Consider the following 71,910-nt stretch of genomic DNA (forward strand, 5'->3'; position numbering starts at 1 on the left):
ACACTGAAGCATGCCTTCTCCATTGAGGCTTAGTTGCCAATTTTGCCATTTTTTAACTCTGATTTCCTACTAGAAAAAAAAAAAAATGCTTGTGAAATCATTTTATATGTTGTTACTAGAGATGAGCGAGCATACTCGGATAAAGCAGTTACTCGAGCGAGCATCGCTCTTCTTGAGTAACTGCTTACTTGTCCGAGCAGGCTCGGGGGGGTGGGATTAAGCGGGGCCGGGGAGTGAGAGAGATCTCTTTCTCTCCCCCCCACCGCCCCCCCCCCGAGCCTGCTCGGACCAGTAAGCAGTTACTCAAGAAGAGCGATGCTCGCTCGAGTAACTGCTTTATCCGAGCGTGATCGCTCATCTCTAATTGTTACCACAGCAAAGTTTTCCATAGTTCTAAAAACACTGTCCTAGAATAGTGTCTTTACATAATTCGTGACAGGATAATAAGCATTTCTTACACACTATCCATCAAGGTCACTACATTGTGTAAAAGGCAGCATTTGGGAATTTTACTCGCTCATGGTCTCCCTCTAACATATTACCTGGTAACATCTTATCAAACCATAAAAAAGATATTTATTACCAACTATTTTGTAAGAGACAACATATTCCTCAGGGGACAGCAAGAAGCATGAAGCCAAGTAACTTTTCAGTATTTTCTTGCGAGGAAGAAATCCACAGAAATGCAAATATGTACATTATACACTTCAATTTGGTCAACAAGGCAATGCCATAAATAATGTATAAATACAGAGTCGAGAGTGTTACACCAAGTACATGGGAGTGTATCACTCGTAAAAGTCTAACAGAATATACATATTCCTCGGTGCACGTTGTCTTGGTTTCATATTCACTGTATATTTATTTTCTGTCCTGGTCTTCACCTGCTACAGCGTCTCCCCTGCTGGGTGGCTGACAGACGTATCTTCATTGAAGTCTACAGAGATAACCATTATGAGGAGATTATCCCTATTATTTGTTGTGCAATACCCACATAAGCCTTAGCCTGTAATACATGCAAAAAATAATCAAGATACAGCACGTTATACATCAATAGAAGGTCACCAGCTCTACAGAAATACTCACCTCACTGCTCTCTGGATTAGACACAACTATTGGTTTTCCCAAGTCGCAGGTTTCTCTAATATTAATATGGAGAGGGATATCACCTGTATGTACATAGAAAAAAGTTTAATATACTATATATTGCCTTTTTGTACACACAACATGCAGGGTTAAGTTACAAAGTCTCAAAATATTTTCAACTTAGAATATCCTATCTAGAGCCATCTATCATGAAACCATGTTCAACTTACAAAGCCACAGGTGGAACAGATCAAATGCATTTTAGTAGTAAACAGCAATTTTACCTTGGGGACAAGTAGAGAGCCAATCACAGCTTCTGTATTACTGATCCTATGATTACCTATCCAATAACACCTCTCAGTGGAAAAGGGCTACATTTTCTCTACTTCCATCTATCTGTGCTAGGTCTATAGGATCGGGGAATAAAGCTCACCTCTTACTAAACACTGTACTTCTTTTTAAAATTCTGCCAACAGAGAACACAAAAACATAGAAGCATAGAATGGTGGAATTGGAAGAGACCTCCAGCATCACCACGTCCAACCCCCCTGCTCAGTGCAGGATCACTAAATCATCCCAGACAGATATTTGTCCAGCCTCTGTTTGAAGAACTCACCACCTCCCGTGTTAACCTGTTCCACTCAATGATCCCCCTCACTGTCTAATATCTAGTTTGTGTCTCCTCCCGTTCAGTTTCATCCCATTGCTTCTAGCTAGAGATGAGCGAGTATACTAAGGCACATTACTCGAGCGAGTAGTGCCTTAGCCGAGTATCTCCCTGCTCGTCTCTAAAGAGTCGGGGGCCGGCGCGGGTGACAGGTGAGTTGCGGCGGGGAGCGGGGAGGGGGGGGGGGAGAGAGGGAGAGAGAGAACTCCCCTCCGTTCCTCCCCGCTCTGCCCCGCCGCTCCCCGAATCTTTAGAGAAGAGCGGGGAGATACTCGGCTAAGGCACTACTCACTCGAGTAATGTGCCTTAGCGAGTGTACTCGCTCATCTCTACTTCTAGCCTTTCCTTGTACAAATGAGAATAGGGCTGATCCCTCTGCACTGTGACAGCCTTTCAGATATTTGTAGACAGCTATTAAGTCTCCTCTCAGCCTTCTTTTTTGCAAGCTAAACAATCCCAAATCCTTTGACCGTTCATCATAGGACATGATTTGCAGACCGCTCACCATTCTAGTGGCTCTTCTCTGTCTGTACAGACAATACAGGAAGGAAGTATGCATCTCCAATATGACACTCCTGGGAGAAGGCTGTATAATAGTTCAAGGAAATCTGTCATATTGATCATGCTGTCCATTCTGCAGGCATCATGTTATAGAGCAGGAAGAGCTGAGCAGATTGATATATAGTTTATAGTGAATGATTCAGAATACCGTTGTATCTTGTTCATTAATATCACTGCTCATACTGAGCTTAGTGGTCCAGTTGGCGGTCCCATAAGTGATTGACGGCTATCTGTATTACTGTGTATATAATCAAGGCTGTCAATCACTGATAGAACCGCCGACTGGACCACTAAGCTTTGAATGAGCAGAGATATAAATGAATAAAATACAAGTTCTACTGAATCTTTTCCCACAAAACATCATCCATCATCAGTCTGTCCAGCTGCTCCTGCTCTATAACTGCTGCCTAAGTTTGGACAGCATCTTTCAAACGGACAGGTTCCTTTAAAAAATAATAAAGATCATTTTCCTCTACATAGATACATTTAATTAATGAAACTAAAACAAAATGCATAATAAATCCCCTCTAAAAAAACATTAACGTCCATGTGTAACTTGATCATGCAGTTGTGGTACTCCTCTAGCAAGAAGACTGGGCAAAGTGGCAGCTGGTGATTTTGGTTGAAAACCATATAACTTTGTACCTAAAATATTAAGTCCCATATCAGCAGCAAGTTGCTTTGCCCCATCTGCTCCAAAGATATGGGTCTCATGGTCACATTTTGGACAACGAAAAACGCTCATGTTCTGCACTAGGCCCAGCACCTGTTAAGAGAAAGATACTTATATACATCAATATAGTCGACAATTAAGGAAGCATTTCCACTATGTTGATCCAGAGAAAAGCAAAAAAAAGAACCCGAATTTAGTAGAAGCCAGTTTCTCATTTTAGGGAAAAAAAAACAAAAAACTCCTTCCTGACTCCAGTCTGGCAATCCGAATAATCCCTGGATCACCGGCTCTTCTGAAGTAATCATTTACTATAACATGTAACATTGTAACACTCAAAAAAGGCATCGAGGCCCCACTTGAACTCATTTAGTGAGTTCCCCATTACCACTTCCTCAGGCAGAGAGTTCCATAGTCTCACTGCTCTTACAGTAAAGAACCCCCCTTTTATGTCGGTGTAGAAACCTTCTTTCCTCTAGACGTAGAGGGCACCCCTTTGTTACAGTCACTGGTCGTCAGAGGGCACGTCATGCTGCAGCATTCCCTTCATCTGCCAACTTTGCTAGTTCAGGACTAGCTCCCTGGTTCTCTTCCCTCTACCCCTCCTTTTAACTGTCACCCAGCTAGCTGCCTGCTCATCCTGCACTTCCATGCTACCAACGAGTGTCTGCTGAGTGTCCAGCAAACTCCTTTCCAGGTTGTCAATGGATCTCAGTGCTGCCAGCTTCACTTCTAGATCCAGGATCAGGGTTTCCAAATGCGCAACGCGCTCAAATTTTGTACAGTAATATGCATCCTCAAACGGCTGCATACATGGCACAAGATGTACACTGGAGAGCATTGTCAATCATGAATAACATTCTAAATGGGGATTGTACAGATAAAAATCAAGCAGTTTATACAAGTGAAAAATAACATTTAATACGTATAAGTGACTCCCTTTTAAAGTTTGCCGAATCTAAAGTCGCTTGATTTTAAGTCACACACATTTAAAACAAGCACACGTCACAAGCTCCTACAGTCGCTTTTTTGTTTGGTTTAAGTTGCTCTCAGCAGCAGTAACTCCTCCAATGAGTCCTCTGTTTGGAAAGGTATATGGTAAAATAACATAGATCTGCGACTAAAAAGCGGTTTGATTATTTTCAACTAATTTCCACGTATTTTGGTGTGCTGAAAACGGAAAAAAATTGAAAAAAATCCTAGACGTGAGGATTTACCACAAAATGCTAAATTCTCTTAAAATTTAGCAAATTTTTCTCAACTTTTTGGTGTTTTTTTTGTTAATCTTAGGGTTTTTAACTAAATTTAAAGTCAAAATGACTTAATTAGTTCACATCAGTGCATTTAAGATTTACAATGCCAAAAAAACAAAACTTTCAAAGAAAAGAACTTCCAGAGTTTAGCTAATGGAAACCAGCATCAACATGTTGCAAGCTGACCGCACAGGCTCTGACATGCACGGGCTTGATTCAATTTTTTTTCTTGGTTCTCGCCTGTGCTACTATTGGATCTTGACGCCACCGGAAGAACGGGTGGAGACAAGATGCAGGGTGCTTGACAAGACGGTGACGTCCCCAGAAGCTGATTAGCTTCCATGAGCAAAGTCCTGGTACGCCGCAGCAATCACTCTCCCCGGAGCAGCCATCCCCCTTCCTTCTCCCCATGGCAAACCGCTAGGGGGCACCTGAGATGACAGCGTGATACTGCAGCCGCTCTAGGAATCCCCCTGCTGTGAGGCTGTGCCCTGTGACAGCGTGATACTGCAGCCGCTCTAGGAATCCCCCTGGTGAGGACCTTGCCCTGTGACTTACGAAGCCGCAGAGCATCTCCACTGGCCATCTGCTCCCTCACAGCTCCCTCCGCAGGTGTGTTTGTGCCGCCTCTTAGCTCTGTCCCAGACACCAGCTCTCTGCTGCTGTGGCCGCGGACAGCTCGCTCCACCGTTCAGTGTCTGCCGCCGCTGCCAGTGACGCCGGCTCACTGCTGCTGTGGTCACTGACAAGCGGAAAGAGAGGGAGTAACTCCCACAATCTCTTCGTGTTAGCTCGTTCTTCTTAAATTGTGTTTCCCCAAGTTAGCGTTATGGCTCCACGGTAGTGTATTAATTTGCCTGACAGTTTCTGTTTCATTTGTGGTGAATATACAGTGTTGAAGCAACAGCTGAATATTACAGACCTTGTGAAAAAAATATACTTTGCATACTTTGGACTAAAACTTGGAGATCAAGATAAAGTTTGGGGGCCTTATAAAGTGTGCAAACGGTGTGCTGAGGACCTTCGAAATTGGTTCAAGGGTAAGAAAAAAGCTTTCCGTTATGGGATTCCTATATGGCGAGAGCAAAAGAACCATAGTGACGACTGTTATTTTTGTTCATGCGATGTGAAAGGGTAGAATTCCAAATGAAAACATTCCATTTCATACCCCAATCTTCATCCAGCAATTCGTCCCATCCCCCATGGCACAGATATACCAGTACACAAGCCCCCTGCTACCTTGGAAGAGATACCTAGCTTCAATGAAGGTGGAGTCATACCTAAACCAGATGACGAATCAAGTTCTGACTTTGAAGAGGATACAAGACCAACATTTTTTTCCCAGGAGGAGATGAATGATTTGGTAAGAGACTTGAATCTTCCCAAAGATCCCGCTGAGTTACTCGGTTCAAGGCTCAAAAGTGGGAATTTATTATTTCCAGGAGTGTCTTTTTCATGGTTCAGACATCGAGAAAATGGGTTTGTTCCTTACTTTGCCCAGGAAGACAAGTTGGTTTATTGCATCGATGTCGAAGGTTTGATGGGTCAATTCAAAATCTAATATGATTCAATGCAATGGCGTCTTTTTGTAGATTCTTCAAACAGAAGTTTTAAAGCAGTTTTGCTTCACAACGGCGGTTTTTACGCTTCCTTCCCTGTAAGTCATTCCGTACACTTGAAGGAAACCTACGAGAACTTGGAATTGGTTCTTCGTACACTTTAATATGAAGACCACAGTTGGCAAGTGTGTGGGGATTTAAAAGTCTTGTGCATGCTGCTTGGGCAACAAGCAGGATATACCGTATATACCGGCGTATAAGACGACTTTTGAACCCCCAAAAATCTGCTCTGAAGTCGGGGGTCGTCTTATACGCCGGTAATACAAAAAAAAGAAAGTGTCAAAAAAAAAAAAATCATAACTCACCTCCCCCGGCGTTCTGCGGCGCTGCTGCAGGCTGTCGCTCCCTCCTGGTTCCCGGCAGAGCATTGCTTTCTGGACGCTGGGCTTGAAATCCCCGCCTCCAGAAAGCTAATACTGTGATTAGCTAACACACGCCGTTAGCCAATCACAGCCATTCAATGACATCATTGAATGGCTGTGATTGGCTGAAGCCACGTGTGTTTTAGCCAATCACAGCTTTCAATGATGTCATTGAATGGCTGTGATTGGCTGACGGCGTGTGTTAGCTAATCACAGTATTAGCTTTCTGAAGGCGGGGATTTCAAGCCCCGCATTCAGAAAGCAATGCTCTGCCGGGGACCAGGAGGGAGCGACATCCTGCAGCAGCGCCGCAGAACTCCGGGGGAGGTGAACAATGATTTTTTTTTTTTTTGCTCTGCTGTATTCCCGGCGTATAAGGTGACAGTTGGGGGGGTCGTCTTATACGCCCCGTCGCCTTATACGCCGGAATATACGGTACCAAATAATATTGTTTTCTGTGTATATGAGACCGACAAAATCACTGGACCAAGAAGAGTTGGCAGCCAAGGGTGCTCACAGTCGGTCAAAAAAAGTACTTCGAGAAACTTTTGTACCTCCAAAGTTCTTCTACCACCTCTCCATATAAAATTGGGATTGATGAAGCAATTCATGAAATCACTTCCAAGAGATGGAGAATGCTTCAAATATTTGGTCACCAAGTTTCCAGGCCTCTCGGAGGCAAAATTGAAAGAAGGTGTATTCGTCGGACCAGACATTAGAAGCCTTATAGCTTTGTCAATACCATGATGGATTCTCAAAAAGAAGGGTGGATTGCATTTAAAGAGGTCATAGAGAAATTTTTAGGCAATAAGAAAGATCCTGATTACAAAAAGATCATCGGACGAATGCTGAAGGCATTTCAAGCTTTAGGTTGCCTGATGAGTTTGAAAGTGCATTTCCTCCAATCCCACCTTTCCTGAAAAGTTGGGAGCTGTGAGTGAAGAACAAGGTGAACGATTCCAGCAGGACATTAAAGAGATGGAAAGAAGATACCAGGGGAAATAGTGCATTCCAATGATGGCAGACTACTGTTGGATGCTTCAGAGAGAAATTCCAGATGCTACTCACAAGCGTAACTGTACCAAGAGGAGCCTCACAGGGAAGAAGAAACCATTTTAGTGTGCTTTAGTGAGCTCAGTTCAGTTCAAAAATGATTTTCATGTAAAATTTGTAATTAAAAATTAATTTTATAAGTCTATTTGCATTTATTTTGGGGTATTGCCTTATTTAACATAACTGAATTGTCAGGAAACGTGATGTCCTGACAAAATGGAGGTCATTTTTGGATTCAGCGTACCGAAAAAAATATAAAGCTTATGTGGATAATGTAACGTAACCAAAACAGCTCTTAAAAATGTTTTTTTGCAGACCTGTGTAATCTATAAAATACAAGAAATTAAAACATATCAATATTTATAAACAAACTCATTTGTTTCATATCTGATTTGTTGCAGGAGTAAATTGATGGTTTCGTTTTTCAGTTAGACATGTTCACATCTATGTTAGGAATGCTTTTCCTATATTCTAACATTGAAGCAGAAAATGGAATTCAAGCGGTGACAGTCCTGTCACATAACAGCAGCAGACATACTTCACAGACTTATAAGGGACAGAATGTTTGCTGCAAATTTTCCACTATTCCATGGCAAAATTTGCAGTAGAACCACAGCAAAATGCACATGTGTATGAATTTTGCTGCAGATTGATCTTGGTTTTCAGCACGCTCAGAATTTAAATCTGCACTGCAACTTCTGCACAGACTTTTTCCGCAGAGAGTGAATAAGATTTGATAAACTCTCATCCTCTGCATTTCTGCTGCAAAAGCTGTGGATTTTTCATCCGGAAAATTTGCCGTCTATTCGCCTTGTGTGGCCGTACAATAATGGAGTTGGGGGCCGTTGGGTTCTGTCAACTACCCTATTTTGTTTGGCATTATGGGATCTGCGCTGGAGGTTGGAAATGCCTCCAACACAGATGTGAACAGAGATTTACAGCGCAAAACTGGGGAGGTGAATAATATGAATAAGCGAGTTTGAGAAAGCAGTTTGGAAACAATGTGTTAAAGCTAATAAAGATAGTCCAATAAGAATCCATCAGCTGTCATTCTTTATGATAAGAAAAAGATAAGCAATGCATAACAGAACTGGAACTTACAGGAACACTGACTTTCTTAAACATTTCAGCCCCTCTGCGAGCATCCAGCAATGCGATATCCTGAGGAGTTGAGACTATCACAGCCCCTGGGAAAATGAATCATTCAGTTACTCTGCTCCCACTCAATGACTGGAATGAGACTGATCTCACTGCCTCCTACCGAGAACTTGTAATGACCATAGGCCAGGGGTGGGGAAGACAGGGAAATTTTTAACTGACTATGTACTGCAGTGATACATTAAAGTTCATACATTAGAATCTTAAGCACTGCACTGCCAAGCAACAAGTGAGCAGTTAAAAAAAATGAAAAATAGTTTTACACATCTTGGAGAAAGCTACGAAGAAAAAATGTTATAGGTACAGGTTGGAAATTATCCGGTGTAGTCATACTGCTAGATAAGAGCACCAGCGGAATCTGGTAGCTGCTTATTTCCCTACTAACATGAACTTACATGCACACAGCCAAGCATGCTTGTTAATGGGGGCATGAGAGCCAACTGCCAAAAGGCGGACTGGCCAACAGCCATCGAGCGTCTGTACCTTCTTTTCAAAAGGAATGGGCTTCTATGGACGCATGGCTTTCTGTAATTTGTGGTGTAATGAGGATTACTGACTGCCTCCTCTCTTCTAAGACAGAAACGAAATGGCTGTTCTTTTTAACCATGCGCAATTTTAAGACTGCAGTCATTCTGAACAAGTTATAACATTTTTTAATGGCAGCTGAGAATTGCAAGTAGCTTAAAAAAAGTTAATCTGGCTGTAAATACAGAGCTGCCAAAGTAATTTGAATAAACCCTAATGCTATGTGTAAATGTAACGATTTGCATACAAAAAAAATAATCCAAACAAGTGAAAGTGAATGATAATTGTTCAATGTGAACACGAGCCAACGACAAACGGGAATCGCGCACTTTTCGTTCGCTGTTCAGTTTCAATAGGACGACTCGTGCAATTATCCTTGCCTTAAACACTCCCCGCTCAGTGTTTTACATCGGAATGTGAAACATTAACCCATTAAGGACCAAACACTGTAAATATACTTGGTCCCGGGCTTAAAGCCCAGCTGTATGTAAAATTATGGCAGGGCTTGAAGCCTCCTGCTTCTGTAATCAATCAGAAGCAGGGCGAGTTGTCAGGTGGTAGTCACAGCTCATAACCTGGAGGAGGAGGGAGAAGTGGGTTTTAACCCTTTCTGCCTCCTCCTTTCCTTAGTACACAGTGCTCAATGAGCGATATGTACTAAAGTGAATCTAGTATTGTTTCTTCCACTACGTGGGCCGGCTGCTAGGATCCCCTGTCACAGCAGAGCTACAGGGTCCCAGAAGGCCCTCATCAGCTCTGCCAGTGACTAATGTCACTACAGGGGATGTTTTCCCCTGTAACTGGGGCTCATATGGATGCCTCAGCTACAGTGGGAAAGTATCAAAAAAACAACAACAAAAAACACATGTGAATGTCCCCCAGAGGTCTTATATGATGTCATTGGGGACATAGATAATAAAAAACATAATTACATAAATAAGTAAAACAAAATTACAGAATAAAATAAAAATATAAACATAAGAAAGAAAATAACCCAAAGATAACACAACCAAAACCGTCGCTATATACGCCCTGTAATCCAAAACCATACATATTATATATCGAAATGTCCAAAACAAAATGATAAACCCGCTCCCATACTTTATTTTAGCGTAAATATACTAATTTTAAAAAAAAACAAAACAATTTAAGCTTTTTACCCCTAATAAAACTAAAAAACGGTAGCTAAAGGAAAAAACTAGGGCAGTAAAACTACCACATGGCTAAAATTCCTAAAAAGTTTCTGGTCCTTAAGGTACAAAACAGCCTGGTCCTTAAGGGGTTAAACGTGAAGTCAACAATTCTCAACGATGATCTGCCTGTCTAAACTAGTGTGAACAAATTAGCGGTGACATCACTCGCTTGTTCAAATGAGGATCGGCTTGTCTAAAAGGGGCATAGTTTGGACAGGAGAGGTCTACCTGAGCTCTGTGCTGGTGGATCGACGGGGTAATGAAGAGGCGAGTAGAGTTATATTTGTATTTTTTTTTTCAAGGCACCTGACAGCCCCAGACCTGATCCACCAAGACACAGTTATCCAGAGTCTTTTGTAAGGTAGACAGGACATTGCTAAGTATTCTAGAACATGATTAACTCATACCAGAGATCGGGATGTTCTGAGAGATTGACAGCTGCACATCTCCAGTTCCGGGTGGCATGTCTACAACCAGGTAATCCAGCTCTCCCCAATCTACCTGCTCAAAGACACAGAAATATTACTACCAGACTTTAGAACAGATTAGTATACCAATCACCTAATAATACTGGTGCCATATTTACACTGACCCACCTGCCTTAATAATCGCTCAATTGCAGACATGACCATCAACCCTCTCCATACTACTGGGGTAGTTTCTTCCACAAGGAAACCCATGGACATGCTGGCATAAAAACACAGAAGAATCATCCGACTGAACAGATCACATGCATCAAGCTAATGAGTCAGTGTTTGTGTGTATAGCAATAAATCTCTGACTCAGTTTGTGTGTTTGCTTCTGATAAGATCCTATTGAGGGCATCTGCTAAGCAAATGTGCGACTATGATTAATTGTGTGCTTATGGAATCCAATGAATCATTATGTTTATTCACAACTGAACGGGTATATTATTTAGATGTTTATATGAAGAACACATTGGGTCTCAGCAGTGGGAGAGATAGGCGACTGGCCTTCAAGTTCAGATAAATTGGCTTTTACCTTCACTGTAATGGGGGCTATGCTCTTCTTCTGCTCACAGCCAGGACAGGGCAAAGGTATAAACATGCACAGAAAGAGCTTGTTTATATAGCAGCAGTTTTTGGTATAGGCTTTAAACTTATTTTGTTGAAAATCAGTAAAGATCTCAGAATACGGATGTAAGAAAACGTTAAATTCAACGAGATCTGCGCCTGCAATTACCAGCAAAGCTTATGATCAAAGACATCCCAATTATAATTGTATATATAATTATATATCAGAATAGACAGAAAAACTTTATTATTAGCAGCACATTGAAACAAATACAGACATTTAAAAGACATTTGGTAATAGAAAGTGAACCCTATAATCCAAGATCCTCCTCATACAGCATAGAACACTAAGACTCTCAATGAGATCAATGTAAAAAATTAGCCATTAGATAGGACAGGTTCTCATGATAAACGAGACACATATACATGTAAATAAACTCCCATAAGCAGACGAAACATAAAAGGTGCACTAGCTGTATATGAGAACTGGCTAACACTGAAATGAGGCAGTCAAATGTTATAATATATACAGTAAAACCTCTACTAGCATTAACATCTACTAAGGCCAATTTCAAGTAAGGCCGTTCTTTTTTTGCCAAAATCTTGTTTCTAGTAACATTGGTTGCCTCTATTAACAGCGGCGTGTGCCGGCCCATGTGACCTAGCTGCTGAACCCACATGATCTCCTGCTCGGCGTCTCCTCCTTCTGCTAATGCAACCCACCCTTCTCCATCATCGCTGATGGGTAATACACTAGTAAAATACATTACAATTGCACTCCAATGTAACAGCATAGTGATAACGCCGAGGGCAGATAAAGATGTCACCTGCAGTGCTCTGAAACTGCACAGAGAACACAGTGATAACGCCGAGGGCAGATAATGATGTCACCTGCAGTCCTCTGAAACTGCACAGAGAACACAGTGATAACGCCGAGGGCAGATAATGATGTCACCTGCAGTCCTCTGAAACTGCACAGAGAACACAGTGATAACGCTGAGGAAAGATGATATACAGTATACATGTGCTGATGTCACCTGCAGTCCTATGTAACACCACAGAGAAAACAGTCATAACGCCAAGGACAGATGATGTACTGTAGTACAGGTGTCACCTGCTTCCCCTGCCCAGGGGTGGCAGCACCGCAATGATGTCCAGAAACACCAGGTAAAGTCCAAATGCTGGTTCCTCCAGCGTTTATTTCAGCATAGCAACGTATTCAGTAAACATACAGTCCAGCATATCATATGCAACTTCCCACTGTTGTCTGTCACAGTGCACACAGCAACACGTACCACAACTTCAAGCGGAGATTTCTAGGAAGGTGAGTTCGCCCCAACAGGCGATGAGGGAGGGGCCGACTACCCCCTGTCCGCTCCGTGCTTCCAGGTCCATCACAGACCAGCACCAGGTCTACATAGACCTCAGGCCCCACGGGCCTTAATGGACCTAAGCTACACAGGCTTCAAGGACACTGAGTTTGTCAGGGAGGGGAAAATGTAAACTGTGTAGCCGCACCCTTGCAAGTGCAGGTTAACTAAACCAAACACAGTGACTGTGCTAAGAGGCCCCCTATAGGCCACTCTTGCTACTGCACTGTCACAATATACACACACACAAACATATTATATATATATATATATATATCATCTCAAAACATTCACAAATAGCAAAGTGCACTCGGTCATATGGTGTATTTTGGTGAATCCCTTCACTGTATTTTACATGGGTCATATATATAAAAGACCCATGTAAAATACAGTGAAGGGATTCACCAAAATACACCATATGACCGAATGCACTTTGCTCATAGTGGATGTTTTTATCTGCTTATGGGAGTTGACTTGCATTAGTATATGCATGCATTTATCATGAGATCCTGTCCTATCTAGTGGATCATTTTTTACAATTGATCTTGCTGAGTTTCTTTCTTTTCCAGTCATATATTAATTATAGGGCTCACTTTCTATTATGTGAGTGTTCTCCTTTGGTTAGCAGATGTTTTTAAGAAATGTTTTAACCCGTTAATGCCACAGGAGGTAAGTTTATGTTCTGGCAGAGTGGCAGTTAACGTGACACGATGTAAACTTGCATTCTATGGATGGCATGGGCTCAGATGTGGGACCCCGCTATCCCGCAGCGGCACTGGATTAGATTAGCGTTCCCCACTGTTAACACCCTACAATGTAAACGATTAACAGAGGGAGCACACTCCCTCTGTAACGTCATCAGCGCTACACGATTTAGTTACGGAGGGCCGATGGGTTGCTATGGCAACTAGACGCCAGACATTGGTTTCACAGCCTACCATGGCCTATGATCGCTATTGCATTATAATAACAATCATTGCTATCAAGAACCCTACAAGGTCATAGAAACAAAAGCCCCTGTTTTGCACACATTCCTGGAGCACAGCATTTCCATTTTTCATCTGATAGAGCCCTATCAGACCTGTTTTTTGTGGGACAGCTTATATCATTTATTTGTACCATTTTGAGGTTTATATGATTTTGTAAATGATTTTTTATTACTGCTTCAGGCAAGCAAGATGATCAGAAAACTGCTGTTTTGGATTTTTTTATTCTTATTTTAATGGAGTTTGCTGTGCTTGATAAATAATGTAATATTTTATAGTGCAGGTTGTTATAGATGGGACAATACGAGTTATGTGTACCTTTTGGGGTTTTTTTTTTCAATTAAAAGCCTTGTGTAAGAAAAAAAAAGTTTTAACTTTTTTTTCCCTGTAAAAATATTTAGATGCCACGGTCAGCAATGACTGCAGCATTTGTAGGGTTAAATGGTGTAGAGAAGTGATTAGATGAGCAAGTCCTCATCATTTCACTACTTTTCTGGGAAACAAAAACCCATATGTCACAATTGCAGCGTAAATATGCTTTCTGATTGGTGGTGGTGGGGGCGGTGATAACATGAACAAAAATTCATGTCACCGCTCCCCTGGGACAGGGAGAATCAGAGACCTTCTCTGCTGCCGCTGGTCCCCCTCCTCTCTCCTCTGCGCACACACTAAAAAAATGACAGCTGTAAATTCAGTATTCCCGACTCCACTTCAATCAGCTGTAGCTCTGGATCTGTAAGAGCTACGAATATGCTTTAGATGACATTTTAAAGCAAAGCGTCCTAGCTTGCTGGTAGCCCTAGTAGAACTGGAGCTAAATTAGAACAAATTCCATTCATCCTAAACTGTAATGTCCTTTTCCTGTAGAACGAACAGAGCTCCTCCTAAACCGGGAGCTAAAGGAGTTATCCGAGATCTTTTTTTTCTCCTATAAAATACAGCACTCCTACTATAAAACAAATAGGCACAAACTCACCTGCCCTCACTGTGTCCTGTGCTGCTGCACCTGGTCTTACTGCCCCTGCCTGTTTACTGGACATCATAGGCTGCTGCAACCAATGACAGAGCTCAGTGATTGAGCGCTGAGCTCTGTCATTGGCTGCAGCAGCCTACGAAGTTCCATAAACAGGCAAGACTGCAGCCTGTAAATAAACACTGGGAGAGAAGACCGAGCAGTGGTGCGCAACACAGCAGGGAGAGGTGAGTGTATGCCTATTTGTTGTTTTATGGCAGAGGGAGCTGCATTTTATAGATAAAAAGAAAAAAGATCTCAGACAACCCCTTAAATAAAATGTGGACAATGTTTTGTTTGCTTAGGAATCCTTTTAAGAATATGACTACATATATGGCTATAGGAACATGCTATGACATGGTACAAAGTGAGATGCACTTACTGTCGTCAGTTTAAAAAAAATAAACACAAAATTTATTAAGGTAGTAATGCTACAGAATTCTTTTTGTGCAACTTAAAACATGCCACTTTATGGCTATCATATACATTTAATGGATATTTTGCACCAAAAATATAGCAAGACAGTCCTAGTCCCATACTGAATTAGTAACAATAATTGAAAGCAGTTTTGACAATCACTTTTAGGGTGTATTTACATGAGCGATATTTCCGTGTGAATGCTGTCCGATTGCAATATGCACAGAATTCGCCTACTAATTTCAATGCGTTCATGAACACCTGTGATTTTTCTAAAAATCGTAGCATGTCCTTCTTTTGGATTATTCCATTGTGAGAATTGCCAAATATTTCCTACAGATACGTGAAAAAAAAAAAAAAAAAAAAAATCGCATGGCACTCACATGCTGTGTGATTGGCATGCAAGTGTGATGCGTATTTTTAACCTTTTTAACTATTGGCAGTGCATGTGGTTTTTTTCACACATATGAAAAGTGCATGTACAGCAACGGAAATTGCGCATTTTTAATGACGAAATACATCGCTGACAAAATGGGTGCATTATAGGTCAGGATTATCTCGAACCTCGCCTGTGTAAATACAGCCTTAATGCATCTTTTTTCAAATCTAGCTTCTGAAAAAGATTATAAGCTGTCCAAGCCTTAAAACATGCATCTATAGAACTTGCCACTTGTAGCATTCTTGTAACTAAGTATATTACCGTGCTTCCTCAAAAATAAGACACTGTCTTATATAAATGTTTGCCCCAAAACAGGCACACGGTCTTATTTTCAGGGGAAAGAGGGAAGGGGGGGGGTATCTTAATACTTACCTAGCAAGCGGCGTCCCCATCCCTCTCGTTGCTCTCCAGACACTCTGGCAGTCTTCTGTGTCGACATCATTGAATGGCTGTGATTGTCTCATCAAGCGCCGGCTGAGATTGGCTGAGGCTACAGTCCTTAGCCAATCACAGCATTCTCTTGCTGGAGGCGGGGTATTCAACCCACGTTACTAGGAAGAGAATGCTCTTAGCGCTGAGGATGACACTGGGACTGCGCCTGCGAGGCGAGTATTTATTTATGTACTGTAGCTAGAGCTTACTTTGAGGGGGGGGGGGTGTTATATTTTAAGACGTTCCCTGTAAAAATCAGGATACGGCTCATTATGGAGGCAGGTCTTATTTTTAAGGAAACGCTTTTCTGTGGCATTTTGTTTGATAAACGTGTCACAATGTTTTTGTTTTTTTAAAGCAAACCTCTAATTGTTGTAGATGACATCAACTGAAGTCAATATGTGACCGTACAATGCATAGTTTCACAGTTCTCCAGAGCTAGAGGTGCTCTTTTCAAAGTCTCTCTATTCTAGTGCAGTAAACTCCTCTATGACATTATAATAGAGTTCTGTGCAGAATTCATTTTGGCCTTACTTCAACATATATAACTGTATGCTGTAAAAAAAACCTAAACCACATTGTTTTTATGGACTCCTTTGTACTGAGAAGTATAGTTGACTAAACTTTTTAATACAGAAGAAAATGATGCCAACACGTATTGCCCAAGCAATACGGCACATTTAAGGCACATTTAGAGCGTCACAAGCCTTTCTTGATGTGGTGTGAATACAGTTTAAGACACATGGAAAAGGGGTTGTCCTGAGTAGGAAACTCTTGTAAATGTTTCAATTGACGGCTGTGTTTTCAGGGGCCGTTAACAATGTTTTACAATGAGGCACATTAAACATACCGATTCCAAGGCAAAGATATGACACGTCAAATTGGCTGTAGTGTGAAGAATGATCTCTCATGTATGGAAACAATTGTTTAACAATAAGAACATTACTTCATTATTTATTTGTTTTAAAAGACAGAGTATCTCTCCAATGACATATTCACTTTTAAATATTGTGCCTTACCATTGAATTCCATAGTTGACAAGAGGAATCATCAAATTCCCTGGAAAACACAATACATAGTTTTGAGATGTTTTCTTCTACCCTATATTCCAGTGGTTGTCAACGTTCCTAAGCCAAGTACTCCTACTCAAATAAATTACGTCCACTGTGCTGCATGAGGACAGTGAAAATACCCCCTAAAGACAAGTACCACAAGTTGACATAGGCATAATCCATTACAAACAATCGCTGCTCTGAAAAATAAAGGTCCATTTACACATAACGGTTATCGCTCAAATTTTGTTCCAAGTACCGAAAATGAGCGAATATCTTTACATGTAAATGTGGGCATCGCGCACTTTTCGTTTGAACAATGATTTTTAAGGTGAACTTAAAATCCATCGTTCAGCTACTGAGAGATAAAAGCAAACACATGTATCTCTCAATAGATTGTATGCCGTTATCTCCACGGGAGTTGAAAGATGACAATGTAATTTGCCATCAGCCATGAGCAGAATAATGCAGCTGTCTGCACAGCTGGGCATGTGATTGATCACACGCTGGACTCCGCAAACAGCTCCTGGAGGCCCTTCTACATGCAAAGGAAGATGATAAAGTGTTAATAGCCATTAACACTTTATGCAAATAGACCGCTAAATCTTTCAAACTTTCAGTCGTTTGAAAGATTATCTTTGCATGTAAATGGGCCTTAACAGTGTAAATAGGAAATTGTACAAAGTGTTTAAAAGAAATATCTTACTGTCTGACACCTCTGGATTTCCTTTTAGATTCATCATTCGGGGAATAGATGGTCCATACACATCAGCATCCAGAAGACCCACTGCTTTTGCCTTGATTAAAAAAAAATGTTTTACCTTATGAGTTAGAGTATACAACAGATATATAATCAAGTACTGAACCTTAAAAAGCAGCAATTGCAAAAGTAAAGTGCACTGTAAGGAACAATTCATTAGTGAACCCCTACAATGCTGTATACATTACAGCAAAATTCTAATTATCTGGCATCCTCAGGCCCTAAGCGTTTACTTACCTGGTACCATGTTTGCCTACTTCAAATGAACGTATTGTTACAGTGTATTCTGTGCGCAGAATACGCTGTATGAATCTTTAATAGACTCCCATGCTGCCGATCACACATATTGCACTAAATACAAGCTTTATAAAGATGGCAGCACATTCTATCTTGACGTGTATTAAGCGCATACACGCCAAGATAGTGAGTGGCGATTGGCGGCCCGCAGCAAGTACGCAATGCAGAAGCCCACAGTGGAATACGACCTTGCCCATGGCTGAGGAAACTGCTCACCCGTCCCAGTCTTCTATGTTCTCCGCAGCGGATGTGTGCGAAAGCGCAGTCTGGCGCGCCGCCGCACATGTGCAGTGGAGTTGTTTTTTTTGTTTTTTTAAAGCTCCTGCTTTCTTGTAGAATCCGCAGGACGGGCCACAAATCGTATGGCTTCCATTGACTTCAATGGAAGCCGTCCATGCAGACACCGCACTGAAATGGAGCATGCTGCAATTTTGTTTTCCGAACCAAAAGGTCTGCAAAACAACTCCGCATACTTTAATGCATGTGTGGACCCCGTGTTTCCTTATGGGTGGCTTGATTTGTGGATCTTCTGCAGATTCCGCAAATTAGATCTGCCCGTGGACATTGGGTCTTACTGTTGTTCCTCAGTGCAAAGGCCTTCAAAAGCTTCTTTGACAAAGCATATTATTTGTGACTAAATGTGTGGTATGCTGTGTTGGTGGAAGATATGGAATCCAACATACCGAGGACCCACCACTGTAAAAAAAACAAGTACCCAGTTCTCAGGTGATTTATGCACTAATCCAGCATTGGATGTAAAATTAATGAGGGTTACTAATGAACTGACTTTCCAGACTGCGTAGATACTAATTCCATTGCATAGTAGAGAGAAGTGATCAACAGAGAAATAATATTGATATATAATAAGTAATGTAAATACCTCAACTTATTACTCCATAAATGGTTAGTTTTAATGGGCTTTTAATGGACTATGTATTTTTTTTTGTTTTTACAAAGCTACCCAATATACTGTAGAAACATAGGAAAAGCCATATTCAACTTCCGGTCCACCAGTGGTCTTCACTCCCAAGTGCGGAGTCGACGATGATGTCATCAACACCAGTTGCATGTCACCAGCCCACTTCATCCAGTTAATAACTGCAGCAATCACATGAGCTATTTTCGGGACATCTTCACTCAGCATCTGGAAGTGAAGAGCAGCGGAGACCAGGCGCCGGAAGAGAAGCTATGGAAAAAGGTGAGTATGGTTTGTGTTATGTTATAGTATATGGGGCAGCTTGGTAAAAAAATACATACTGTATTTTTCGCTTTATAAGTTGCACTATCCCCCTCCACCCCCTCCCCCCAAAGTGGGGGGAATAGGAAAGTCAGTGCGTCCTAAGTGTGCCAAAATTTGGACCCGGACAGCAGCTGTATGAGAAGGATCACACAGCCTTCTCACACAGCTGTCGGTCGGGACTGCATACATAGCAGGGGAGGGAGGAGAGCCGCCCATACGAACAGCTGATTGGTGGGGAGCAGCAGCAGTTCCCTCCGGTGCTCAGTAATCAGCTGTTCGTACAGGTGGCTCTTCTTATCTGCTGTGTGATAAGGATTGCACCTCCGCTTCATAGCAGCCAGCTGTACGAACTGCTGATTAGTGAGCTGGAGGGAACTGCTGCTCCCCCACAAATCAGCTGTAGGTACGGGCATCCACTTCTTATCACACAGCTGCTGGCTCCATAGAATAGACGCCGGTAGGTACAGCTGATTGGCGCTTAGCAGTGCTGAAATGTATACATCAACCTTCACCATAATCAGACGTGCCATGCAGGGTTCCTGAAAAGTTGGGTAACAACTAATGGATTCATCATTACATTGTTACTCAGCTCTTCCAGGATCCTGAATGCCAACTGCAGAGTTATGCAAGCATTTATACCAAATACATTGCTATAACTAGTCAAACATGACATTCAGGGCTCCTAGAAAGCTGGGTGACAAGTAATAAGATTACCACTACATTTACACTCAGCTGTCCCTGGATAATAAATGGCAGGCTGACCTTATGGTATATACTTCATTCTGAGGCGGTACTACTGCATTATTCCTCCTGTAATACCTCCCTCACTGCCCAATCTGGGCGAGTTCAAAATGTTTTTTTCCTATTTTCCTCTTCTAAAACCTAGTTGCGTCTTATTATCTGGTGCGTCTTATAAAGCGAAAAATACAGCAGTTCCCGGATAACTCATTTAACATACCTGTTCATCTTAGGAAAATTGTCATGTTATTTCTATGGTCATCGCCAGGTAGGCACTAATTTCAATATCATTATGTAATTGACTGCTATTAGCTGCAGAGGCATCTTACTTTTCACAAGAGATGATCATGGAAACTCAGGCTTACATTTTCCATGAAACTAATCAGCATGCAGTAAATTTCAGTTTATAGTCTGCTGATGGATCTTACGATATCTACAAGTATGTGAATTTTCCCAAGCAGCCTTGCAGTATTTTTGGACCACATACACAGATATCATAGAATGTGGATACCCTGTTGGATATTTACTTACTTGATCAGTTGCTGCAATTCCCAATGCCAGGTTGACTGTTGGAAATAAAATAGGTTTAAAAGCTTGTGAGCAGAAAAAGACACAAAGCAGATACATTAAATGAGCGTACAAAGAGATTCTGCACCTCCGCTTTTTTTTTTTTTTTTTTACAAACTGGTCACAACACTTTAACTTATAGTTGTCCCATTTCCGCAAGACTTGCCATGGATCTCAAGTGTATAGGGGCTCCTGACTGTTCCCTTTTATTTCAACATGCCTAATGATTGGCATTGGCTTATTTCCATTCATAAACGCTAATTTATCACAAAAATAATGGACTTGACATCACAGCACTAAAATGTAGATGCTGACCATAAAAGGTTTAATGTGTATGAGCAGCCCGATGGTCCTGAAGAGGGTTCAGGCAAAAAGACCCAGGACCAAAAAGGATGGTCAAATGATAGAACAAGAAAATTTTCTTCAAAACTACTGGCCCAAAAAGGACTATCAAAACACGCAACAAGGAAGAACATGAATGAGGGCAAATAAATAAATGTAAATAAATTAACGGAATAAACAGATATAGCAATATCAGAAAAATGACCATGTGCAAAATACAAAGAAATCCATAACCCTAACGAAAAAGAACAAAGTGCATAAAAAGAAGATGCAATCAAGTTATATCGAGTCCAAATGATGAAATGTTTCTGAGCATAAACCAATATAATACTGTGTAAAGAATACATAGGAGTCCCAACTATAAAGGCTAAAAACCATTAGTAGGGCCAACCCCACGTGCATAAGCGACCCACACGCAGCTTCGTCAGAGAGGTTACGTGTTTTTAATTTACATTTTCTAGCTCCTTTGTGCATAATAAAGATTAGTCCCCTGCATACGACAGGACTGGATTCTGCATGCAGAATCAGGCCCTGGAAGCAGCAGCGTCTATGCGTACCTGCTACTATATTTTTCATCTGTACTGCAGATGGTCCACACGATGAGCCGTAAGTACAGGTTTTTGGTTTTTTTAATTCCTGTTTCCCCCACATCATTCCCTAGTGATGACACGGAATCCGCAACCTTTCTGCAATGTGATTGCGGAAGGGTCGCAGATCGGAAGATTTCAATGGAAGCCATCAGTGCAAAATCTGCACAAAAATGGAGCATGCTGCGATTTTGTTCCTCTGCTTGCGAAAACCGCAATTGGTTTCCACAAGTGTACAGGAAGAATCGATTTCCCATAGCATGCTATGGGCGCTTTTTGCTGCGGATCCACGATGTGGACTTCCGCGGCAGATAATATCTGTCCGTGGGCAGGAGCCCTTACTCATATTTATCGTTTTTTGGGGGAGGTGTGCACCATTTCTTGATGTTCTCCTACTTCAAGAGATAAATGGGAAAGTCAGCTATCTCATGTGTATGTCCAAATTAAAAGAATTGTCTCAACAAGACAAACCCTTTCCATATGTCTTATTAGAGAACCCCCTTAATTACAGTCACTAAGAAAAAGTGGGTTCAGCAAGTCCAGTCCATCAATATATTACATGGACAGCAGCTAATACTACATTTCTTCTGCAACAACCACGGCAAGGGAAATATATGGCTGACTGCTGTTTCCTTCAGCTGATCCTAATAGCCTCAATCATATTGTCACTGCCTAACACTGATTCGTCCAATTTACCTGCCGTGGTTGATTTGCCCACACCTCCTTTGCCAGATGCAACCACCAAGACATGCTTTACACCAGGCAGTGGTTTCTGCTTTGGCAACCCACGTGACATCAGCTCTGCCTGTCTGTTCTTCAACTTTTCTTTATGAGATCCAGCTGCCTTAAAAAGAACATTTGGGAATACAATGGACAACCATTAGTTTTATGAAGTAGTAAATTGTCATATCATTAGTGTACAGTAAAGCTCAACATTGGTGTGCAGCCAGCAATTCATTGCAATCACTCTACAACCGGGAGCAGCTCTCGATAACTGAGTAGGATGGCAGCATGGGAATCAAAATCCCTTAAATATACCCTGCATGAACAAAAGCTTTTGTTTCTAGCCGCTTTCCATAAATTACAGCTGCATGCTACTAGAGACTGCAAAGCATCGCCTGAACAAGACTGGACAGCTGCCATGCACCAGGTACCATCATCAGAGGTGCCTACAGGATTCCCCATGATATGTGATGCCCAGTCTTGTCATCTTCTTCATTACAAAACTGCAAGTGAAACTGAAAAGGGGCCATGTATCTCAATGCCTGAACCCCCTTATAATATCTTCTGACATGCCTCTGACTTGAGCCCACAAGGGTGCACACTGCGCCCACTCTGAACAGACTGAGGGAGATTTTGCAATTTTAGGCTGGTTTCACACCTGCGTTGGAACCTAGGGCCGGAGGTTCCGTCACAGATCAGACTGAATGTAACCAAAGAAAAAGCACTACATGAAAGCGGATGGACTTCATCATAACAATGGGGTTCGGCCGGTGCCGTTTGGTTCCATCAAGTGATGGAACCGTTCGGCCGTGGGGGTTCCACTTTCCTGCTCTCTGAATGGAGCAGGAAAGTGGAATCTGCAACGCAGGTGTGAGACCACCCTAATTCCACCAATTTTACAGACACTTCTTGTTGGCACTCTGCTTATGGCCACCTGCACATGGGCGGATTTGCATTGTGGAAACCAGAGCGGGCGTCCGCCTCCGCATTCCGCAGCAAATACAGCCCATAGCATGCTATGGCAGATCACAAAGTAGTCTGATCCGCCAAGCCATGAAGCGGAAAAAGCAGTGATTTAAAAAAACTCTGTACTGTGCATGTCTGACGGCTCGCAATGTGGACCATTCGTGGTACAGTAAAAAGACTTCTGCGCGGATGCCGGCCGGGCACAGGGTCAGGGATTCCGCATGCAGAATTCGACCCACCAATGTGCAGGCAGCCTGTGTCGTCTGTCAGAGGCACATACTGTATATACACTTGGATATACGTAATAATCAATAGCAAATACATAAAATATGCTGCTTATTTAGAGTTGTTCAGGGAAGGAACAACAAAATAGATAATTTAACGGTAGACTTTTATGAACAGGAGACGATGGCAGGGAATGTGGTAGATAGTGCTACTGTAAAAAGGGTATTATGTACAATACAAAAATGCAAATGCCATATTTATGAAGATGCCCTTTCTCTTTTCTGAATAAAATGAAAATTATAGCTTGTGTAATTGGTCACCATCTTTTTGCAGCCCTCTCTGAGAGCAGCATAAGATACTGATTACAGTCATATGCCTGCTGTATGGATCCATGCAGGAGTTTTAGAGAAACTTGTATTTTATTAAATAGTCCTGCATATTCATGAGCAGCAGGCTAGCCACACCCACCCCGCCCTCCAGCCAATGATTGACAGCAGCTCTCTCTGTATGCACAGCAAGAGACAGACAGCTGTCATTCATTGGCTAGAGGGTGGGTAGAGCTGGCCTGCAGCTCATGAATATCCAGGACTACTTTAAGGAGTCCTCTACACATGTGCTGCTAACAAAATGTAATTTTCTCCAGAAGTACTGCTGAGATCCAGCAGACACATCACTGTAATCAGCATGACAGTCACTACCCTCAGATAGGGGGCCAGATGATGACAAAGCCTCTTAAAAAGAGAGATTAGGGCTGGATTCACACGAACATACATGTATTTGCACGTGCATTTGTGCTGCGTTTTTGCACATCAGGTGTTGTGGATTTGCATACGCAACAGCGCTTTTTATTGTACTTTTTGCGCACGCAAGTCATGTGCAATTGCATGCGCAAAAAAATGCGCACCTATGCTCTCAGCCACTGAAACTGCCAATTAGTTCAATGAGTTCAAGATGTGTTCTTTCCCTGCGCAAATGACTAGGAAAGCAGAGCTCGCTGCATATTTATTTGTGTGACCGAATCGTACATGTGAACAAACCCGTTGAAATCCAATCATTTTTCTGCGTATTGCGCTTGCAAGTTTTTCGTGTGCAACTATGTTCGTGTGAATCTGGCCTAAATGTTGACAATAATATGACTGGCGGTCACTACAGGTTAAAAAAAAAAGCAAAATAAGAACGAACATGAAAAAAGACAAATAAAGAAAAACAATATAAATAGAGATGAGCGAGCACCAAAATGCTCAGGTGCTCGTTATTCGAGTCGAGCTTTTCGTAATATTGGAGAGCTCTATTCGAGTAACGAACCCCATTGAAGTCAATGGGAGACTCGAGCATTTCTGCAATTCATCCGCCGGTTGCCGAGCTTTTTTTTTCTCTCTCTCACGAGCCAGCCAGCCACATACTGCTGTGGACGTGCGCATGCTGGCACCTCAAAGCAGGAAGTGGTAATGCGGAGAGGGGTCAAAACGGGGAGGGGTCGAACACGGCATGGTACTCACTCGAGTAACGAGCACCATCGAGTATGCTAATACTCAGACTAGGATGTTCGCTCAACTCTAAATATAAACAAATTCATGTATTAAACAGATACATCAGTATTAGAAAATTACCATGTGCAAAACGCAAAGAAATCCATAAGCCTAACGAAAATGATCAAAGTGCAAGAACGGAAGAAGGAACCAATCTAGCTAGAAATGAGTCCAAATGATGATGTTTTTCTGAGCATAAACCAATATAATACTGTGCAAAGTATACATACCAGTCCCAACTATAATAGCTAAAAACCGTTAGTAGGGCCGACCCAACGTGTATCAGCGACTCACGAGCAGTCTCATCAGAGATGTTACGTGTGTTTATGGCTGGGCTCCCACGATCGTATGCTAAAATACTATGTAAAAATCTAAGTATTTTACCGGTGTGTGAAACTGCGTATCAAAGCGTTTTTGATCGTTTATGCCTCCGCACAACAACGCCGTCATGCACTGGCCTCCTTCGCTTTTTTTTTCTTTACTTTTCTTCTATCGTCTTTTAGCCAATAAGTAATTGCATACGTACAGCGTTTTCGCACGTAACCATAGGTTACAATAGGGCTCCATTGTGCGTAATACACAGTAAAATAGAACACGTTGCATTATTTTTTTTTATACGAGTATATTATACAATGAATATATGCAAGTGTGAGAAAAACGACAATCAATGCCGCGATTTACAGCATATTATGCACACGTAATATGCCTTGAGCCTGGCCTAATATACATTTTCTAGTTCCTTTGTGTATAATAAAAATGATTTAACTCCTGTTCATCCTTTTTTTTTGGGGGGGGGGGGTGCGCCATTTCTCAGGCCTCATTCATACAGCTGTATGTGCACACAGCGTATCTCACGCACGCGGTCATGAAGTGTGACTGTTTCTTTTTTAATTCCACGCTCTCTTATAGCGGCGTTGTGTATTAAACACCATACATATGCAATCATTAGAAAATAGCGCGCAATACGCGGTAAAATAGAACATCTAGTGTTATTTTTACGCACATACTCTACACAATCAAAAACACGCAGAAATGAACGTATTTGAATTGCTGCAATGTACCGTGCATTATATGTGCGTAATACGCAACTGAAATACGTTCATGTGAATGAGCCCTGAATGTGTTGTCTGTTATTCTTCTGCTATTTCTGACACTGCTTGCCGGACCCCATTGTTACGGGCAGCCCATATCTATGGAGTGAACTGGACCGCCATTTATCTGCGCCATTCTTTGACCGATGGCATTTATTCTGCCATTACATTGCAGCTGCTGTAAGTTTTACTCTATTTATAAAGTAGATAACTTGGCATTGCAGAGGAAGAAGCTAGGAGAAGCCAGGAGGGGGCACACGTGAGAGCAATATGGTGACCCCCAAGGTGACTTTCTGAAACCCACCGAGCTGAAGGACACTGCGGGCGCCGAATCCCGCCGCCCCCGCTGCAGAAACCTCCCGACGCGCAGCGCATTCAGTCCGGACACAACTAGGCCCCTGCCGGCCACCATCACCGTCACTTAGCAACGAGGGTTCTCGGCTAAGAACACCAACCGGAAGCGTGCGTTCCTTGCGTTCCACGTCTCGCGCTCGTCCTGCCGTGAGCCGCAGGAGGAAGTGGACTGTGCACGTGACTACAGCTGGCGGTAGACAGGTAGAGATTTTCCCTTGCATATTCCCAGTATAATACTGCTATTAGCGTTATAACTACATACTGTGGATTATTCAGTAATTTGCAATCTGTGGCTGTAGGATCATGCTGAGACTTGCAGTTAGCAGCTGGAGAGCCATAGGCAGCAGATAGGGAAAAGGTCCTCTTACGCCAAGCGATTATCGTTTGAAGAAGCGAATGACGTCAGACTTCGCTCATTCACTCGTGCAGCCTGTTCATACCGGCAAATACATCGCTGGCTCGTTTAGAATCGTTCAGTTTTTCGCATTCACTATGAATGAGAAGGACTGAATGAGCGCTGTTTAAACCGAATGATAAGTGAACAAGTCAATGAATGAACAATTATGTTTTGTCATTCGATCGTTGGTTCGCGTTTAGACTGGATGATTATCGGTCACTTTCGCTCTTTTGAACGTTTTTTTTTTTTTAAGATAATTGTTCCATCTAAAAGGGTACTAACCCGAATTTCCCATTTAGCTTCCTTTATAGAGTGCTTGATAAACGTGGCAAACTATTTTCAGGGTACATTTATGCACAGAAGTGCAGGGTGGTTTTTAAAAAAAATAAATGTGTCCTCTCTAAAAACCCCCAACCAGTTACCATATGGGTGTCACACTCATCACCGGGGGCCACATTGTCATTGTGGTTACCTTCAAAGGGCCGTTTATAAGGGCTCAAGGAATCATTTATTTTCCGCTGTGGAAATTCGCGGTAGAATTCCGTATGTGAACACTGGCAGGAAGAAAGCTAGTAGGTTCAATAGAAGCTAATAGCTGCGGAATTCACGTGTGGATTTGCGCCTTGGGAAGCGCGGTAGAAATCTGTCCGTGGGCATTCACCCTTAAGTATGAATAAGACCTGGAAGAATAAAGACATAAGAATTGCAACAAAATGCCAGATAGTCAACTTAATTGTCTTCCCAATCGCAATTTATGGTTGTGAAAGTTGGACACTGAAGAAAACGGACCGGATGGAAGATTGGTGCCTTTGAACTTTGGTGATGGAGTCAACTCCTATGAATTCCTTAGATCAGTGGTCCCCAACCTTTTTGGCACCAGGGACCGGCTTCAAGCAAGACCATTTTTACAAGGCCCGGCATGGTTGGGCGGGACATGGGTGGGGTTATGAAGGGGGTTGGAGTTTAGTGCATACTTATTTAATTATGACATTTAGAATGTCCTGGCAGTACACACACAGGGCAGTATAATATATCCCCAACCCCCCCCCCCCTCCCCCCCCGCCTGGCAGCACACACATAGGGCAGTATATAATCTATTCCCCCGCCCCCCCAGCACACACATAGGGCAGCATATAATTTATCCCTGCCCTCCCCCCAGCACACACATAGGGCAGTGTATAATTTATCCCCCCCCCCCAGTAATAGACAGCCTTCCCCAGTAATAAGCAGCCCCCCCCCCAGTAATTAGCAGCCCCTCCCCCTGTAATAAGTAGCCCCCACCCCCAGTAATAAGCAGCCCCCACCCCTCAGTAATAGGCAGCCCCCCAGTAGTAAGCAGCCCCCCCCAGTAGTAAGCAGCCCCCCCCCCAGTGGTAAGCAGCCCCCCCAATAATAAGCAGACCCCCCAGTAGTAAGCAGCCTGCCCCCAGTAACAGGCACCCCCCCCCCCCCAGTAGTAAGCAGCCCCCCCCAGTAACAGGCAGCCCCCACCCCTCACTAATAACCAGCCCCCCCCCCCCCCGTAGTAAGCAGCCCCCCCAGTAACAGGCAGCCCCCCCCCCAGTAACAGGCAGCCCCCACCTCAGTAATAACCAGCCCCCCTAGTAATAAGCACCCGCCCCAACCCATATACTTACCTCCTCCCTGCTGTCAGCGTCGCTCTCTCTCTGCTTGCCCTGACGCCAGTGTGCAGCCCGGCAAGCTTCCTCTCCTGCGGAACTAATGAGCAGGGGACTCGGGGAGGAGAATCCTGGCAGCACACTGATGTCAGTGTGCGCCGGGATCAGCGTGATTACCAGCGGGGGCCCCGCTTCTATGGTGAGCGGCGTCAGCACGCCGCGGGCCACATAACACGAGGCAGCGGGCCGGATTCGGGCCGCAGGCCTTGTGTTTAGAAGAAAAGTTCCCGGCGGTGCCGCAGACCGGCACTAAGCACCTAACGGCCCGGTCCGCGGACCGGTGGTTGGGGACCCCTGCCTTAGATCGCCAAGATCACAAACAAAACAGTCCTAGACTGCATTAAACCATGGTTTTCATTGGAGGGCAAAATGCTAAAACAGACTGTGATACTTCGGCCACATAATCCATTAGAAACGTCGATAATGCTTGGAGTGGTCAGCAATAGAAGAAGACCTGTCCGCCAAAAACGCGCTGGATTAATACTATCAAAGCCAACACCGACATGCGAATGATCAAACTGAGAGAAACCGTAAACAACAGAACCGGTGGAGAGGGCTGATCTATAAAGTGTCAGAGGGTCGGCCCCAGCTAAACGGGTAAAGAAAGATCGATTCAGGCATGTGATTTATGCGTGTGGGGAAAAAAATGACAGCATGTCCCATTTGGGTGCGCATTACAGACAAAAATTGCTCATTAAAGTCAATGGGATCACATAAGTACGCAGTGAATATGCATTATACATGAAACAGAGATATCTCCTTGTATGAAAAAAGAACCCATACATCTAAATGGCTTCTTTCACATGAGTGATTATATTTTTCACTTGGACTGATGGTCCGAGTTTGAAAAATCACTGTATGTCCTATTTTTGTGTGGCCGGAGTACTGCTTTAGGCCGGCTGCACACGAACAGATTTGCATTGCAGAATCCGCGGCAAATGCTGTTTGTTACATGCTGTGGAAAAGCGATTCTTCCAGCACACTCGCAGAATCAAATTGTGATTTCCACAAGCGGAGGTAAAATCGCAGCATGCTCCATTTCCGTGTAGATTTTTCACCAACGGGTTCCATTTAAGTCAATAGAAGCCGTCCGGCCTGCGGCCCTTTCGCAATTGACATTGCAGAAGGGTCCCGGATTCTGCATCTAGCGACAGCGTTGGAAAGATGAACATAAAAAAAAAATCTGCACTGCGCATGTCTGATGGCGGCTCGCGGCAGCCATGTGCAGTACAGGTGAAGAACAGAAAAGACAAGTATGCACGGACGACGGCTGCTGTCAGGGTCAGATTCTGCTGCGGGTTCCCGCATGTGGAATCCGACCCGTTCGTGTGCAGGCGGCCTTAACCCTACCATTGATTTAAATGGTAAATACAAATATGGAAATGCTGCATCGTCTTTCAAGGACTATGAGGGGTATTTGTCAACAAGGCCGTTTTCTATGCAGCACGCAGAGAATTGCTGTCCGTGAGTGGAGAATCGCAATGATTCTCCACTCGTGGACATGGGGGAAGCGCTCTCCATAGCAACGCTATGGAAAGCTTTCACTGTGTTCCCTGCAGCCGGATTATCGCCACAGAGAATGCAATGAAAATACGCCCGTGGACAGGCAGCCTTATCCATTCTGTAGTTTAAAATGCAACAAATGTTTCATGATGTGGATAAATTTGTTGCATCTTTAAATATATCTATAGGTGTGAAGTCACTTTGTACGCCACCCAACTCCTGGAGCGAGATTATGACAAATTTTGCAACTTTATAATTTAGCAACAGTAATAATGCCGCCTTTTTTGTCTACAGACAGTAATAATTTTGCCTTTTCTCCCCACATAACTAATAATGCCCCCTTATAACTCCATCAGTAATAACGCCTCTTTTCTGCTGTCATACAGTAATAATGCCCCCCCCTCCCCATGACTACATCAGTCATAATGCTGCTTTTTCTGCCCTTATTTTTACCCCCATCAGTAATATTACTCTTCATGCCCCATTAGTAGAAATGCTACTTTTCTGCTGTAAACAAATCAATATACTCACCTTTTTCGCTACCCTTGAAGCCCTGGTATGCTGATCCTTTCTCCCTTCTAGGAAGCACTATAAAGATTATCTATCTATCTATCTATCTATCTATCTATCTTATATATCTATCCTATCTATCTATCTATAAAATTATATTTTATAATTTTATACAATTTAATTTTATACTAATAGATGTATATTTTTTTAATAGCCTTAGGCCCCCTGTCCATGGGCGATGCAATAACCCGCAGCGAAGCTCCGCTGCGGGAGCCGCCGGCGAATCTCCGCTGGTCAGCCCGATCTAATAGATAGGCTGACCGCAAAGAATCGGAGCAATTCACAGCATACTGCGAATTGCCCGCCGCGAACAGAGAATGGCAATGATTCTCCGCTCGTGGACAAGTGCCGGCGCTTTCCATAGCAATGCTATGGGAAGCGTCGGCCGGCGTGAATAAACTGCCGTGGACAGGGGGCCTAAGTTACACCCCAGTCTCTTATGTTGAAGAATATGCATGGGGCTGTTTTCAAAGCATACATTTGCCTGTACAGGCATCAGTGTGACCTTTGGTTCGAGCCATTTGATGATGCAAGTCCCACAGGTTTATGCCATATACAAAACTTTGAAAGAAAGCACATTAGAAGGTCAGTTACTTGTCATTTCAGTGTCTTTTTCCTGATTTATTGTTACAGATGGCGACAATTGACAGAGAGGTAAGCGCCCGCGTTGTGCTTCAGCAATGTTTACACGCCAAGTTACAAGTCAAACCTCAAGATGAAGACTCTGATGCTGAATGGGTGGAGGTAAGTTACAATTTTAGTGGGTTGTAACCCTTTAATAGCATTGACCAATTTGCCAAAAGAGTGGAAAAAGTTCCGTCCTCAACACCCTACTGGCAATCGGACAGACCCTTGGCTCCATATTGCATTTTAAATGCAATTAAAAATTGTTTCTCAAGGAAGATGTCTAACCCTTTATTGGAGAGGTGGCTCAATTTGGGCAATTAGTTTTTGTTAGGAATATCCCCAGGTAGTAAATGAAATGAATTTTCCGGGACTTACTTAAAATTGATGACCTAGTCTTTGGTTAGCTTATCAATCTCAGATTGGCAGGGACCTACCTCCATGCAACTCGGCCAATCAACTCATTGAATCCCATTGAAACCATTGAATTTTATAAAAAAGAGCTTTTAAGACGTGCTTTTTCGGGAATGCATATGTTGCATAAATGTAGTTCCTGACCTTGTGTAACTTGACCTGGTGACGAATATCTTCTCTCCATCCCGTTCTCAGTTAGCTGCTGTTATTGCATTACTCTGCAGTTTTTGGCTCATTTACTGGCTGGTGACGGCTTTATGCAGCTGTATTTATAATCCTCAAATCAACAAAATGGCTTATCTCCTGAACTAAATTAGCATCATATACCTGTTGTGTCACTTCTTCTGTTCTATTTAGATTGTAAAATCGTAGGTTATGTTCAGATGGCAGAATCTGGTGCTGATTTTTCTGACACGGATCCGCACTCAAACTTTGCCTTTTAAATGGGTAAAATCTGCAAGCAGAAATTTCGACTTGGATCGGTTTTAAAAAGTAACATGTCAGATCTCTTTTTTTTCTGCAATGTGGATTTCAAATGTAGGAGCATATTCCAACAGTCAGGACAGTAAAGTAATGCTTTTGTATTTCTTTATGCTGTTTATGTTGGCTTTGTGGCTCTGAATGAGCTTCCAAATTTTATACGCAACACCTATGATATGAAATACCTGAAATGGCGAATTCAGTCATTGTTCCCCTTGCAAGTGCCCAACTAATATACATAACTATATGTTTAACTCTTTTCAGATACAAAGGGGTATGGTCATGTACGTCTGCTTTTTTAAGGGATCAACAAAAGATTCAATTCCAAAAATGGGTAAGTTACTATGTTCATTTGCAGACCTTTTTCTATATAATACAACAGCTAAGAATGAAATAAATGCACATTTATTACTATCATCTGTATTGTATGTATGCCTAATAAAAATTTTTAAAGGGACCCCGACCAATTAGCTAAGTGTGCGCCCTGCTGACAGTGACGCGATTACACAGAAGTCGGAGTAGAAGCAGCGGAAGTCTCTGCTCCGACCTCTGTGTAGTGGGCGGCGCTTGTAACTGCAAACACGACTCACATTGATTTCAATGAGAGCTGCACTTGCAGTTACAAGCGCCAGCTATTTCACAGCAGTCACAGCAACGAACTCCAGCCGATCAACTATTGATGATCTATCCGAGTGTAATCTGTTTTTCCTTGCTTAAAAAAAAAACAACGGAAGGTAGCCAAATTGATGAAATTTAAAAACACCCATTGAAGTAAATAAATTAGTGAAAAAAGAACAGAGCACACATACGCCATGTGAGTGCGTTCCTTTTTATTTCATACAGCCACAAACTTCAATGGACAATTTTTGGTGTCATAACTAAAGGCCCATTTAGACATAACAATTATCATTCAAAATTCGTTCAAACGACCTAAACTGAGCGATAATCATTACGTGTAAATGTGGGCATCATGCACTTTTCGTTTGAACAATGATTTTAAGGTAAACTTAAAATCCATCATTCAGCTACTGAGAGGTAAAACAAACACATTTACCTCTCAGTAGGCCGCACTCTGTTATCCCCACAGGAGTCGGCAGATAACATTGTAGTCAGCCTCCAGCAGAACAATGCAGCAGTGTGCACAGCTGGGCATGTGATTAATCACAAGCTACACTTTGCAAACAGCTTCTGTAGGCCTTTTTACATGTAAATGAAAAATGTTAATTAATGGCCCTTTTACATGTAAATGTAATGTCCATTAAGGCTTTATGCAAATAGATCACAAAGTCTTTCAGTTGCTTGAAAGATTATCCTTGCGTGTAAATGCGCCTTTAGAACAGTAACGCTTGAAATGCATAGGTGCTGTAGTGTGCAGTCACTACCTTTTTGTCATTTTTATGGATTTATAATAAAGTTGAATATTTTAAGGAAGTTCTGGAGTTTTTCTCTATTTTTGAATCACTACACCTACCAATGGTCCATTGGAGCTTCCCTATGCACTCCTCTAAGTAACTTTCAGGTTGAGAAAAACATTTGCAAGATTGGGTGAGCTGACCTTTTTTCTATTTTTTTACATTTTTGGTGCACAATAATAAGACATCCTACGATTTTTTTTTTAACACAAATCATCGGTTTGGGAATAAACAATCATTTTATGATTGAATGACTGCATTCACTTTAACGGTTCCAAGTTAAGTCAGTTGCAAATTCGGATCTTAAACTCGCTCATATGAATAGACCCTTACAGACATCCTTGACAATTTAAAGGAGTTTTCTCACTTGGACAAAATGTAAGTCAGGCATCTGGAACTCCTGCCAGGTTGTATATGTTGATCGGATGCCTTTGACGGATGCCATTTGTCACCCATACATACGTGCTAAAACTACATATCAGAAGTGATGTGAAGAGAGTATAAGAATGTTCTGCTTACACAACTTCACGCTGCACTTTAGTACTGCTGCTCTACTGCAGGACCCGGGGTTACTTCTAGTCAGAGCACTGTATGAAACAGGAATTTTATTTCTTTTTTGTTTGGCAGTATTTTGTTCTAAATCTCAAAATATACTATTAGATTATGGGATTGGAAATAACTATTTTTTGTGTCCTAAACTAAGTTTTTTGCATGTATTATAAATATTAGAATTAGTGGATCACAAGCATTTATGCAAATCTTCTCTTCAAATGGATGAATTTCTACATTACAGCTATTCTAGTAGACTCCTCATAATTGCTAGCAGTATGTTTCTTCTCATGTTCATGCAGTAGTATGCAGTGTGTATACAAGTGTAAATTTACTGTTGTGATACCGGTCCAAATAAAGAGATTTTTTTTCAGCAAAGTCAATTTCTTTCTGTTTTGCAGTGAGCTCCCTACTTAATGTGAAATTGAGTGAATCAAGTTCTGGAAAACTTCTGTCCATCACAGAACTCCCAGGAGATGTCCTTATTGTTCCTCAGGCTACACTTGGAGGAAAGTCGAAGGGCCGATGCATGCAGTACCACTTAAATGCAGGCAAGGAGCTGGGCATGGAGCTGTATGCCCTCCTCATAGCTCAGTGCCAAAAGGAGCTAGAGACTCATCCCCAATGGTCCGAGTCCGGTGCTGTGCTGCGGTATGGGACTTATGGAAACAGACAGGTCTTGAATCTTGACACTAATGGACCTTATACACATTTACTGGAATTCTAACTGTTTGCTAAAACAACATAGAATTTGCATTTCCTTTGTAATAAGTAACTCGGTAAATACATAAATTGAACAAATGTCTAACTTTCCAGTTATGTAACACACATATAGTCTATTTTGGCTAATAATGATCCTATTTTCTGGATGTATGACTTTACAGTAGTTTCTGGGACCTAGAATAGACTACCAATTTTTAATTGGTGGGTTCTGACTCCCTAGATCCCTATCAATTATCAGAATGAAGGTGCCAGTATTAGTGTATCTTGAAGCCACCAGGAAGTCCTGGTGTAGCCAAGATTGACAGGGGGGTGACGCCCCCTGTAGTTGATTGGCTGGCGGCATTGCTTCCCTGCAGGTCCTCGGCGCTCTGTAGAATACTGTAGGCCATGATGTAAGGTCCCTGCTGATGCTCATAGCAGCATTTCCAATTTTAAGGAACAGAAGTGCATTGCTGCTGCGCAATGCACTGGCCCCCAGAAGCGTGCGGATGTTTCAGGTTTCGACCCCACTCTCAGGTCCAAGCAGTGTGCTGCTGTTCAGGATGTTGTCTGCTGCTCACACTCCACTCCTTCTTACTGCTGTGCCCCGCTCCTCCGAACCTCCGCTGGTCACAGTAAACCCCCCCGGACCTCCGCTGGTCACAGTAAGGCAACCCCCTCCGGACCTCCGGAGCTCACACTGCCCTCCCTCCCCTACCGCCAATCTGTTTCAGCGCTCCTGCCGTCACAGCTGAGATGTCGGCGATCAGTGTCAGTGGTCCTCTGGTCCTCCGCTGAAGTGCAGTGGTCCTCCGGTGAACACAATGAGGCTGGCATTAATCTGAGACAGCGTGCATTAATGGGGGAAGACAGTGGTGAAGACAGTCCCGGCGGGGGGAGGACAGCGGGAAAGCCGCTTGCGGCAGCAGGGAAGGCGCTTCCAGGGATAAAAGCCAAGGATTGCAGGGGCCAGGGCCTTGGAACATCTTGCCACCGGGGAATTCCAGGGTCCAGGAATGACACCCCTGCTAGCTCCTTGCAGCGTGCATTGCCTGGCATACAGACGCTACTAGGACCTTCAATACTTGACCCTATCAGGAGCTGGGGGTGTAAGATGGGCGTTCCTCCTGTCAAACCCCTAGCTTCCGGTGGCGTCAAGATACACTAATACCGAAGGTGCCATGGTAGCGTGCCTGGTACTGCCGCTCAATGTTATTGATGCAGATGAGGCTGTGTTGCAGTACCAGGCATAGCCACAGTCTGTACGGCAGTGTGCCTGTGGAGCAATGAAGGGAAACCAGTGCTCATTGGTCTGTAAATGTCCAAAGGGTCAAAACCTTACTGATCAAACATTAACAGTCTATCCCAAGGATAGGTTATCACTGTTTATAGTGGATGTCCACGATTAGAAAGACATAGCTGCTTTCTTCCAGAAACATCTCTATATCAGTCCATTGGTTGTGTCTGCTATTGCAGTTCAGCTTTGTTAAAGTAATTGGGGCTGAGCTACAATACCATACACAACTCGTAGCGCTGGTTTTGGAAGAAAAATAGAATCCCTGTGCTCGGCTATATGTCTATATGAAAGGAACCAAAATTAGGATGGGTAGGAGAGCGCCCAGGCACTGAAACCGATGCTTATCACTATTATTACTGCAGAAATAGAAGACTATAACTTGAACTGTGAAATTGGGGGTATTTGGGTCCCCCATTCTCTGGATTGGCGCAGGTTCCAGTGGGCAGACCTCTACTGATCTATCAATTTTCACTTGTCCATACAATTTACAATCAGATGTCTGGCTAAGTCCATTATGCAGAACAAATTGGCATCATACTGTCAGTATAAATATTTCCACTATCATTGCATTTGTTATATTTTATTTCTAAACTAGATTTTAAAGCTTTGTTGTTAACCTTTACTGTTGGCATTTTTCTTTTTCTTATCTCACCATTTGTCGAACTGTAATAATAAAATTACAAATGATTCCTGTACATTTCCTTCTTATCTCGTACATAGGAATTAAAGAACTCTGGGGAGAGATCTGGCACAGGAATTAAAGTGGAAAATGGTTTACCTAAGAAAAAATAAAATCTGATTCATGTAAAATGTAATTTCCTGTACTCTCAACATTTTCTTGATTGTTATTTTCTAAAGTCACTGGCCTGGCAACACTGAGAGTTCTAGGTTCAGAATCGTTGTTTTAGGAGCACATACCTTCTGTATTTGATGCTTCTATGTGTGATAACAGTCAGGTGAGAGAAGCCCAATCCACAGCAATCAACTGTCATGCCAGCCTCTTTTTGAAAAAAGGCGCCCGTAAAGAATTCATGGAAACCTAAAAAGAAGAATCTCACTAATGAATTTGTACCTATTCATATACAGAGTTGAGTCACAGTATTATGACCACCAGCCAATGTCCAGAGTAACTACCGTGTGCTAGACAGGTAGCAGCTAGACGAGCTGGGAGTGACTCAGTAGGGTGCTGATAGGTTGTTTCAAGAATCTGGAGCCATACTGGAGGGTTCGTGAGGGTGGACATGACAATCGTGGTGGTCCCACAGATGGTCAATTGGGTTTAAGTTTGGGGAGTTAGGGGGGTCACTAAAGTACTTGGAAGTCTTGGTCATTCTATTTCAACCACTGATGGACACTTGTATCCTTGTAACATGGCACATTGTCTTGCTGGAAAATCCCATCTGCCCCAGGGAAGACAAATGACATGTATGGATATACGTGATCTGCAAGGATGGATTCATAACCAAATTCATTCAGAGTGCCTTCCACATGGATGAGCAGCCCATAGAATGCCACAAAAAAATTCCCCAGACAACCATCGCCAGCTAGTGTTCATCCGGCAGTGGTTGCCGGGTGTTGGTTCTCTGATGTTTCTTGCGTTAGCCACCAACGTCCATCCGTTCAATGAAGCAGAAAATGTGACTCATTAGAGAAGGCAATCCTTTGCCAATCAGCGGATGTCCAGTTCCAATACTGCTGTGCAAATTGAAACCTTTTTTTCCGATACGACCTAGCATAGGTGCAGTGACCATCCATCTGCTTTGGAGCCCCGTACACAATCGGGTTCGCTGAACTATTGTTGAAAACACACACATCTGGTAGCCCCTGGTTCATTTTCATGGTGAGCTGCTCCACTGTAGTGTATCAGTGGCCCTCGCACATCTTCGTAGCCAACATTTATCTCTCACATCAATGGCATGTGATGCTCTGCAGTTTCCACATTAGTTATTTCCAATGATGCCATGTCGCAACTTAGATACACAGCAGCACACGAACATCCACAAACTTCAATGTTTGAGAAATCCTGTCACCTTTGGCCCGAAAGTTTATTAGGCATATATACAATACAGATGATAGTAATAAATGGCAATAGGTATGGGTCCTAGAGGTGGAACCCGCATAAACGATCAAGATGGGAATACCCATTTAATTATAGCCCTAATAATACTCAGGTGAGAATTTGCTACAGTTGTATCCAGCCTACCAAACAGGTCTCCAGGTTGATACATTTTATCTACACACGTACATTGTAGCAAATTATCAGGACTGGACAGAGGTTTGCACTACTGATGTACAGGAACTAAAAATTCATCATTGAAAAATCTGGTCTAGATGGGAGGGGGTTCTCAAAGAGTGGTCATTTGAGAGAGTTCAGTCTATTTCATTCACAGATGATTTCATAGATAGGAAACATGTATACTCAAATCCCAGCTGTGAAAAGTATTATTTTTGTACAGGTTTGCAGCATATAATTAAACCTTTTTTTTAATTCACAGACAGAAAGCTGAGTTCTGTTAAATTGGAAAGTTAATTTAGATTATACATTGATTAAAGGTGTATTACCTAAATTACAATGTATAAGCTATACATAGGACAGGTGATAAGTGTCTTCTCAATGGGGGGTCCCCATTCTTGTGGTCGAGGTCCTAACATTTGACCCCCAGCGATCAGACCCTTATTACCTATCCTATTAGACTGGGTTAGTAAATTGCCCCTATTGTATTCAACTGCAAAGAAAATGGAGTTGAGATGCCCTCTGCTGGTTATAGTGGAAATACTCTGCTTGATTTATCCCACTTTTCAGTACGTGCACATCCAGTGCATTACAGGGTTCCTGTAGTTGCGAGGACCGCAAATACAGATCATAGTCATTCAGATGAGTTCAGCATGCTACAGATACAATCAAGGATATGAAAGACATCTTGTTTATAATTTCCATACATAATACAGCCTCACGTAATAGAAGGTGGAAGGTGACATCACTGGTGATTAGGCAGTATAGTATTTGTTCTGCAAGCCAAAGGCGTCTAGCATCCATAAATACTGGTATGTATCAATTCACTAAGGGCCACTGATACCTGTGATATCATTTGGGTGGTTTCAAACAGAGCATTTTTTTTTTTAAAAACTCCATGTTTTTTACTTGCATTTTTCCTGGCATTCTTTGTTGCTTTTTTTTTTGGCAAAGAACACTGCAGACCAATGTTAGCTGGACTCACAATTTTCAAAGAGTATTGCTGTCAGCAGCACTCACCACACACCGAACATGGTATAGCAATCTTCTATGTACGCCCTGATTAGGATCTGATCCAGATCCAAAAATGTCCGAATACAAATAGAAAATGGGCACCACAATACGGTGCAAATAACATCCACCAGACAGGAGTTGAAACGTTGTCTCTTATGTCAGTGAGAAAATAAAGATACATCCTGGTGTATGTTATTTGCACCGTATTGTGCTGCTCATTCTCTATTTGTATTCAGATCTTCGCTGGAAGTCATATTTAAAGGGATTTTCCATGGATAATACTAATGATGACCTATCCTCAGGATAGGTTATCAATAGAGATGAGCGAGCGTACTCGTCCAAGCTTGATTCTCGTTTGAGTATTAGGGTGTTCGAGATGCTCGTTACTCGAGACGAGCACCACGCGATGTTCGAGTTACTTTCACTTTCATCTCTGAGACATTAGCGCGCTTTTCTGGCCAATAGAAAGACAGGGAAGGCATTACAACTTCCTCCTGTGATGTTCCAGCCCTATACCACCCCCCTGCAGTGAGTGGCTGGGGAGATCAGGTGACACCCGAGTATTAAAATCTGCCCCGCCCGTGGCTTGCATTCTGACAGAGATCAGGGACTGACACATGCATTCTGACAGAGATCAGGGACTGTGCTGCTGATGCTGCTGCTGCTATAGGGAGAGCGTTAGGAGTTATTTTAGGCTTGAAGAACCCCAACGGTCCTTCTTAGGGCCACATCTGACCGTGTGCAGTACTGTTGAGGCTGCTGTGAGTGTCAGGGTAAAATTCTAAGTACAGCACCAATCATGCCCACCCCACTTGCCCCGCTGCCGGCCGTAAAGAAAGAAACACCACACGGAGGTCTGGTATCGTTCCTCACACGGGGACATGGCTGCGCTTCTCGCTTTATTACAGATTACATGAGATCTTATACCCTTTGTCTCATCACCAGCAAGGGGTGATGGGCTCATAACCATATATGGGAAGTCCGGATTTCCGGCCTGAAACAGTGAAGGTTCAGATGCATAGTTGAACATCTTGATATCTTGCTACGGCGCCTCTGGAAAAACAGCCAAGTACGCGTCCTTGTGTCTGGTTCTTCCTTTGCTGTGTTTAAAGATACATTTTGTCTTCGCCTGGCAAGGCCTTTGGCATATCTGGTATAAGGCAACGTATTAAGTTTTTTCATAGAGTTAGTACAAATGAGAATAAAGTTAGTATACATAAAAAGAAAGGCACATAACTATACCTATGTAAATGTATATATTCCAGTGTTTTCCTTTCTACCTACAAGGGTATATATATATATATATATATATATATATATATATACATATATCCTTCTCATGAGCAGTGTTGCACAATTTTTTTTTTTTTGTATATCAGGCGTGCAGAGCATTGCGTCCTCAGTCTGCAGTCATTGTACAGAGTATAGGGCCAGTACTGGTGAGGCAGGGACAGTGGGAAAGGTAAAAGAGATATACTGTCTATATAGGCAGTGGGCTTTTTCAAACAAATTTGGGAAAAATACTATCTTTGGGCTGCCTGTGACCATCTTGAGTGTACTGCGTCTCTGCTGGGGGTAGTAGTCCTAATTATTATGCAGTTAAGTGTTACAGCAGGCTTGCGCAAAATTGTTTCCTGGCTCTGCGTTGCCCGTTACATCACCGCCGTCATCCCGTCCAGAGGGAAACAGTCTGCAGTAATTTTACATAGTATAGGGCCAGTACTGGTGAGGCAGGGACAGTGGGAAAGGTGAAAGAGATATACTGTCTATATAGGCAGTGGGCTTTTTCAAACAAATTTGGGAAAAATACTATCTTTGGGCTGCCTGTGACCGTCTTGAGTGTACTGCGTCTCTGCTGGGGGTAGTAGTCCTAATTATTACGCAGCTAAGTGTTACAGCAGGCTTGCTCAAGATTGTTTCCTGGCTCTGCGTTGCCCGTTACATCACCACCGTCATCCCGTCCAGAGGGAAACAGTATACATATATACGCTGCCTACAGTATCTGTCTGCTGTCTCAGCTCAGCCTTTAAAAAAATAGAAGCAAAATACTTAAGGCCTACTAGTGGCCTTTGGACACTTGACTGCTTCTGCGTTGTGAATTCCACTAGCTCAGTCATAAGCACCTACGTCTCACTACAGGCTTGCGCAAAATTCTTTCCTGGCTCTGCTGTGCGTTCCGTAAGCGAAGTCAGCTTCCAACCACAGGCCAATAAGCGGCACATTTAATTACAGCGTTCTGTTTCTGCACTACTGGTAATACACCATGCTGAGGGGTAGGGGTAGGCCTAGAGGACGTGGACGCGGGCGAGGACGCGGAGGTCCAAGTCAGGGTGTGGGCACAGGCCGAGCTCCTGATCCAGGTGTATCGCAGCCGATTGCTGCGGGATTAGGAGAGAGGCACGTTTCTGGCGTCCCCAGATTAATCTCATAATTAATGGGTCCACGCGGTAGACCTTTATTAGAAAATGAGCAGTGTGAGCAGGTCCTGTCGTGGATGGCAGAAAGTGCATCCAGCAATCTATCGACCACCCAGAGTTCTCTGCCGTCCACTGCTGCAACTCTGAATCCTCTGGCTGCTGCTCCTCCTTCCTCCCAGCCTCCTCACTCCATTACAATGACACATTCTGAGGAGCAGGCAGACTCCCAGGAACTGTTCTCGGGCCCCTGCCCAGAATGGGCAGCAATGATTCCTCTGCCACCGGAGCAGTTTGTCGTGACCGATGCCCAACCTTTGGAAAGTTCCCGGGGTCCGGGGGATGAGGCTGGGGACTTCCGGCAATTGTCTTCAGAGCTTTCAGTGGGTGAGGAGGACGACGACGATGAGACACAGTTGTCTATCACTCAGGTAGTAGTAATTGCAGTAAGTCCGAGGGAGGAGCGCACAGAGGATTCGGCGGAAGAGCAGCAGGACGATGAGGTGACTGACCCCACCTGGTTTGCTAAGCCTACTGAGGACAGGTCTTCAGAGGGGGAGGCAAGTGCGGTGGCCAGGGGTAGAGGCAGGGCCAGACCAAATAATCCACCAACTGTTTCCCAAAGCGCCCCCTCGCGCCATGCCACCCTGCAGAGGCCGAGGTGCTCAAAGGTGTGGCAGTTTTTCACTGAGAGTGCAGACGACCGACAAACTGTGGTGTGCAAGGTTTGTCGCGCCAAGATCAGCCGTGGAGCCACCACCACCAGCATGCGCAGACATATGATGGCCAAGCACCCCACAAGCTGGGACGAAGGCCATTCACCGCCTCCGCTTTGCACCACTGCCTCTCCCCCTGTGCCCCAACCTGCCACTGAGATCCAACCCCCCTCTTAGGACACAGCCACTACCGTCTCCGGGCCTGCACCTACACCCTCACCTCCGCTGCCCCATCCAGCAATGTCTTTCAGCGCACCGTCCAGCCGTCGCTAGCGCAAGTGTTTGAGCGCAAGCGAAAGTACGCCGCCACGCACCCGCACGCTCAAGCGTTAAACGTGCACATAGCCAAATTAATCAGCCTGGAGATGCTGCCGTATAGGCTTGTGGAAACGGAGGCTTTCAAAAACATGATGGCGGCTGCAGCCCCGCGCTACTCGGTTCCCAGTCGCCACTACTTTTCCCGATGTGCCGTCCCAGCCCTGCACGACCACGTCTCCCGCAACATCGCCCTCACCAACGCGGTTACTGCCAAGGTCCACTTAACAACAGACACGTGGACAAGCACAGGCGGGCAGGGCCACTATATCTCCCTGACGGCACATTGGGTGAATTTACTGGAGGCTGGGACCGCTCACGTCCTACCCACCCCCAGAATTGCGGGCGCCAGCTCGGTGCTGGTATCTGCGGCGGTGTATGCTTCCTCCACTAAACCACCCTCCTCCTCCTACACAACTTCTGTCTCGCAATCAAGATGTGTCAGCAGCAGCACGTCGCCAGCAGTTGGTGTCGCGCGGCGTGGCAGCACAGCGGTGGCCAAGCGTCAGCAGGCCATGCTGAAACTACTCAGCTTAGGAGAGAAGAGGCACACGGCCCACGAACTGCTGCAGGGTCTGACAGAGCAGACCGACCGCTCGCTTGCGCCGCTGAGCCTTCAACCGGGCATGGTCGTGTGTGACAACGGCCGTAACCTGGTGGCGGCTCTGCAGCTCGGCAGCCTCACGCACGTGCCATGCCTGGCCCACGTCTTTAATTTGGTGGTTCAGCGCTTTCTGAAAAGCCACCCACGCTTGTCAGACCTGCTCGGAAAGGTGCGCCGGCTCAGCGCACATTTCTGCAAGTCCAAGACGGACGCTCCACATGTTGGCCAGGCTCTATGAGCAGCGTAGATCTATAGTGGAATACCAACTCCAACATGGGCGGCGTAGTGGGAGTCAGCCTCCTCAATTCTTTACAGAAGAGTGGGCCTGGTTGGCAGACATCTGCCAGGTCCTTGGAAACTTTGAGGAGTCTACCCAGATGGTGAGCGGCGATGCTGCAATCATTAGCGTCACCATTCCTCTGCTATGCCTCTTGAGAAGTTCCCTGCAAAGCATAAAGGCAGACGCTTTGCGCTCGGAAACGGAGGCGGGGGAAGACAGTATGTCGCTGGATAGTCAGAGCACCCTCATGTCTATATCTCAGCGCGTTGAGGAGGAGGAGGGGGAGGAGCATGAGGAGGAGGGGGAAGAGACAGCTTGGCCCACTGCTGAAGGTACCCATGCTGCTTGCCTGTCATCCTTTCAGCGTGTATGGCCTGAGGAGGAGGAGGAGGATCCTGAAAGTGATCTTCCGAGTGAGGATAGCCATGTGTTGCGTACAGGTACCCTGGCACACATGGCTGACTTCATGTTAGGATGCCTTTCTCGTGACCCTCGCGTTACATGCATTCTGGCCACGACGGATTACTGGGTGTACACACTGCTCGACCCACGGTATAAGGAGAACCTTTCCACTCTCATACCCGAAGAGGAAAGGGGTTCGAGAGTGATGCTATACCACAGGACCCTGGCGGACAAACTGATGGTAAAATTCCCATCCGACAGCGCTAGTGGCAGAAGGCGCAGTTCCGAGGACCAGGTAGCAGGGGAGGCGCGGAGATCAGGCAGCATGTACAGCACAGGCAGGGGAACACTGTCCAAGGCCTTTGACAGCTTTATGGCTCCCCAGCAAGACTGTGTCACCGCTCCCTAGTCAAGACTGAGTTGGCGGGAGCACTGTAAAAGGATGGTGAGGGAGTACATAGCCGATCGCACGACCGTCCTCGGTGACGCCTCTGCCCCCTACAACTACTGGGTGTCGAAGCTGGACACGTGGCCTGAACTCGCGCTGTATGCCCTGGAGGTGCTTGCTTGTCCTGCGGCTAGCGTCTTGTCAGAGAGGGTTTTTAGTGCGGCTGGGGGAATCATCACGGATAAGTGTACCCGCCTGTCAACCGACAGTGCCGAAAGGCTTACAATCATATAGATGAACAAAGCCTGGATTTCCCCAGAGTTCTCTTCTCCACCAGCGGACAGCAGCGATACCTAAACAATACGTAGGCTGCACCCGCGGATGGAAGCATCGTTCTGTATCACCATTAAAAACGGGGACCTTTTAGCTTCATCAATCTGTGTATTATATTCATCCTCCTCCTCCTGCTCCTGAAACCTCACGTAATCACGCCGAACGGGCAATTTTTCTTAGGCCCACAAGGCTCAGTCATATAACTTTTGTAAACAATGTTTATACGTTTCAATTCTCAATTCAATAAAGCGTTGAAACTTGCACCTGAACCAATTTTTATTTTAACTGGGCTGCCTACAGGCCTAGTTACCAATTAAGCCACATTAACCAAAGCGATTAATGGGTTTCACCTGCCCTCTTGGTTGGGCATGGGCAATTTTTCTGAAGTACATTTGTACTGTCGGTGCACCAATTTTTTTCGGCCCTCGCCTACATTGTAATCCTAGTAATTTTTAGCCCACTTGCATTAAAGCTGACGTTACCTCAGCTGTGCTGGGCACTGCAATGGGATATATTTATGTACCGCCGGTGGGTTCCAGGGAGCCACCCATGCTGTCGGTCCATACTGAGTTGTAACTGCATGTGTACACTTCTAAAGAACCCCAGTCTGACTGGGGCATGCAGTGTGAGCCGAAGCCCACCTGCATTAAACCTGACGTTACCTCAGCTGTGATGGGCAATGCAATGGGATATATTTATGTACCGCCGGTGGCTTCCTGGGACCCACCCATGCAGTCGGTCCACACGGAGTTGTAACTCCATGTGTCCACTTCTAAAGAACCCCAGTCTGACTGGGGCATGCAGTGTGGGCCGAAGCCCACCTGCATTAAACCTGATGTTACCTCAGCTGTGATGGGCAATGCAATGGGATATATTTATGTACCGCCGGTGGGTTCCAGGGAGCCACCCATGCTGTGTGTCCACAGGGACTTTACATTAGGGATTTGTACCTGCCAGTGTCTATGTATTAAAAACCCCGGTCAGACTGGGGCATGCAGTGTGGGCTGAAGACCACCTGCATTTAATCGGACGTTACCTCAGCTGTGATGGGCAATGCAATGGGATATATTTATGTACCGCCGGTGGCTTCCTGGGAGCCACCCATGCTGTCGGTCCACATGGAGTTGTAACTCCATGTGTGCACTTCTAAAGAACCCTAGTCTGACTGGGGCATGCAGTGTGGGCCGAAGACTACCTGCATTTAATCGGACGTTACCTCAGCTGTGCTGGGCACTGCAATGGGATACATTTATGTATAGCCGGTGGGTTCCAGGGAGCCACCCATGCTGTGGGTGCACACGGAATTCCCATTGCGGAGTTGTACCTGCCTGTGACTATTTATAAAAAACCCCGGTCTGACTGGGGCATGCAGACACCTTGACAGAATGAATAGTGTGTGGCACATGGGTTCCCCATTGCTATGCCCACATTTGCAGTTCCTGATGGAGGTGGCACAGGATTGGATTTCTCATTGCTTCTGTACAGCATTATGGGCTATCGCCCCGCCCCTTTTAAAGAGGGTCGCTGCCTGGCCGTGCCAACCCTCTGCAGTGCGTGCCTGCGGTTCCTCCTCATGGCAGACGCACTTATAAATAGACATGAGGGTGGTGTGGCTATGAGGCCAGCGTGTGGCATGAGGGCAGCTGAAGGCTGCGCAGGGACACTTTGGTGTGCGCTGTGGACACTGGGTCGTGCGGGGGGGTTGGGCAGCATGTAACCCAGGAGAAGTGGCAGCGGAGTGTCATGCAGGCAGTGATTGTGCTTTGTTGGAGGTAGTGTGGTGCTTAGCTAAGCTATGCCTTGCTAATGAGGGTTTTTCAGAAGTAAAAATTGTTGGGAGGGAGGGGGGGCCCACTCTTGCCACTATTGTGGCTTAATAGTGGGACCTGGGAACTTGAGATGCAGCCCAACATGTAGCCCCTCGCCTGCCCTATCCGTTGCTGTGTCGTTCCCATCACTTTCATGAATTGCCCAGATTTTCACAAATGAAAAACTTAGCGAGCATCGGCGATATACAAAAATGCTCGAGTCGCCCATTGACTTCAATGGGGTTCGTTACTCGAAACGAACCCTCGAGCATCGCGAAAATTTCATCCCGAGTAACGAGCACCCGAGCATTTTGGTGCTCGCTCATCTCTAGTTATCAATAGTTGATCAGCTGGGGTCCTTCACTCGGGACCTCGACGAAGAAGCTGAGTCGGTGCATGCTGTCAGCACCGCAAATACACAGAACTCTCTGCTCCAACCTCTGTGTAGTGGCAAGTGCTTGTAACTGCAGGCACGGCTCTCATTGAAATCAACCTGAGCTGTGCTTGCAGTTACAAGTGCCGCCCACTACACAGAGGTCAGCGCGTAGACTTCCACTGCTTCAGCTCCGACCTCTGTGCATTTGCAGCACTGACAGCATGCGCCCACTCAGCTGATCAAGCAACGGACCCCAGCCGATCAACTATTGATGACCTATCGCGTGCACCTAGCATAAGGTGAGATGCAGCAGCCGGCCCTATTGAAAACAAAGGGCAATGCAATGAGAGGGAACGCACAAAGATAGGTCATGCCGCTATTTTTTCCCCTCATATGCGGGAAAAAATCGCTCATGTGTATGACCCCATTCGAAAAATGTTGCGTAAGAATCTCGGCCTTAGGCTAATTTCACACAGGTGAGTGCCATATTGGGCCATGAAACTCAGCCTGATATCACACTCCCTATCATGCGATTTCACCATGGACGTGAGGCATTCGTGCATCAAAACCGCCTCGTATCACTTAGGGGGAAGTACACTTAGTAGAGAATAAGGTCTGAGGCAGCATACAGTGATGCAATAAAAATAATGCTTTATTCCTCCATATGGATAGCCGCAAAGTTTCAACCTGAACCCTGGTCTTTCTCAAGGTCAAACCCTGCTTGACAAAGACTGGAGTGCAGATTGAAACGTTGCGGCTATCCATATGGAAGAATAAAGCATTATTTTTATTGCATCACTGTATGCTGCCTCAGACCTTATTCTCTACTAAGTGTTCTTCTTGTGGAATCAAGATCCGGATTCCCAATTCCCTGGCTATGCATTATTTTTTATAGTCCTGCCATGGTGGAATGTGAGTGAGTACAGCCTGCCAAAAAGTTTTTGTTACCCAATTTAGGGGAAGTACAATCATCCGCGGCAATGGTAAACCTTGCATCGCACTCATCTGCATCTAGCACGCGGTGTGGTGCTGCCGCTGACCCAATTGAAAACGATGGGCAATGCCATGCGAGGGCACGCCCAAAGACAGGAGATGTCGTGATTTTTTCCCCACATCGCCCCTTCAGCACTTCCGCAATCCGATCACAGGATGGTTTGCCATGTACGTTGCCCTCTGGATGGTCATTATTATCACTGACAGTAATAGACCTTACTGTCAGTGATGAATGGGACAAATGTCAGATAATGCCCTGCACAACCCAAAGGCCCCATTACATGGAACGATTATCGTTCAAAAATCATTCAAAAGAGCGAAAATGAACAATAATAGTTCAGTCAAATGCGGCTAATGATCGTTTATCTTATGCAGGCATAAAAATCCTTGTTGGCTCGTTCACTAATTGTTTGGTTTAAATACTGATCGTTCAGTCGTTCTCACTTATACAGTGAATGCGAACGTCTGACCGATTTCTCGTTTGAACGAGCAAATGATGTATTTCCTGTATAAACAGGCCGCACGAGCGAACTCTGGCATCATTCACTCACTCAAATAATATATCATTTGGCCTAAGTAGTGCAGGGTATTATCTTCGGATTGCATCTTCATGATGCCTTGCGGGACAAACAAATGCAGTAAAACAAATAAATAATTGACAATATTTTTGTGTGTCCATACCTCCCTCAAACATATAAATCCCAAAACACCATTTTTACAATAAAATGCTTTTTATTATATGCAAATTACATGCAAAGGAAAAAACCCCTGAAATTTGTATTGATGCGTTCGTAATGATCGGTACTGTAATATTTTTTTTTCATTTATCCCATATGGCGAACGTTGGTAAAAAAGGGATACAATCTCTGATTTTGATCATCCTATCTCACAAAAAATGAAATAAAATGCAATTAAAAAGTCTGCTGACAGCGCCACAAATGTGCAGGGGTGGAGCAGAATCAGATACTCTGACCCCTTTGTAGTGGCAAGCGCTTGTAATTGCAGGCTAGGGTCTTATTGAAATCATTAGGAAGCTGCAAAATTGACCCTAGGAGGCCAATCAATGAGTTTATCTTCTTGGACCAGGAAAACAAAAAACGCCAACATTGCTGCACTGCACTCTTAAGGGTTCCTTCACACAAGCGATTGTGATATTGCGGAGATTTAATTGCGGCAAAATGATAGCTTTGCTTAGTCGATTTTTGAGCATCAGCGATGCTTTTTCTTGTGAAAAATCACGCATCACTGCCGTCTGTGAAAGTCAATAGGAGTTTCTGTTAAAAAAAACATCACATTGCACGAAAATTGCAAGTTTGTGCGTTGCGATGCGATGAAAAGGAGGCTCCATAGGGAAACAGGGGCTAGAAAACAATCGCAAAATGCAGAAAGATAGGACATGCTGCAATTTTATTTTCATGCCACATCGCATGAGTGAAAACATCACAAATGGGAATAAAACCATTGAAAATCATTGGTTTCATAATTCTGCGTTTTTACTCACACTCACATTGCATGAAAATAACACGTTTTTATCACCCGTGTGAAGGCAGCCTAAGGCCTCTTTCACACCAGCTACAAAATCATCACTACAAATCGCATGTATGTGAAGCCCATTGGGTTCTTTCACATGAGAGATGTTTTGTAGCCTGAAAGAACCCATTGGATACCACAGGCTTCACATACATGCCTTTTGTAGCGATGATTGTGTCGCCTGCGTGAAAGAGGCCTAACTGGGATCACTGGAGAAAGATTGGATCTCCCCCCTGTTGCGCTCAAACCCAAAGTAGAGACATTGAAAGTATAGCGGGTTTCTCTTCTCTATCCATTCTTATTGGAGGAGGAAAGAGGCTGGGTGCCCTCCGTCTCCTATCCTATTTGTTCGGGTGATTGAGCCTTTGGCCATATTAATACGAGACAATCCTACTGGACTCCATCACAAACTCACCCTATTTGCGGATGACATTCTTCTCTTCCTCTCGGCCCCACATCTTTCTTCCCAATCTCCAACTACTCTTAACTAACTTTGCATCTGTCTCTGGTCTCACAATAAATCCTGACAAATCCTTAACGTATGCTTTTCTCCAGGGGAACTTGATTCTTTTACATGGGGCATTGCGTAATATTTGAGCGCCAGTGATGCTTTTTCTCATGCGATTTTGCGGCAATTTTGTTTAGCGTCAAAGTCAATATGACTTTTTAATGTTAAAAATGTATCACATTGCATGAAAATTGCAAGATCGTGCTTGCAGGAGACTCCATAGGGGAAAATGGGAGATAAAGAATCACAAATCGCAGAAATACAAGACGTGCCGTGATTTTTTTATCCTCCAATATTGCATGAATGAAAACATCCCAAATGTGAAGGAAAGCATTGAAAATCATTGGTTTCATAATTCTGTGTTTTTACTCACTCTCGCATCAGGTGATTTTATTGACTGTGTGAAGGCCCTCTAAGGTCTCTCTCACACGGCTGATAGCGATATTGCTGCTAGAAAATCGCTACAATATCACAGCTTTGTACATGCCTAGAAGAATTGATGCTGTTTTGAAGACAAAGAAAGGTCACTGGAGATGAGCGAGCACCAAAATGCTCGGGTGCTCGTTACTCGGGACGAAATTATCGCGATGCTCGAGGGTTCGTTTCGAATAACGAACCCCATTGAAGTCAATGGGCGACCCGAGCATTTTTGTATATCGCCGATGCTCGCTAAGGTTTTCATTTGTGAAAATCGGGGCAATTCAAGAAAGTGATGGGAACAACACAGCAACGGATAGGGCAGGCGAGGAGCTACATGTTGGGCTGCATCTCAAGTTCCCAGGTCCCACTATTAAGCCACAATAGCGGCAAGAGTGGGCCCCCCCCCCCTCCCAACAATTTTTACTTCTGAAAAGCCCTCATTAGCAATGCATACCTTAGCTAAGCACCACACTACCTCCAACAAAGCACAATCACTGCCTGCATGACACTCCACTGCCACTTCTACTGGGTTACATGCTGCCCAACCCCCCCCCCCCCCCCCGCACGACCCAGTGTCCACAGCGCACACCAAATTGTCCCTGCGCAGCCTTCAGCTGCCCTCATTCCACGCCACACTCATGTCTATTTATAAGTGCGTCTGCCATGAGGAGGAACCGCAGGCACACACTGCAGAGGGTTGGCACGGCTAGGCAGCGACCCTCTTTAAAAGGGGCGGGGCGATAGCCCACAATGCTGTACAGAAGCAATGAGAAATATAATCCTGTGCCACCGCCATCAGGAGCTGCACACGTGGGCATAGCAATGGGGAACCCATGTGCCACACACTATTCATTCTGTCAAGGTGTCTGCATGCCCCAGTCAGACCGCGGTTTTTTATAAATAGTCACAGGCAGGTACAACTCCGCAATGGGAATTCCGTGTGCACCCACAGCATGGGTGGCTCCCTGGAACCCACCGGCGGTACATAAATATATCCCATTGCATTGCCCATCACAGCTGAGGTAATGTCATGTTTAATGCAGGTGGGCTTCGGCCCACACTGCATGCCCCAGTCAGACTAGGGTTCTTTAGAAGTGGACACATGGAGTTACAACTCCCTGTAGCCCCACAGCATGGGTGGCTCCCTGGAACCCACCGGCGGTACATAAATATATCCCATTGCATTGCCATCACAGCTGAGGTAATGTCATGTTTAATGCAGGTGGGCTTCGGCCCACACTGCATGCCCCAGTCAGACTGGGGTTCTTTAGAAGTGGACACATGCAGTTACAACTCCCTGTGGACCCACAGCATGGGTGGCTCCCTGGAACCCACCGGCGGTACATAAATATATCCCATTGCATTGCTCATCACAGCTGAGGTAATGTCATGTTTAATGCAGGTGGGCTTCGGCCCACACTGCATGCCCCAGTCAGACTGGGGTTCTTTAGAAGTAGACACATGCATTTACAACTCCGTGTGGACCGACAGCATGGGTGGGTGCCAGGAAGCCACCGGCGGTACATAAATATATCCCATTGCAGTGCCCAACACAGCTGATGTAACGTCAGCTGTAATGCAGGTGGGCTAAAAATTAATTGGATTACACTGTAGGTGAGGGCCCCCAAAAATTGGTGTACCAACAGTACTAATGTACCTCAGAAAAATTGCCCATGCCCAACCAAGAGGGGGCAGCCCAGTTAAAATAAAAATTGGTTGAGGTGAAAGTTTCAACGCTTTAATGAGCATTGAAACGTATAAAAATTGTTTACAAAAATTATGACTGAGCCTTGTGGGCCTAAGAAAAATTGCCCGTTCGGCGTGATTATGTGAGGTTTCAGGAGGAGGAGCAGGAGGAGGAATATTATACACAGATTGATGAAGCAAAAAGGTCTCCGTTTTTAATGGTGATAGAGAACGATGCTTCCATCCGCGGGTGCAGCCTACGTATTGCTTAGGTATCGCTGCTGTCCGCTGGTGAAGAAGGGAAGTCTGGGGAAATCCAGGCTTTGTTCATCTTGATGAGTGTAAGCCTGTCGGCACTGTCGGTTGACAGGTGGGTACGCTTATCCGTGATGATTCCCCCAGCCACACTAAACACACTCTCTGACAAGACACTAGCCGCAGGACAAGCAAGCACCTCCAGGGCATACAGCGCGAGTTCAGCCCACGTGTCCAGCTTCGACACCCAGTAGTTGTAGGGGGCAGAGGCGTCACCGAGGACGGTCGTGCGATCGGCTATGTACTCTCTCACCATCCTTTTACAGTGCTCCCGCCAACTCAGCCTTGACTGGGGACCGGTGACACAGTCTTGCTGGGGAGCCAGAAAGCTGGCAAAGGCCTTGGATAATGGTCCCCTGCCTGCGCTGTACATGCTGCCTGATCTCTGCGCCTCCCCTGCTACCTGACCCTCGGAACTGCGCCTTCGGCCACTAGCGTTGTCGGATGGGAAGTTTACCATCAGTTTGTCCACCAGCGCCCTGTGGTATAGCATCATTCTCGAACCCCTTTCCTCTTCGGGAATGAGAGTGGAAAGGTTCTCCTTATACCGTGGGTCGAGCAGTGTGTACACCCAGTAATCCGTAGTGGCCAGAATGCGTGTAATGCAAGGGTCACGAGAAAGGCATCCTAACATGAAGTCAGCCATGTGTGCCAGGGTACCTGTACGCAACACATGGCTGTCCTCACTAGGAAGATCAGTTTCAGGATCCTCCTCCTCCTCCTCCTCCTCCTCTGGCCATACACGCTGAAAGGATGACAGGCAAGCAGCATGGGTACCCTCAGCAGTGGACCAAGCTGTCTCTTCCCCCTCCTTCTCATGCTCCTCCCCCTCCTCCTCCTCCTCCTCCTCTGGCCATACACGCTAAAAGGATGACAGGCAAGCAGCATGTGTACCCTCAGCAGTGGGCCAAGCTGTCTCTTCCCCCTCCTCCTCATGCTCCTCTCCCTCCTCCTCCTCCTCAACGTGCTGAGATATAGACATGAGGGTGCTCTGACTATCCAGCGACATACTGTCTTCCCCTGCCTCCGTTTCCGAGTGCAAAGCGTCTGCCTTTATGCTTTGCAGGGAACTTCTCAAGAGGCATAGCAGAGGAATGGTGATGCTAATGATTGCAGCATCCCCGCTCAGCATCTGGGTAGACTCCTCAAAGTTTCCAAGGACCTGGCAGATGGCTGCCAACCAGGCCCAGTCTTCTGTAAATAATTGAGGAGACTGACTCCCACTACGCCGCCCATGTTGGAGTTGGTATTCCGCAATAGCTCTACGCTGCTCATAGAGCCTGGCCAACATGTGGAGCGTAGAGTTCCACTGTGTGGGCACGTCGCACAGCAATCGGTGCACTGGCAGATGAAACCAATGTTGCAGGGTCCGCAGGGTGGCAGCGTCCGTCTTTGAGTTGCGGAAATATGCGCTGACCCGGCGCACCTTTCCGAGCAGGTATGACAAGTGTGGGTAGCTTTTCAGAAAGAGCTGAACCACCAAATTAAAGACATGGGCCAGGCATGGCACGTGCGTGAGGCTGCCGAGCTGCAGAGTCTCCACCAGATTACGGCCGTTGTCACACACGACCATGCCCGGTTGGAGGCTCAGCGGCGCAAGCCAGCGGTCGGTCTGCTCTGTCAGACCCTGCAGCAGTTCGTGGGCCGTGTGCCTCTTCTCTCCTAAGCTGAGTAGTTTTAGCACGGCCTGCTGACGCTTGCCCACCGCTGTGCTGCCGCGCGACACCGACTGCTGGCAACAAGCTGCTGACACATCCTGATTGCGATACAGAGGTTGCGTAGGAGGAGGAGGAGGAGGGTGGTTTAGTGGAGGAAGCATACACCGCCGCAGATACCACCACCGAGCTGGGGCACGCAATTCGGGGGGTGGGTAGGACGTGAGCGGTCCCAGGCTCTGACTCTGTCCCAGCCTCCACTAAATTCACCCAATGTGCCGTCAGGGAGATATAGTGGCCCTGCCCGCCTGTGCTTGTCCACGTGTCTGTTGTTAAGTGGACCTTGGCAGTAACCGTGTTGGTGAGGGCGTGTACAATGTTGCGGGAGACGTGGTCGTGCAGGGCTGGGATGGCACATCGGGAAAAGTAGTGGCAACTGGGAACCGAGTAGCGCGGGGCTGCCGCCACCATCATGCTTTTGAAAGCCTCCGTTTCCACAAGCCTATACGGCAGCATCTCCAGGCTGATCAATTTGGCAATGTGCACGTTTAACGCTTGAGCGTGCGGGTGCGTGGCGGCGTACTTGCGCTCGCGCTCAAACAGTGGCGCTAGCGACGTCTGGACGCTGCACTGAGAGACATTGCTGGATGGGGCCGAGGACAGCGGAGGTGAGGGTGTGGGTGCAGGCCAGGAGACGATAGTGCCTGTGTCCTCAGAGGGGGGTTGGATCTCAGTGGCAGGTTGGGGCACAGGGGGAGAGGCAGTGGTGCAAACCGGAGGCGGTGAACGGCCTTCGTCCCACCTTGTGGGGTGCTTGGCCATCATATGCCTGCGCATGCTGGTGGTGGTGGCTCCCCAGCTGATCTTGGCACGACAAAGGTTGCACACCACTGTTCGTCGGTCGTCAGGCGTCTCTGTGAAAAACTGCCACACCGTAGAGCACCTTGACCTCTGCAGGGTGGCATGGCGCGAGGGGGCGCTTTGGGAAACAGTTGGTGGATTATTCGGTCTGGCCCTGCCTCTACCCCTGGCCACCGCACTGGCTTGGCCTGTGCCCACACCCTGACTTGGGCCTCCGCGTCCTCGCCCGCGTCCACGTCCTATAGGCCTACCCCTACCCCTCAGCATGGTGTATTACCAGTAGTGCAGAAACAGAATGTAATTAAATGTGCCGCTTATTGGCCTGTGGTTGGAGGCTGACTTCGCTTACGGAACGCCAGGAAATAATTTTGCGCAAGCCTGCTGTAACACTTAGCTGGCTGCGTATGAATTAGGAGGACTACTACACCCAGCAGAGACCCAGAACACTGAGGACAGTCACAGGCAGCCCAAATAGATTTTTTTCCCAAAATGTTTTTGCAAAGGCCCACTGCCTATATTCAATAAATATATCTGTTCTCTCTCTGCGTCACCGCTACTGGCCCTGGAGTATGTCAAATAACTGCAGAGTGTTGCACTGTGGACTGGAATACAGCGGTGATTTAACAGCCAACACAGAGCCAGGAAATTATTTTGCGCAAGCCTGCTGTAACACTTAGCTGGCTGCGTATGAATTAGGAGGACTACTACACCCAGCAGAGACCCAGAACACTGAGGACAGTCACAGGCAGCCCAAATAGATTTTTTTCCCAAAATGTTTTTGCAAAGGCCCACTGCCTATATTCAATAAATATGTCTTCTGTCCCTGCCTCACAATATATGTCTTCTGTCCCTGCCTAACCACCTCTTCTGGCCCTGGAGTATTACTGCAGGGCGCAATGCTCTGCACGGCCGATATACCAAAAAAAAAAAAAGTGCAACACTGCAAAAAGCAGCCTCCACACTACTGCACACGGTTAGATGTGGCCCTAAGAAGGACCGTTGGGGTTCTTGAAGCCTAATATACTCCTAACGCTCTCCCTATAGCAACTCCACCAAGACAGCACTTTCCCTCCTCTATGTCAGAACGCATCTGTGGCGAGCCGCGGGAGGGGCCGATTTTTCTACTCGGGTGACACCTGATCTTGCCAGCCACTCACTGCAGGGGAGTGGTATAGGGCTTGAACGTCGCAGGGGGAAGTTGTAATGCCTTCCCTGTCTTTCTATTGGCCAGAAAAGCGCGCTAACGTCTCAGAGATGAAAGTGAAAGTAACTCGAACATCGCGTGGTACTCGTCACGAGTAACGAGCATCTCGAACACCCTAATACTCGAATGAGTATCAAGCTCGGACAAGTACGTTCGCTCATCTCTAAAGGTCACACCAAATATTGGTGTGATTAACATTTCTCTTTTGTTCATTCACTTTGCATTTTGTTAACCCCTTAGTGACCAAGCCTATTTGCGCCTTAATGACCATGCTATGGAAAGTGTTCACTGCGTTCCCCGCAGCCGGATTATCGCTGCGGGGAACGCAGTGAAATTTTGCCTGTAGACAGGAGCCCCAAAGGTTTTGCATATCCTAGTGATTCTAACATAGTTTTTTCACCACATATTGTACTTCATTTAGGTGGTAAAAATAGACCCATAGAATTTGTGTATATTTATTAAGAGCGCTAAAATTGGGAACATTTTGAAAAATATTAATTTTTTCACCTTTTCAGTTGCACTATCTCAAATATGTGCAAACATACTGTACAAATTTTTGATCAGACATATATTTCCATTTGTTTATTTTGATTGCACATCGGAAAAGCTGTAGTTTTTTTAAACCATTTAGGAGACATAATTTAACATTTATTATTAACATTTTGAGGAACACTTTATTTTCCTGCACCAAGCCAAGATTGCAAAGGCTCATAGGTGTCAGAATGATAGATACCCCTGAAGTGGCCCAGAACACCATCCTGGTCCCCTCCATAAATGTCATACATGTTTGTTCTATGTAGATGCACTGTGCAAAGCTTGTCTTGTCATATCCAGTGTGTGTTGCACAGCTGCAGTGCTTGAGAGGCTAACTAACAAAAATCAGTTCCTGCATGTAGATGTATCAGTTGGTCATGTCATGTGGTACAAATGAGACTATAAATGTGGGTGCTTGAGAGCGGGAAGAGAGTCCATCTTTAGGAGTTCGGAGAGAGTGCTAACACAGAGTCACATGGAAGCACCTTCAGCTTCCATGTAGGTGAAGATGGAGACAGAGGAGCGATATCCCGTAGAGTTTGAAGTGCAGAAGTGAATGGAGTGAGTCTCGCCATCAGAGAGCCAGCCTTACAATAATTCTGTACAGGTACCGGTTCACACTACAGGCTTTTCCTGTGTGGCCGGCCAATGTCAGGATCACCGCACAGAGGTACTCTACTGAGTTACACCCATGTGCCAGCCGTTCAGGGTGTTTATTGTGTAAGCCTTTCTTTAAATAATTGTCTGCCAGAGAGTCTGTGGAGTGACCCCTACCCCCCTTCCTCCTCTGGAGTGCTCCCAGTCCAGGAGCGGTACCATACAGATAAAGTGAACTGTAGGACCATGTTCATCCTGTGTATCCTCCCTGACTTCTGAGCTCTAGCCTGCTAGTGTTGAAAGTGAATTGTACCTGCCTTGCTTTGAATACCTGTGTTGTAGAGTTAAATCTTTAAGTAAAGTTATACTGTGCCCTAACCATTCCTGGGGACCCGTGGTACTATACACAAGACTCTATGTTCTTTTCTCCACCATGTAGCATACCACTGTGTGGGAACTGTGGTGTCACAAGTGGTAAGTACTACTACCCCCAGCATCCCGTTTATTAGCATTCCCTATTCTAGGGGTGTCGAAGGTGGCCTGCAATCCTGCTCTGGCCTTGGCTACGTGTCATCCCTCTGTGACCAGAGCCCGGTAAGTGCTGCCATGACAAGCCAATACGTAACCCCCCCAACTCTTTACAGTAGTGAAGTGTCCGGGATCATCCCTCTGGGTTGTTGCACCCCCACAAATAAGAGGAGAAAAAATAAAACACTGGACTTTTTTCTATAGTGCACATGAAAATGAGGATCTGCACCCCAAAATGGAGACTGTTGTTTGTTCTGTGTTTAGAAACATACCAATTCTGGCCCTAATCGTATGTCTGTATGTACAACGGGGCCCAAACCAAAAGCAGCAGCCGGTGGCTTTCATAACAGACATCTTGCTTGAAATTGTTTCAGGCCCCATTGCCCACTTGTAGAGCTCTTCAGCAGCCAAAAAGACAGAAAACCCCCACAAATGACCTCATTTTGAAAATTAGACTCCTTAATGAATTTTATCTAGGGGTGTACTGCATAGTATGACCCCACAGTTTTTGAATCAAAGCTGAAGGAAAAAATAACGATTTTCATTTTTTGGAAATTGTGTCATTTTAAAAACTGTTTTTTGTACAATGTACATATAAATGAAGACTTTCACCCCAAAATGGATACCCCGTTTGTCCCGTGTTCAGAAACATACCCATTGTGGCCCTAATATTATGTCCGTATGCACAACGTGGCTCAAACCAAAAGGAGCATTACACTTTAACAGTCCTTTAACTTTTACATAATCGTCATTACCCATTGGATAACGACGATCATGTGACCAGGGACACACTTACCTTGGCCCTCGGTCACTGCTCCAGGCTCTCGGCTACCTTTAGTAGCCAGGAACAAGGGGATTTTAAATTTCCTGGCTTCTGTGCTTGCGTCTGCCATTTTGGCGATGGGCATACGTACCAAAACTAGGGAAAGGTCCGCAGATAAGGATCCCATTGGGGAACATTGGGGGACATCATTAAGATAAGTAATTTCACCTCCCCTCACGGTTCGGATCCGTGACAGAAGGTGAAACTTTAGCTTTTTTTCTACTTTAACGTGATCGCAGTTAACCATTGGATAACGGCGATCATGTGACCAGGAACCGCGTACCGCAGCCCCCATGAAGTCTCCAGGCTCTTAGCTATGTTTAGTAGCCAGCAGCAGAGTTATTTTAAATTACCCCGGCAATCTGCTGCTTTTGCACATGCCTCCGCCATTTTGGCGAGGGGCACGTGCGCAGAAGCCGGGGTAAGGTCTATGGATAAATACATGGTCCTTAGCTACATAATTTCATCTCCTCTCATGGATATAATCCGTGATGGGCGATGACATTTTAACTTTTTAAACTTTTTTTACACTTTTTTTACACTTGAAATGATCACTGCGCTGTGGAATATGTTGGCGCTATACAAATAAAGATTATTATTATCACTGTTATCCATTGGATAACAGCGATCGCGTGACCAGGAACTGCATACAGTGGCTCCCTGTGATATCTCTCTACTCCGGGCTGCATATGCTAGCAGGGAGCAGAGGAATTTTTAATTTCTCGAGAAGTGAGCCCTTCTGTGCACGTACCCAACGTATGACGTTTGGCGCGCATGAGCAGAAGACCGGCATCAGGTCCTGGAGGACCAGCTCACTGCAAGACATCGCAGAGGACAGGGGTGAGAATTTCCACCTCCCCTCCAGGAGCTGATCCGTAAGGGTGGGTAAAACTTTTTTTAACTTTCTATTGACTTTAATATGATACCGGCAATCGCGTGACCGGGGGGGCTTTCAGCAGCTCCCCATGCCAGCTCCAGAATGTCGGCTACCTCCGGGTACTGACAGCATGGAGCTGTCACACTCTCAGCCCATGGGGCTTTAATCCCCAGAGGAAGCATGTTTTTATGTCCTCTGGGATTAAAGCCCACTAAAGCAGGACATAAAAAGTCAATGGAGTGGTCACTAAGGGGTTAATTGACAAAAATAAACCATTGACATATCTGTTGAAAGAGTTCTTACTTTGCAGGATTTTTTCCACATCTGCCTAAAACTTATATAATAAATTACTATACTTTTTGCACTTGCGGGTCAGGGTCACAATGGCATAGGACACATCCCCACTATGATTTTAGGGCTATTTAGCCTAATGACTTCCAAATATATTCTTTTTCCAGCGGAATTATGCAGCATATTGTTCAATTGTACCCGTATTTTGTGTGCCTCTGCGTACCTCCTATAAACTTCTATGGAGACCTTTGATGCGCAAATGCGCACAGAAATAGAGCATGCCATTTTTTTTGGTGTGTGCATATTATGCATGTGTGATAAAGAGTACTGAAAATCACATCCATTGAAATCAATGGGTTCTATTCTCTGTGTATTGTGTACACAGATACTCTGGTATGAAGGGGCCCTTAGATTGTAGTGTGCGAACATCTGGATGCTGCAAGTTGGGCTCTGCTACTCCATTGTATAGACCAGTGTTTCCAAACTCCAGTCCTCAGGGACTGCCAAGGTCATGTTTTCAGGATTTCCTCAGTATTGCACAGGTGATGTAATTATGGTCAGTGCCTCAGACATTGCCACAGATGTTCTTACCATAGAATATCCTGAAAACATGACCTGTTGGGAGGTCCTGAGGACTGGAGTTAGGTACACCTGGTGTAGATCAATCCCTACGGACAAATTTCTGACCTACAGACGTCTTCAGGTACGACTACAAAGGATCCATCTTAAATGAGAGCAGATTCACATATTTGTCACAGTTTGGCCACAATTTCACAAAACACATAAAAAGTCCTGGCCAAAGTATGATGTGTGAATATACCATAAAAGAGTAATCAAGTTCAACTTCTAAAGAGTCGGTGCCCGTGCAGCACCCACTGTAATAATGATTGGAGCGCGACCCATTCATGGGGAAACTACATAGACATCCAGTGGAAATAAAGACACGGACACAAATATATAAAAGAAAGAAGCTTTTATTTGTAGTTATAGACAATGGTACATTTTATGTTGGGAAATTTTAAGGCTGAGTTGATCGAGAGAAGGAAAAAAAAAACCCTTGAGGTACGAGCCAATTGGCCTCAAAGGTACGTTCACACGTAGCAGAAATACGGCAGAATCACGGAAAATGTGCAGCATTTCTGCATCAGAAACCACATCAGAATCTGCACCATTAATTCAGTCTGCAGCGCCGACCCTCTCACCTCCAAATACTGAGCACTCAGCGCAGCGCACGTTCCTTACCTGGAAACGGCTACTGAGTGCCGCTGTCACTGGTCAGGTGATGTGGAAGTGGGAGCATCACTTGACCAGCGGCAGCGGTGGCCACGGGCTCTGTAGCGGTGACTGGATGAAGGATGTGCTCTGCAGTGATGGCTCAGTATCCGAGGTGAGAGGGTCGGCGTTGCAGACTGAAATCAGCTGCTGATCTGGAGCTTAAGCACTCAAATTCTCACCAACAATGCAGATTTTGATGTAGAAATGTTACAGATTTTACCACTGTGTAAAAACCACAGCATTTCTGCTACGTGCCAACGTGCCCAAGGGGAAAAAATCCTTCCTGATGCCAAATATGGCAATCAGAGCAAGTCCCAGGATCAAAGCCGATATTTAACCTGACTTTATAAAGTATAATGTTTTCTATTCCTAAATCTGAATATATAATCTGTTATTACTATTTACCATGTGTGTGAAATATAAAGTGTATCAAGCTACACCTATTTATAGACTGTTTTGATCCAGAGGAAGGCGAAAACCCCCTTGAGGAAAGAGCCAATTATCCTGTTTTAAGGGGGAAAAATTCCTTCCTGACCCCAAATATGGCGACCAGAATAAATCTCAGGATCAAGCGGCAGCCGCTCACCTCCCTGGTATATGTGATGTCAGCTAGAAAATATACAAAGCTAAAGATATTTATATAGGTTTATATTGTGTTGTTGTTAATGTGGCTACTTCCCTATAAATAAAACCCAACCCTATTTAAGGCTGTGAGATGATCCAGAGGAAGGCAAAAACCTCCTTGAGGTGTGAGCCAATTGTCCTCAAGTTGGAAAAATTCCTTCCTGACCCCAAATATGGCGATCGGAACAAGTCCCAGGATCAAAGCCGAAATCTACACCTATCAGTGTGTGTATGCGTGTGTCTATGTATGTGCCTATACTTGTGTCTAATCTTCATGTATGTGGTGTACTACTTACCCGGCCGGTGCTGAGGTCTTACTAGTAACCAGGAGTTCAGGGATAATAGTCACTCGGGCTATTTTTCCTGAACTCGCCAGTTACCAATCAAGCACAGGCCGCTCCTGGGGGTGAAGAGGGTTTTCAGGAGAGGATGAGGTCCGATGCCAGACGATTATATATTATGCCAAGGTTGAGGGTAGCGTGGTGGAAATATGCAGCACAGTTGATGGAAAGAGGATGATTTAGGCAAGCCAAGGTCTTCTACAGCAGCAGAGTCGTGGGTTCAGGAGACAGTTGGCACGGGCTCAGCCTACAAGACATAAGAGAGGAAATGTTTTTATATCAAACTTTCTAAGGTATGTGGATTTGTTACAATGAATGGATATAATGGTAGGTGTCCTGTGTGTATAAGTATGTATAGGTGTACAGATATGTATGTGTAGGTGTGTATAGAGGGTACTTACCAGATGGTTGTGGCTTCCTGCACAATTGGATTCTTCCCATCATCCTAAGAAGAAGCAGAGACTAAGTGAGTAGAAGACTGCAGACCTGACATAGTGACATGAAGCAGGATTATTATATGACCTCATGTTCTGTCTAACACCAGGGAAACAATGATAATGAACAAAGAGATCAGACTGAAGAACATTATCCCTGGAGAAGGAAGATCTTACCGGGTCCAGCTTGGTGAAGTGAACGAGAATCCGGTCACGGTACGAAGGGGTGTGCCATCCTCCGGCCACTGCAGGTTTTCATTCTCCAGAACTCTGCTGAATGGCTTGAATGGTGGCTGTTCTCTCTTCAGCTCCAAGTTCTTCCAATTCATGGTGTTAAAGAAGGGGTGATCTCTAATGTCCTCATTCACACCCAGCCTCTTCTCAGGATTGTTGCACAGTAGTCTCTCCAGAAGATCTTTTAAGCCTGCATCGAGCCAAGATGGAAATCTGGGATCCTTTCCATAGTAGAAAGGGGACTGTCCTGCCGCCATCCAGGATACGACAATCCCCAGGCTCCACCAGTCGACCGCTGCGTCGTATGTCTTCCCAAGAAGCACCTCTGGGGCCATATACTGAAGTGTGCCCGTCCTTCCTGTTATCTTATTAGACGCGGTGACTCCGTCTCGGGCCAGCCCCAGGTCGATCAGGCGGATGTGCCCAGCGCTGTCCAACATGATGTTTTCTGGCTTTATGTCTCTGCAATGAAAAAAGAAAAGAGAAATGCAAATAAGTGGAGATACAGGAGACTTCGGGATGTAGCGCAGCAAAACCGGGCCTAATGCAGGACTCTGGGAAAGCTGGGGCACTATTATAAGGGAGCAAAGAAATGTGGAACAGTTCTGCTTACCGGTGGACGATGGTGCGTCGGTGCAAGAACTGGAGGCCGCATACAATCTCCGCTGTGTAGAATCTGACGGAGAGAAGAGTGTAGTATCAATGACATGAAATCAGTTCCCTAACATCATGTCACCAACGTGTCTGTCCCCCCAGAAGAGAAGAGCTGCTGTTTGTGGCGTACGGCCTCCATTCTTCTATATCTCACCCATCATGTCACCCTTAGTATTTCCAGTCTCCTGATCAGTCATTTACTTACCTCACACTGCTGATGTCCAAGCGGCCGCACATCCTGATCATTGTCGCCAGGCTTCCTCCGGACAGATACTCCATGACGAAGTAGGCTTGGTCTGCAGACTGCTGGGCGGCATACAGATGGCATATGAAGGGGCAGTCTTGGGCCTTCAGAAGAATCTGTCGCTCTCTCATTAGTGCAATTGGGTTGCTCCTTCTTCTGTCGACAACCTTGATGGCCATGAAGGTGTTTCTTCCGGGGAATGATGCCAGGACCACCTCAAGAGAACAAGAAGGAAATGATGACTGACAGCGGCCAGAGGGGAAGATCCTATACATTTATCAGTAGGGGTTTAGGCTATTCTGCTGCCAACGTCTCGGTCCACACATAGCAGATCTGCACCAACATCCGCAGGTAACACACAGATTTCAGCCCCCATTTGAAGAGCTAAAATTTGTGCTAAAAATCTGCAACAAAATGTAACGTGCTGTAAATTCACAATCCGCACCGCAGGTCAATGTGCACAGGGGATTCTCTCTGCAGTTTGTAGAGGAGATTTCTTATATTCCTGGAAATGCTGTGGATTTTCTGCAACCAATTCTTCTCCGCAATTTCTTCTTCCCGTGAGGCCGTGAGACTGTACGCATTTTTATGTACGCCCATACGCAGCGTATATGCGCATGAATGACTTATTGACACGATCAAGTCTCGATCTTAATTAGTGTATTTAAAGCCATTCGCACGGGGCGCTGCTGCATGAGTGTTAAAAAATACACAGAAGCGATAGCAGGCAATGATTGTCAGAAATCCTCGAAATGGCATTAAAATCTGCACCGAAATACCTGCGTAAATATGGTCATGAGAATAAGCCCTGAATATATGCGGAGCATTGTATGCAATAAACAATAATTTGCTTTACTTGGCAGCTGTAGCAGCGACACATTCACTGCAAGCCAACATACAGATGTAGAACGTTACAATACAGTTTCAAATCTCCTATCTATCTATAATATGTTTCCCCACCAAATGCTATAAATGTAATAAAATATACTGTTCAAATAATACCGCCACGATGTTCCCATACAATGCTGCCATATTATGTTAACTAATACCATCATACGGCATAAAAAGCAGCACTACCCATTGCACAAATAATACCACAACACATTTAAATAATACCATTATTACACCCAAAGACTATCATCATACTGTATATTGATGAAATAATACCAAACTGTACTGCCATTCTATAACCCAATAAGGCTGATTTCAAAATTACATTTGGCAAATCCAATTTGGAATACTTTTTTTTTAAGTGAAGTGAGAATGGACAGGAAGTATGTAAATGTATCCTAAACCTTTTATGGGGATTAAATGGCTGATAACAGAAGACAGTAGTTTGTATTCAGTTATATAGCAAATGGACATATAATTAGGGTCACTCTGCCATTACCAGAAAATGAGAAGTTATAAAACTTACCTTGCTGAAGCTTCCTCTACCCAAGATCTGAAGGCTTGTGAAGCGATTGATGTAAAATCCAGAGTCTGATGGTCCGGGGTCCTGGCTGGTGCCCGGTGTTGGCTCCTCATCCTTTATTATTATGGCATTCTCTCCGCTCCTCCTCTTCTTTCTCTCCGAGAGTCTGCTCACGCTCTCCTCCTCTCTCTTTCTCTTATCTCTGTCTCCATGTCCAATGGACGCCATATTCACAATCCAGTAGCCGTCGATCCAATCGCTGCCGCAGACAGTTGAAAGTAAATGGCAGTTGGCTGAGTGTAGGTCAAAGGTCATGGAAGCTACTGCTGGCAGTGCCCTGCTCTGCTATATATACAGTGATTATTAGTGATTATTAGTAGATGGGGCAGGGTTGGCACTTCATGTCTTGGTTGGCAGCAGTGCTCATGGTTCATCAGAAACTGCAGGAGTTTTACACAGACAATAATCTCTCAGAAGTTTTGTGCATTGCGATACGCATAGAAATACAACCCATTATTTACAATTGGTGTATTTACATGTGCGATTCTTCTCTTGCAGCACGTCTTCTTTTTTTTTTTTTAAAGCAACGTTATTGGTCTAATTACACAGTACAAAAAAAACACTGATAACACGCAGATTCAAAGAACAGCAATCAGAAAAGAAAAAAAAGGATTTCCACAACATCAGAAAATCAATAAAGACATATCCATATTCCTCTATAATACAGAAGCCCTATCTTAAGCTTAATATAAAGCAAAAATGAGACTATCAGCCACTCATCCCGTTAGTGATGAATACTGGCAGGGGCCGCGGCTCCCTGCTCATATTCACTAAGCAGCACTACTAGGGGCACTGATCCCAGCCACACTGTAACCTCAGTGTGCAGCCGGGATCCTCCTCCCTCCTCCCCTGACGTCTCCTACTACTTGGTTCCACAAGAGCAGGGGAGGAGGTGTCCGGCAACACACTGACGTCACAGTATGCATCGGGATCATCGCTGCTAGCGGCATGCCTGTCAGAAGAGCAGCGGCGCTGCCACGAGGTGGAGGGGGTAAGTACATGGGTCTCAGGTGGGGCACTGTCACTGCTGGGGGCCACTGTGGGATGTCACTATTATACTGGGGGCCACTGTGGGATGTCACTATTATACTGGGGGCTACTGTGGGATGTCACTATTACTACTGAGGCTGCTGTGGGGTGTCACTATTACTACAGGGGGTCGCTGTGGGATGTCACTATTACTACTGGGGGCCACTGTGGGATGTCACTATTACTACAGGGGGCCACTGTGGGATGTCACTATTAATAATAGTGTCCCCTATATCATCCCTAGTAGTAATAGTATTACTACCGAAGCTACTGAAACTATTACTACTGGGGACTGCTGTGGGATGTCACTATTATACTGGAGGCCGCTGTGGGATGTCACTAGTATACTGGGGGCCACTGTGGGGTGTCACTATTATACTAAGGGCCACTGTGGAGTATCACTATTACTAATGGAGGCCGCTATGGGGTGTCACTATTAATACTAGGGGCTGCTGTGGGGTATCACTATTACTACTAGGGGCCACTGTTGGATGTCACTATTATTACTGGGGGCCGCTGTGGGATGTCACTATTACTACTGGGGGCCACTGTCGGGTGTCACTATTATACTGGGGCCACTGTGGGGTGTCACTATTATAGTCGGAGCCGCCGTGCGATGTCATTATTACAACTGGGGGCTGCTGTGGATTGTCACTATTACTACTGGGGGCCGCTGTGGGATGTCACTAATACTACTGGGGGTCACTGTGGGATGTCACCCCACAGCGGCCCCCAGTTTTAATATACTAGGGGCCGCTGTGGGGTGTCACTATTATTACTGGGGACCGCTGTGAGGTGTCACTATTACTACTGGGGCTGCTGTGGGATGTCACTAATACTACAGGGGGTCACTGTGGGATGTCACTATTACTACAGGGGGCCACTGTGGGATGTCACTATTAATAATAGTGTCCCCTATATCATCCCTAGTAGTAATAGCATTACTACTGAAGCCACTGAAACCGTGCCCCCATATGACCAAAGCCCCGCCCCTGACCCACCCCCACCCCGCCAGGCCATGGAAAAATGGTTGTGCTTGAAGCCGGTCCCTGGTGCAAAAAAGGTTGGGGACCACTGATCTAAATGACTGCCTGAGCATTGATGTCACCACTAAGGTTGTTAGCACTCATGCAGAGCATTTACACAAGCAGAGATCACCCCCGGATCGCAGGTTTCTCGCTGGCTTCTTCCTCACTTCAGTTATGGGTGGCCAAACTAAGCTGGGCCATAATGGCATGATAAAGTTAAAAATATCTCAAAAATGAGCCACTGGGCAGGTTAGAGTGAAACTGTAGTAGTAAGAAAGGTACAGAAGTTACCTCCTTCCACAATATCTGAGAGGGTGGTAACAGCTTAATGTCGCCAGAACATGGAGTCTGGAAAGTGCTGCAAGTGCGGAAGACTGGTTGCGCCACAAAGAGTATGGGAGGACCATTTAGTCGTTTCATCAGGTATTAAATAGAGGGCAATATTCCACATCTTTAATGCAACCATCATAGATATGGGCAAAGTAGCCATGTGGGAAGCAGGACCCCTCAACAACAGGCCTTTCAGACTCTTGTCAGTCCCACCACTGGGTTATAATCTGAGGTAGACAGCCACCAACCCACATACACTAACTGAATAGCCAGGTAGCAGTAGAAGTGGGGAAGGGCCAACCCTCCTTCCATGGGCAAGCAGAGCATTTCTGGTTTAATTCTTGGAGTGAAGCATCTCCACAGTATGCAAAGGATTATTTTGAGGAGAACGTTAAAAAAAGCCTCTAGACCAGAATGGAAGAATTATGGAGTACATATAGAAATTTGGGGGGTAGCTTCATCTTAACTATGCACCCAAGACAATTGGACTCTCTTTGAGGATCCATATTGGAACTCCATGTGTGTAGCCATTTACAATAACAGTGGCTGACTCACTAGAGTACGGAAATGTAACGTAAAGTTCTGTCAGCAACACACAAAAGCAGATCAACCCCAAAGGGTGAGGCCTGCGAATCTTCATATGCCAAGCCACCAAGGAATCTGAGCCCTGACTCCAATACAGACCAAATAATAATGAAGAAAGTGGCAGCATACATGGTGCAAATCCAATACTGTTATCTTTATTCCTCCATATTCAATAAAATGCTACGTTTCGACCTCTTGCGGTTTTTGTCAAGCTCACTGCAAGAGGTCGAAATGTAGCATTTTATTGAATACGGAGGAATAAAGATAATAATATTGGATTTGCACCATGTATGCTGCCACTTTCTTCATTATCACTAGAGTACAGAGAAATGTAAGGATTTCTCAAGAAAAAAATGTCGTCACGTGTTTCTGGACATTACTTTATCCTGCATGCCAGGAAATCGCTTTACTGTGAAAATAACACAATTTGCACTACCACATTTAGTCCTTTTTTAAAATAGTTTATCAATAAAGTTTAATTTTATTAAAATAATTTTATTCATCGTCTATGAATAGGGCAAAACTAAGGATAGGCTTGAATCCTCAAACCATCAAAACTAAAAGGGGGAACACAAGGCTCACCAATTAGGCACTAAAAAGAAAAAGAGAGAAGGGGGAGAGGACCCAGTAAAAGGGCAAAACAGAAAAATCCCTTGTAAGGGCTTTTACCCTCTAGCGTTTTTTTTAATGCATTGCACAAAAATTGCAAAAGCACAAACTTGCGATTTTTGTGTGATGCGATTTTAACATTAGAAAGTCCCATTGAAAAAGCACAGCGATATCGCAGCATAAAAAAAACGCTAGTGGGTAGAAGCCCTAAGGAACAAGGTGCAGTAATTCACAGTAACAAACTATCATAAAGAAGCAAAACCCTGTAACAAACATAGTAAGATCATGAAATGAGGCCTGTGCAATCATGGCGAGGGTTCCCTCCAAGAGGGAGGAGTAACAATACACATAAGTGTAAACCTGGGACCCCCGGCAGAGACCTGAAGAAAAGATTAGGGTGGGCATAACATTACAGCGAGCACAAACTGGGAATGTGCAGGCCGATACAGACAAAATATGTAAAGAGTCTATAGTCAGCGGCGGCCGCCCATCCACAGGAGTCGGCAGAGAATAGTATAAATTACATTAGGCCGGTCAGCCCCACACAGCAGATTCAGGGCACACAGGATCTAATGATGCTTCAGCCAGGCGATAACATCCTCTGGCTCGCCGAAAAAGTGGGTACGGTTGTCCTTGATAACTTTCACATTAGCTGGGTACAAGATTGTGTAGACAAGCCGTTTACAACACAGGAGGCATTTTGCTTCCATAAATTTTGATGCTTCCTTTGCACTTCCACGGAGTAACATAGTAACATAGTATGTAGGGCTGAATGAAGACAATGTCCATCTAGTCCAGCCTGTCTATCCTACTGTGTTGATCCAGAGGAAGGCAAAAAACCCCAAGGCCAGAAGCCAATTAGCCTTTTTGGGGAAAAAATTCCTTCCCGACTCCCTAATGGCAATCAGATTGTTCCCTGGATCAACCCCTAATAGTTCCTACATTCCTATATACCCGGAATGACACTTAACCTAAGATTTATATCCTGTAATATCCTTCTTCTCCAGACAGACATCAAGTCCCCTTTTAAACTCCTCTATGGATTTTGCCATCACCACTTCCTCCGGTAGAGAGTTCCACAGTCTAACTGCTCTTACAGTAAAGAATCCCCTTCTATGTTGGTGATGAAACCTAGTTTCCTCTAATCGTAGCGGATGTCCTCTTGTTACCGTCATGGTCCTGGGTGTACACAGATCACGGGAGAGATCCTTGTATTGTCCCCTCATGGACTTATACATGGTTATTTGGTCGCCTCTTAACCTTCTTTTTTCTAGAGTAAATAGTCCCAATTTGGATAGCCTCTCTGGGTATTCCAGTCCCGTCATTCCATTTATTAGTTTAGTTGCCTTTCTTTGAACCCCCTCAAGCACTGTGACATCTTTCCTGAGCACCGGTGACCAGAATTGTACGCAGTATTCCATGTGAGGCCTGACAAGTGCCTTATATAATGGAAGGATAATGTTCTCGTCCTTCGCCCCTATACCTCTTTTAATGCACCCCAAGACTTTATTTGCCTTTGCAGCAGCTGACTGGCATTGGTTACTCCAGTTTAGTCTATTATCCACTAATACCCCCAGGTCCTTTTCCATATCACTTTTCCCCAGCGGTACCCCATTAAGTGAATATTGGTGACATCCATTTCTCCTGCCCATGTGCATAGTCTTACATTTTTCAACATTGAACTTCATTTGCCATTTTCCTGCCCAAGCCCCCAGCTTATCCAGGTCCGTTTGTAGCCGCACATTGTCCTCCGTTCCATTAATTATATTGTATAATTTTGTGTCATCTGCAAATATTGATATTTTGCTGTGCAGCCCCTCTATCAGGTTATTGATAAATATGTTGAACAGAGTGGGGCCTAATACTGAACCCTGTGGCACCCCGCTAGCGACTGTGGTCCAATCAGAGTACGCACCATTTATTACCACCCTCTGCTTTCTATCATTGAGCCAATTTTTTACCCACTTACAAACGTTTTCGCCCAGTCCGAGCTGCCTCATTTTGTATATTAGCCTATTATGTGGCACAGTGTCAAAGGCTTTAGAGAAGTCCAGATATACAAGATCAATAGATTCTCCCTGGTCCAGCTTAGAGCTTACTTCATCGTAGAAACTGATCAGATTTGTCTGACATGAGCGACCCTTCATGAATCCATGCTGGTGAGGAGTTATTCCCTTATTCTCCTTAAGGTACTCATCGATGGCGTCTCTCAGAATCCCCTCGAAAAATTTTCCCGTTACTGAAGTGAGACTTACTGGCCTGTAGTTACCAGGCTCACTTTTGCTCCCTTTTTTGTAAATTGGAACCACGTTGGCAATGCGCCAATCCAATGGTACTACACCGGTCTTGATAGTGTCCAGAAATATTAGGTATAGCGGCCTACCTATCTCGTCACTTAGTTCCCTTAGTATCCTTGGGTATAATCCATCTGGGCCCGGCGATTTATCAATTTTAGTTTTCTTTAGACGCTTCCGCACCTCCTCCTGCGTTAGGTATGAGATATTTTGTGAGGGGTTCCTTTTATTCCGCTGCATCTCGTGTGGCATTTCCTTTTCGTTTGTGAATACACTTGAGAAGAAACTGTTTAGTAGATTTGCTTTCCCTTCGTCATCATCAATGATTTCTTCTGCATTGTTTTTTAAAGGGCCAGAGCTCTCCCTGCAAATCCTTTTGCTGTTGATATAGTTGAAAAATAGCTTCGGGTTGTTTTTGCTCTCTTTAGTGATCCGTCTTTCTGCTTCCTCCTTGGTAGTTTTGATCTTATCTTTGCATATTTTGTTTTTTTCCCTGTATGATTTTAGCGCTTCTTCACTGCCTTCTTGCTTTAGTAGTTTGAACGCTTTCTTTTTTTCGTTTATTGCCCCTCTTACCTTCTTGTCGAGCCACATTGGTTTCCTTTTAGTTGAGTTTCTTTTATTTTTAAAGGGAATGAACTGCTCACATGAGGTGATTAGGATCCTTTTAAACTTTTCCCATTTGTCCTCTGTACCATTATTTTTGAGGATGTTGTCCCAAATAATGTTACCGATAGTAGTTCTAAGCTCATCAAATTTTGCTTTACTAAAGTTTAGTTTCTTTGTCGCTCCTTGATAAGGCTTCCTATTGATTGACAGCTGGAAGTTGATTATATTGTGGTCACTGTTCCCCAAGTGCCCCTCAACCTGCACCCCCTTTATACGTTCCGGTTTGTTGGTTAGTACTAGGTCCAGAGTGGCTCTCCCTCTTGTTGGTTCCTGCACAAGTTGGTTCAGGTAATTGTCTTTAATTACTCTCAAGAACTTATCACCCCTGTGAGATTAGCAGGTTTCCTTCTCCCATGTTATATCTGGATAATTAAAGTCCCCCATGATAATTACTTCGTTGCGCTTTGACACCTCTTCTATCTGCCTTAGTAGTAAGTTTTCAGTTT

General features: G+C 44.8%; 3 protein-coding genes across 5 annotated transcripts; 1 reads left to right on the forward strand and 2 right to left on the reverse strand.

The window, feature by feature from the left end:
* Window positions 1–553: 553 nt before the first annotated feature.
* On the reverse strand, window positions 554–26,430 carry NUBPL (NUBP iron-sulfur cluster assembly factor, mitochondrial). 3 transcript variants are annotated; one of them, XM_066608558.1, is made up of 11 exons: window positions 26,259–26,430; window positions 22,117–22,264; window positions 20,456–20,490; window positions 17,596–17,686; window positions 16,857–16,896; window positions 10,744–10,834; window positions 10,555–10,648; window positions 8,373–8,458; window positions 2,960–3,080; window positions 1,087–1,169; window positions 554–1,006 (listed from the first exon to the last, which is right to left on the reverse strand). In XM_066608558.1, the coding sequence occupies exons 1-11, from the start codon at window positions 26,364–26,366 to the stop codon at window positions 953–955; spliced, it is 951 nt and encodes a 316-aa protein (XP_066464655.1). In that variant the 5' UTR covers window positions 26,367–26,430; the 3' UTR covers window positions 554–952. The 3 variants fall into 3 exon arrangements, with proteins under 3 accessions (XP_066464655.1, XP_066464656.1, XP_066464657.1); XM_066608559.1 differs by having other exon boundaries at window positions 22,117–22,260; window positions 26,259–26,383; XM_066608560.1 differs by lacking the exon at window positions 22,117–22,264 and having other exon boundaries at window positions 26,259–26,330.
* Window positions 26,431–26,463: 33 nt separating this feature from the next.
* DTD2 (D-aminoacyl-tRNA deacylase 2) lies at window positions 26,464–36,627 on the forward strand. Its single transcript, XM_066608561.1, has 4 exons — window positions 26,464–26,509; window positions 31,091–31,201; window positions 32,240–32,309; window positions 34,338–36,627. Exons 2-4 carry the CDS (start codon window positions 31,091–31,093, stop codon window positions 34,661–34,663), a joined length of 507 nt encoding a protein of 168 aa, XP_066464658.1. The 5' UTR covers window positions 26,464–26,509; the 3' UTR covers window positions 34,664–36,627.
* Window positions 36,628–61,039: 24,412 nt separating this feature from the next.
* LOC136631568 (protein kinase C delta type-like) lies at window positions 61,040–65,190 on the reverse strand. The gene is made up of 5 exons (XM_066605846.1): window positions 64,864–65,190; window positions 63,408–63,661; window positions 63,162–63,224; window positions 62,282–63,010; window positions 61,040–62,127 (listed from the first exon to the last, which is right to left on the reverse strand). The coding sequence occupies exons 1-4, from the start codon at window positions 65,173–65,175 to the stop codon at window positions 62,488–62,490; spliced, it is 1,152 nt and encodes a 383-aa protein (XP_066461943.1). The 5' UTR covers window positions 65,176–65,190; the 3' UTR covers window positions 61,040–62,127; window positions 62,282–62,487.
* Window positions 65,191–71,910: the final 6,720 nt, after the last annotated feature.

This window comes from Eleutherodactylus coqui, chromosome 6, assembly GCF_035609145.1.
Source record: "Eleutherodactylus coqui strain aEleCoq1 chromosome 6, aEleCoq1.hap1, whole genome shotgun sequence".
In the NCBI taxonomy this organism is placed as follows: domain Eukaryota; kingdom Metazoa; phylum Chordata; class Amphibia; order Anura; family Eleutherodactylidae; genus Eleutherodactylus; species Eleutherodactylus coqui.

Bases quoted from the DNA above. Each gene is read 5' to 3' on its own strand.
- DTD2 (XM_066608561.1), top strand. From the start codon at position 31,091: ATGGCGACAATTGACAGAGAGGTAAGCGCCCGCGTTGTGCTTCAGCAA. The intron at 31,202-32,239 runs GTAAGTTACAAT...AACTCTTTTCAG, and splicing joins CTGATGCTGAATGGGTGGAG to ATACAAAGGGGTATGGTCAT. The intron at 32,310-34,337 runs GTAAGTTACTAT...TCTGTTTTGCAG, and splicing joins AGATTCAATTCCAAAAATGG to TGAGCTCCCTACTTAATGTG.
- LOC136631568 (XM_066605846.1), bottom strand. From the start codon at position 65,175: ATGACCTTTGACCTACACTCAGCCAACTGCCATTTACTTTCAACTGTC. The intron at 63,662-64,863 runs GTAAGTTTTATA...TGTTCTCTTGAG, and splicing joins GTAGAGGAAGCTTCAGCAAG to GTGGTCCTGGCATCATTCCC. The intron at 63,011-63,161 runs GTAAGCAGAACT...TTTTCATTGCAG, and splicing joins CGACGCACCATCGTCCACCG to AGACATAAAGCCAGAAAACA.
- NUBPL (XM_066608558.1), bottom strand. From the start codon at position 26,366: ATGGTGGCCGGCAGGGGCCTAGTTGTGTCCGGACTGAATGCGCTGCGC. The intron at 20,491-22,116 runs GTAAATTGGACG...TATTTCCAACAG, and splicing joins GGGCAAATCAACCACGGCAG to TCAACCTGGCATTGGGAATT. The intron at 8,459-10,554 runs GTATGAGTTAAT...TCATTTTCCCAG, and splicing joins TCAGAACATCCCGATCTCTG to GGGCTGTGATAGTCTCAACT.